This window comes from Benincasa hispida, chromosome 10 (assembly GCF_027475165.1).
Source record: "Benincasa hispida cultivar pf3 chromosome 10, pf3_genome.v1.1, whole genome shotgun sequence".
NCBI classification, from domain to species: domain Eukaryota; kingdom Viridiplantae; phylum Streptophyta; class Magnoliopsida; order Cucurbitales; family Cucurbitaceae; genus Benincasa; species Benincasa hispida.
The window spans coordinates 47,120,194-47,192,282 of record NC_143487.1 but is presented as its reverse complement, the minus strand read 5'-3'; the positions used below and the strand labels follow the sequence as shown (position 1 = coordinate 47,192,282).

Here is a 72,089-nt window from a genome sequence, read left to right as displayed (position 1 = left end):
ACCGAACCAAACTACTTTTAAATGAATATATTAAAAAATATATAATTATATATATTTATATTTATCTTCTTAGTTTAGTTCTTTCAGATTCTGTCGCCTAGCCTCTGGGGTTTTCAATTTCCAATTTTTCTCACTTCTCATTCTCAGTTCCCACCATTCTCACTGTCACCCGTCACCGCTCGACGCTCACCATCACCAGTCATCGCTCACCGGTACCAATCACCGTCTAGGGTTTTTGTGCCCTGTCTAGCCTAGTCGATCGGAGGAGACGAGGAGTCTTCAGTCTTACCGTTTTTCCTTTCCCAGTTCTCTTATCACTATTCTCTCAAGCTAGTCCGTCCTCTGTCCTTCATCCTTCGATCTCACGTCCCAGCCTCAAGTACCATCGTTTTGTTTCTTTCTTGTTTGGTCTGATGAGTTGTATTGTTATGGTATGGTACCGATCTCATGTATTTGTGGTGGGGAAGAAATAACTAGGATTTTTTTTTTTTTTTTTTTTTTTGTTAATTTGTATTGTATGTCTAATTTATAAGATATAGACTGATAAAGAGAAATGACTGGTTTGTTTGTTTTTTTGTTAATTTGTATTCTTGAAATGATCAGATGATGCCTGATGGTGAATATTTTTTTGTAATTTCGTTCTCCTTTCACCTTCATCATATAAATTCAAGGTGAAAGAGTTATAACTATAAGTGACAAACATGACATGAAACAACATTGTTTTTCTCTCTTCTTCGGGAGGGGGGAAGATTCAAGCAAAACGTTGTCATTAATAAACATGTATACCATTACCAACTTAATTATAGAAACATGGTATTTAACTTGTATTGTTTCACTTATTTGAAGGCTTTTGGAAAAAAGGGGTGTAATTGTAAATAAGACAGAGACACTACCATGTGTAACATGAATAGAGGAGTATAAGCAAAATGATGATAACTTAACACAAGAATAGTTTTAAAAGACTGAGTTGTTCATTAGTGACAGTGTGACACCCTAGAAGTTTGTTCATGAGTAGAGGGGTAGTAGATGCACATCGTGTTAATTTTGTTTTAAAAAAATTATTTTAAATATTAACACAATGTGCATCTATATATTATCTAATCGAATAAAAGTGTTGTTTAAAAAAATCATGTACAGTGTCGAGAAAAAATTGGGTATGTGATCAATGAATTTGTGAGTTTACTACAAATTTGGTAAGAACTAAGAAGATAATTTATACTTACGTTAGCAAAGGACCTAAACACTTTCCAATAAGCAAGACATATTGGTACTTAGTAAGAAGACATTTTAGTGAACCGTTTTGATTTTTCAGCTTCTATTTTATTGTTCTTAATTCTTTTATTGATTTTGCTTTGTATATTGTAGGCACTAGACAATAGGCACGATGTCAACTTACAGTGATAGTAATACTAAGACTGCTAGCAAGAGCAACTATTCTAGTGTGAACGAAAATAATGACGTTGTTGAGATTAGCATGCCTCCACTAGAACTATAACCAGCTCGAAAGAAGAGGAAAATACGTCTATGGTATGGGATCATTTTACTAAATGCTCTGAGTATGATGATGATCCACATGTTAAATGTAATTATTGTGGTATGGTGTATGCATGTCATCCAAGAAGGAATGGAAATTCAACAATGAGAATGCATCTAGAACATTTCTGTAATAAAAAAAAAAAAAAAATCTTTATCAGATAAAAGACAGTAAGTTAGATATAACTCAAACAGTGTTGGTATTTAAGAATAAAGAAAATGATGGAGGTGGTAATACAAAAATAATCAATTATAAGATGTTAACTATTGAGAATGCTCGAAGATTAATTGTTGAGATGATCATAATTGATGAGTTGCCCTTTAAAATTGTGGAGAACGAGGGATTTAGAAGGTTTGTGGAAGGGACCTCGATGTTAGTAGAACCAAATTTTGTTATTCCTTCTCGAACTACAATTGCTAGAGATATTTTAGAAATATATGCAAGCTTGAGAGAACGGTTTGAGAGACATTTTTGTGGAGGAAGGATAAAGAGTCTCACTTACGACTGATACTTGGACATCGATTCAAAATATTAATTATATGGTTTTAACTACACACTTTATTGATAGAAAATGGAAGCTACATAAGAGAATTATTAGTTTATCTCAGATTGAGAATCATAGAGGGGAGACAATAGGAAAAGAGGTGAAGAAATGTTTGAAATAGTGGGGTATTGACAGAGTTTTGACATTAACTGTTGATAATGTTTCATCAAATGATACAGTCGTTGCTTATCTAAAGAAGCATTTTAAACATGGGTTTGTGTTGAATGGAGACTTCTTGCATGTTAGGTGTTGTGCACATATCTTGAACTTGATTGTTTATGATGGTCTGAAAGCTGTGAATGATATATTGATTCGAATTCGAAATGCCATGAGGTTTGTTAAATCTTCTCCTGCTAGACTTGCTAAATTTAAGAAGTGTGAGAACATATCTACTAAGAGTATGTTGTGTCTTGAAGTTCAAACTAGATGGAATTCTAGAATTTTTACTAAATTCTTGTCTGTATTCTATGAAGTAACTATTAGGCTTTCAGTGTCTCTTTATGCTACTTCCAACACAGTCTTCCATGAGATTAGTATTATTTATAATTGCATAAAAAAATATTCAAGTGTAGTTGGTCTTAATAATTTTCTTTTGTGTGACATGGCTTTGAAAATGGAAGAGAAGTATGATAAGTATTAGGGGAAAAATGAGAAAACAAATTTCTTTTTGTATGTTACTTTTGTTTTGGACCCACGTTACAAGATGAAATCTCTTATGTATTGTCTGTATAAATTATTTAATATGGATACAACAAAAGAAGTGAGAAACAAGGTGGAATCTATTTTGAGAAAAATGTTTGTTGAATATACTTTGTCATTGCTTACCCATGGTTCATCTTCATGTTCAATTTCATCATCTCAAATACTCAAGGATTGTGCAAGTATAAGTCAACCTTCGGTCTATAGTGATAGTAGTAGTAGTAGCTCTTTGAGTACTACATCTTCATCTAGAACTACTACTTATACTGTTAGTACTGCTTCAGATATTTTTCGCTTTGATTTTGAAGATGTGGAGGAAGAGGATATACTAAGTGTGGATACAGAAGTTGATATTTACATATTAGAGCCTCGAATTAAACGTGAGGAGAAATTTGATATCTTAGATTAGTGGAAAATAATCCTTCCAGATATAAGGTTCTTAGCCAAATTGCACGAGATCTTTTAGCAATTTCGGTATCCACGGTTGCTTCTAAGTCTACATTCAGTACTAGTGGGAGAGTAATTGATCTTTTTCGTTCCACGATAGCTCCAACTACAGTTGAGGCACTTGTATGTGCACAAAATTGGTTACGTTAAAAAACAATAAGCATTGATCTTCAAAGATATTTGGAGGATATTGTAATTGTTGAAGAAAGATCATATCTTTAAAACATTCTTTCTATACGTCAAATATATTATTTATATAATTAGTATTTTAACAAGAATCGTTTTTGTAGACTGCAAAGCAGGTTTAGAGGCAAAAATCAAGGAGGGAAACAAGAAAGAGTAGAACGAGAAGGAAAAAAATGTGAAGGAGAAGGTGATTTCAACAAGTTTGTAACTTTTGTGTTTGGTAGACTTTGGAACTTTAATATTTCTAGTAATTTTATTTATGTTTGATGGACTTTGGAACTTTTATGTTTGTATTGTAGTACTTATATTTATGTTTGATGGACTTTGGAACTTTTATATTTGTAGGACTTGTATTTACTATTTATTGTGGTGGACTTTGAAAGTTTAATGTTTGTTGTAGGACACTATTACAATATCGGTAGGACTTGTATTTATATTTATTGATGTACACTTTGAAACTTTTATGTTATTGTTTACGGAACAAGAACTTTTTATGTTTGTGATACTTATATTTTTAGAATTTGGAATCATTTTTAAATTTGTTGTTGAACTTGTCGTGTTATTAGTAATCTAGATTACTAATATTAAATAATGACGGTTTTCAATTGATATTATTAAACTTTAAACCTTTTTTTATTGTTTTTAAATTTCAAAATTAACAATCAAAACTATATTTTTAAATATATTGTTTCAAATTATAGAAATTTAGAAGATATGAAAACCATAAATAAAAACCCGCGAAACCGAACCGAACATACTGTTCGGTCCAGTTTTAGAAAATAATTTCTAAAATTTGTTGTTCGATTTGATTTGAGTCAAACCGAACCGAATCGAACCGTGAGCACCCCTATACAACAAACAATTGTTATTGTGCAAAATTTTTCCTAAGCCGTAAAGAAAATCCTCTCTACTCTCCAAAACTCTTTTCTCTTCTCCCTCTACCAATAGTTGGATACCACCTATCATTCTATTAGAATCCTAGAGAATAAAGAGGTTATTCTCGTGCTTGTATTCGAGATTGTTCAAGAAATTGTTTGTGATAAAAAACGTAGGAGGAGTCATTCGTTGGAACTTCAAAAAGATCGTTCTTGGAACTTGGAAATCTACGAAGATAAGAATGGTTCTAATTTTTTTTTCCTAAAGCATGCTATTTTACATGTTTATATTATGTTTTAGTATAATGAATTTGTTTATGTAAAAATCGAATTGTGTAATGCAAGGCATTCTCACATAAACGCTTCCGATGTGGGATTCGATCCCTTCAAGATGTATAGAAGAGATTAGAACTTCTAAGTTCCCTCCTCTGGTACTCTTCCAACCTATTTATAATTTTTCTCCTCATCCCTTAATCATTTTCCTTCTCGGAAACACCTTCCTACTCCTAGACTTGCCAAAACCTTAGTGTTTCCTAGAGCTTGGCTCGAAAATAACGGAGGCCAAGCTGGTGGTATGGGCTCGACCCATGTCACCCTTCCTTCTGACCTTTCTCTTAAGTCTAGTATCATGTGTCAAAATGACCATCTTACCCTTTGATCCAATTTTACCCTTAATAGGGAATATTCTTCTACCTTTTGTTATGATGTTTTTCTATGAAGAAGTTAAGATTTATGTAAACCTGGTTGAACTACAATAAACTCTTTGGTTTACTTCTCCTATTTCCTTCTCTTTTTATTTGATCATCAACTGATTTCTATTTGTATTTGATGATTGATTTTGTTATATATGTTGGGTATCTTATGCTCATAGTTTCTCTTTGACATCATCTACTTTAGAACCAAAGGTAAAAGAGTGAATTTTTTATATAATTAGTTCCAAGTTCAAGCTCTTCCAAAAGATCAACGATTAAATGCAGTTTACATTGCATTTAATCTCATCCATTTCTTTTTCCATACATAGTAAAATAAAAAATAAATAATTCAATTTAAAAAATTTACCACATAACTGAGTTTTGTGGGCTGCACTTTATGCCGCCCATACTACACCCAAAAAATTTTCTTCCAAAATTATAAGTCATTTTAATGAATTATCTCTATCCTTCTCATCTATATTGAGTTAGATCAAATTTAAAATAATATTGTACAAATAAACAAGAGTTCACGATTCATGGAGTAATTGGAGGTCAAGTTATTATATAATTTATTCATCGAGAAACGAGATATATATATATATATATTGGAGTAATTGGACGTCAAGTGATATATATAATTTAGTCACTGAGAAACGATATATATATTATTGTATTTACAAGGGAATTTTAAGTTAAAAGATCACGTGTGGAAGTCTCTTAGCACCTTTTTGGTAGGCAATATAGAAAACAGAATTTTGAAAACAAAAGATTCAAAAATATAAAATTATATTTCATGTTTTCAGATATGTGTTTTGATATGAATCAAGATGCCCTCGTGTTACCTCCGAGACCAATCACACGCTCAAGAGCCAAAAAACTACAATTAATGTTGAATTGTTGTAAACAAATGGAGATAGACTCAATTGATGGAATTCAAGCAGCAATATCTGAAAATAAGCCCTATAATTGGTTTTAGTTGATGCTACCAAATGAAACCGATTGATATTTGTAAATTTTTTTAATTCGCGTTTTTCTATTTTATAAACATACCTTAATTTATTTTTTATTTTTTAACTATTGGATCCATATAAGTTTTATTTGGGTTTTTAGTTCTTTTTTAGTTAGGGGTAGAATAGACTTTGTATATAGGATGGGTTTAAAGGATGGAACAAAAATACAGTACGGAGTTTTTGATGTATTGAATTTTTAGGGTTTTCTTGAATGAAAATTATATGGTGGATGACATAGCCTCAACACCATTCTTTGCAATTCTTGAATTTAGAGTTGCATGCCAAGAACATTAAGGTAAGTTTGATCACCTTGCTTGTGCAGTGTTCAAACTTAGGATAAGGAACTATTTCTCCTTATCTCTTAGTCATTGATCAAAAGGTAATCCAAATCTAATCTTTCTCTTTAGATTGTTGTCAAATTGATTGGGAGTTTTAGAATTTGTTATTAGGGATTCAACAATTGGGTTCCTAATTTTCAAATACTATGATCTTTATATCATGTATTGTAGCAGATTTAGAAATAAATTTCAAATTTAAACAATTTTTCAAAATGGGTTTGAAATATATTATAGTTACTCACTAAATATTATGTTGAATATAAACTATTACTAATCGATTTATGAGTTTGTTTTATGTTAAAATTTTTGTATAATTATTAATTTGTAATATCATATAATATATAATATATTACATATTTTAGTTTAACAAAAATAATTGAGTTTATAATATGAAATGCTATATTTGTCATTATTTTTACCATCTTTAATATAATTCTATATTTTAAATTTTTTTAATTCAAAATCTAAATATATTTAAAACATAAAAAAGTTAATCTTCTAAATTTACAAGATTTGGATCACAGAATCCGAAAATAGTTTTTAAAAATAGAATCTAGACGACTAATCAAATGCATATTCGTTGAACTCAATGAATCTAAAAATATAAAACAGAATCAACATTGTCTACTGAACAGATTCTTAATTTGATTTTTTCCTTCTATTTTCCCTGAAAATATGACAGCCACCCTCCAATATCTAGGTTCTATGTCAAAACTTAATTAAAACACCCCCAACTATAAACCTAAACTTTAATGACAACTACTCTCATTTGATAATTAAAGAAAATTTTTATTCTAACCAACATATTAATAATAACTTGTAACAATAATATAAGGGTTAGGAGTTGACCTTCCTGGTTTGATTCAATGTTTTTTTTTTTCTTTTTGACGTGTCAAATTCATTGTTCTAATTAAATTTGGTCACATGCGAAAGGAAAGGTGGACTGGTCGAGTGATTCAATTAATTAACAAGTTTAAGTTGTTATATATATATATATATATCCTAAACCTAGTTAACCTAGTTAATAAATTTTAACTTTGAAAAGTGTCTCATAAGTCCTTAAAATTTTCAATTTTGTGTCTAAATTAATCTATCGAACATTCTTTTACCTATCTAAATTTACATATCTAGTAGACAGAAAATCAAAAGCTTAAGGGCCCATTCTACGTAAAATGAACTTTCTATCTAATTGATTCATTATTTTTTTTAGAACTTTTTAAAAACATTTTTATCACTCTCCCATTTAGCTAAATGGAGCGTAAATTAAATATATATCGACGATAATTGACATGTTCTCCTTGAATTAGAAGTTTACATCGATGTTTATTTTACTGAAAAAATAATTAAAATAATTAAAGAGAGTATAGCTCAATTAACATAGGTATGTTTCAGCAACCACAAAATCCGTAATTTGAATCCTCCAGCACCTATTATACTAAAAAAAAAATAATAACAGCATTGAGAAATCTTGTATTGGAGTCCTTTTGAAGGACATAAAAAATAATGTGACTTTTTAAGGAATTCTTTTTTAGTATTCTACTAGCAATATTATTCATATGTGCTGATGTTAAAAGAATGAAAAACCTACGGTGAAAAACAAGCTTGCTCACTAGTGTGGTGGATATTACATCCACAGATCACACCTATACTTGAGTTAGAAAAATGATGAAAGTCATAAGTATTATGTTATAACTCAATAATTTATTTATGTACTAAATAGTCTTCATGGTGTATTCATACGACCAGTTGTCCTAAACCCTTTATGATTAGGTTTTGGGAGTCTATTCCCGACGTCTTTCAAGTTTCACTAGACTAGATTGTCTAGGTGGGATGTTCCTCGAGGTTCTTGTTGGGCTCGACCTTGGCCCAGTAATTTTAGGCTTCGACCTATTTTCACTCATTTCTCTAGACATTTTCTCGAGTGTAAAAGTATTTTTTTTCTAAGCCTAAACTCCTCCTTTTGGACTGATTTGGGTCTTTTAACAACAATATGAATGCTATTTTTCTTTATTATCATTTCCATTAACACTAAAAGTGATGATAGATACTGGCGACAATAAATAAATAAAATAAGTTGTCTATAAAAAATTGTGGTGTGAACAAGAGGGAAAATAAGTACATAAATACTATAAAAGAGCTTATATTTATAGCAATTCATCAAACCAATTTCAAAACACGATCTCATCCTTGTCCTTTGTTTCCCATCACTAAAACCAATTTGCATAATTATTTTTTCCCCAACATCCCCTATTTGCTTTTCCAACCTTATTTTCTAACACAAAAATTATAATTTTAGATTTCACTTCCCTTCATTTACAAATCACAAAGTTCGTTCCTAGCTAGATTAGATGTACTTCCTAACCCTCTTAAATTCATTTGACTTTATAAACCATAACTAATAATATTGACACAATGAACTTCAAACTATCTTATAAATGAATTACATTCAATGAAATTTATTTGGCTAGAGAGATACGTGACCCATTAAATTTATAGTTTTTTATATATATGTATTAGTGATTTCATATAAATTAATAAAAAAAATTTGTTGTATTAGTCAAAAAGAGCACAAGAGAACTCTGCTTGAAACATGTCGCGCTTTGAAATTTGGAAGTGATGCAAAATTTTGCATTAAATTAGTTTTTTTTTTCATTTTTATGATTGGATTGAGGGTTAGATTTAATTCATTTTTTTATTTTTGAGTTATTTATATACATTATTTTCATCTTTATTTTTTAATTTTTCAAGAGAATTTATTATATCGTTTAATTTTACATATAAATATATATATGTGAAACAGATTGAAACGAAATTCAAATCTTAAAAATAAAATTGTAACATTTTGAAAGTTAATGATTACATCGAAATCAAATATAAAATTTAAAAGAATAATAATATTTTAAAATTTAAAGATGAAATGAAAATATAAGAAGTAAAAGTTTTGTTTTTCTTTTTTAACTGAAATATAGGTAGATATAGGACGAAAAAGTAGCTTATTGTAATTGTGAAGTTTTAGGGATAGATTGGAAGAGTGAAAAAGTCAAAAGTGGAATAAAATAAATAAATAAATAAGGTTTGCGATAAATATGAAATAATAATTAAAAGGAATAATAAAAGGATGAAATGATATGATATGAGTAGGGAAATGGAAATGGAAATGGAAGGTCGGTGGGAAGGGCAGTGATGGAGTGGGTCCCACCGCCGCAACCGAGCACATGATGATCCCAACAACAGAGGAGGTTCGGTTCGGTTAGGTTAGGCACCCTCTTTCTCATTCTCTCTTTTGTCCCCACCACAATTCCTATATTACCATCTCTACCCCTCTCTTTTTTTTTTTTTTTCTTTTTTATTCTTTTTGTTACTTTTCTTTTAAGTTGAATATTCATTAGAATTTTATATATAAATTCAAACATGAGATTAGAGATGTATATTTCTTCTCGTTAGCTAAATAGATTCGAGGAATTCTTATGAAAAATTTTTCCTACGAGAATTCCTATTTTCCACAAATTCTTTGCAGGGACGGAGATGTGGACATTTTTACCTGGAATAATACATGTGGTGATAACTTGGAATCGTGCAGTGGCATTCAAGTTCCAATGTTCAAGCCTCGAGTTTCATCCACAAATTTAACAAATTTCTACTATCAAAGGTAATATTGTAATATTTAAAAGATTTATTGATATTTTTAAAACAAATGACAATGCTTAAGGTAGGTATGTCACTTGGACTTGTTTTACATGTTTAAATTGGGGAAATACTTTTTTTTCCCTTAAAATTAATGCATGGATGTAGTATAAGTTAAAATAAATTAAAAGTTTAGTCCTTGAAATTTTAAGTTTGTGTCAAATATGTCAATTTTGAAAAGTTTTTAATAAATTTCTAAATTTTCTATTTTGTAGCTATTAAATTCTTGAACTATCGATTTTTTGTTTAATAGATCCTTGGTCTATTTTACATTTTAAAGAAAATTCACGGATCTATTAAACACAAAATTCACGGATCTATTAAACACAAAATTGAAAGCTTAATTTTTTATTATATACAATATTTTATTTTGTACCAACAAATTCATTAGTTTTTTATGTAAAAAAATAATAATAATAACAATGCTAAGAAATTATTAGACACAAAATTGAACCTTTAGAGATTTATTTTAAAGTTCAACAACATGTTAGACACAAAAAAGTTTGGGACTAAATGTATGATTTAACTTAAATACTAAATAGAAAGTAGAAGTTGCCATCATTGTCTAAATTTAGAGTTCAAATTTGATGAAATTTACTAAATTTCACCATTTCTTTTAGGTCGGAGATTTGATCTCTCATCTCGTCATTGTTCTCCATCTTATTATGGAACTTTACTTTCTATTTAGTAGAAAAATTTTAATGCAAATTGTTGGGTGAAAATTTACAAAAGGAAACCAACCTTGGTTGAGAATCCCACGTTGATAAATTTTGAAATGGGAGTTTTATACTCCAACCTTAGGCTATGGGTTTGGACCCCAAGGGGTACCCATTTTTTGGAAGTGATGAGATAGATCAATGAGGGTATGGTGGAAATACCACACGCACTATTTTTCCCCTTTTTGGGCAATTCAGTCTGAAGGTCGACAACAGTGCATTTCCGACTATTTTGCAGATTTCGTTTGTCTGATTGTCATTCGCTCATTCGCTGTTGTCCAGTTCACCGTCTGAGGGTTGGCTTTCCAACAATTTTAAGACGTTCCATTTTCCAATTTTGTAATGGCTCTCCCAGGCAACAACGATATTATGGCATCAGACCACAACGATATTATGGCATCAGACCTTAATCATCCATTCTGGTTCAAAGGAGTGAACTTCAAATGGTGGAAGTAAAAGATGTTGTTCTTTCTTACCGTCAAGAAAGTTTCCAACACTTGTAAGAATTTTATATTAAATGATTTGACTGATGATCTATACGACTTCTACAGCATAATGAAGACAACAAAGAAAGTCTATGACGGCCTACAAAGAAGTACGACACCGAGGAGACCAGGTCAAACAAATATGTTATCAACCATTACCTTAATTTCTAGATGATGGATGATAAGTCTGTGAAGGCCCAGTCCTATGAACTATAGAAGATAGCCCATGAGATAATTATTGAAGATATGCCTTTAAACGAACAATTCCAAGTTTCTGTTATTATTAACAAACTGCCCCCTTTGTGAAAGGATTTTAAGAACACGTTGAGGTATAAGACCAAGGAATTTTCCTTGCAGAGTCTTATTACCTGGATAAGGATTGAGGAGGAAGCCCAGATGAAAGACCAAAGGGGGGAGGTGAACACCGTACCTGGGAAATCCACCCCTGCCATGGTAAAACCTGACCAAAAATCAAAGGGGACAAAGAGGAAAGGCCAGAACCGTGGTTCCAACAACTAGAACCAACAGAAAAAGTAAAAACCCCCTTTTAGAAGAAATGGTACAGTTTCTTTGCTTTAATTGTAATAAACCTGAACATATGGCTAGGAACTGTACGAATAAGCGTTGTCCTGCTGGTCAGGCGAACCTGACAGAAGAACCGTTAATTGCCATGATCATAGAAGTAAATGTGATCCGTGGTTCTGAAGGGTGGTGGATAGACACTGGCGCTACGCGCCATGTCTATCATGACTTTAGTCTCTTTAAAACTTATACTGAAACTAAGAATAAGAATTTTTTGTTGGGAGATCACCACTCTACGAAAGTTTCTGGAACCGGCAAGGTGGAACTGAAGTTTACCTCCAAAAAGACTCTCACGTTGAAGGACGTCCTACACACTCTGGAGATTAGAAAGAACTTGGTCTCGGGCTATGTCCTCAACAAGGTCGGATTTACTCAAACCATAGGGGCAGATTTATATACCCTTGCTAAAAATAATGTATTCGTAAGGAGAGGGTATGCAACTAAGGAAATATTTGGATTAAATTTATACCTTAATAAAATGAAATCTTCTGTGTATATGTTGTGTTCTATGAATGTTTGGCATGCTAGATTGTGTCATGATAATAAGAAATTAATTAGTAATATGATTAGGCTGGAAATGATACCTAAGTTATCCATGAATGAATTTAATAAATGTGAGTATTGTAGTAAGGCTAAAATTACTAAAACTCTGCATAAATTTGTTCTTAGGATTTCTGAGCCTCTAAATTTAATTCATTATAATTTATGTGAATTTGATGGCATCTTAACTAGAAACAGTAAAAAATATTTTATTACTTTTATTGATGACTGCTCTAATTTTACTTTTGTATATTTGCTGAAAAACAAAAGTGATGTGTTTGATGCCTTTAAATTGTTTGTACCTGTAGTAGAGAATCGATTTAATAGAAAGGCTAAAAGACTTTGTAGTGATAGGGGAACTGAATACGACTCAGACAGCTTGTCATATTTTAGAACATGAGGTTGTCTAGCCTATGTAAGGATTCCAAACGAAAAGAAGAAAGCTAACTAGTAGATCTATGAGTATGTCTTTATAGGCTATGCCATAAATAGTAAAGCCTATATGTTCTATGATCTAGTAAACCAAGTGATCATTGAGTCAAATGATGTCGACTTCTTTGAGGATAGATTTCCTTTTAAATCGAGAAATAGTGGGGGCTCGGGATTCAGTAGTCTAACTCTAGTTAGAAATCTTACCTCTACCGAAGAAACTGACCCAAAACTTAGATGAAACAAAAGAACTAGAACCGCCAAGGATTTCAGGGATGACTTCCAGACCTATAATGTAGAAGAAGATCCTAAAGATCTAAAAGTTACTTTGTCCTCAGTAGATGCCAACTTATGGAAAGAAGCCATAAATGGTAAGATGGACTCTCTTAAGTCAAATAGGATTTGGCACTTAGTAGATTTTCCCCCAAGTTGCAAAGCAATAGGGTGCAAATGGAACAGTTGACAAGTTTAAAGCCAGGTTAATGGCAAATGGTTTTAGACAAAGAGAAAAACATAGACTTCTTTGACACCTTCTCCCCTATCAATAGAATTACCTCAATCCGTGTTCTGTTCTTTCTCGCTACCCTTTAAAAACTCGTAGTACATCAGATGGATGTAAAGACCGCCTTTCTAAATGGTGAACTTGAAGAAGAGATTTATATGAAACAACCTGAAAGTTTTGTAATCCATGGTCAAGAAAATAAGGTCTATAAACTAGATAAATCTCTCTATGGTCTGAAACAAGCTCCTAAACAATGACATGAAAATTTTGATAGCCTAATCCTATATAAAGGTTTCAAGGTTAATGAAAATGGTAAATTCATCTACTATAAGTTTCAAAATAATCTTTGCACTATTATATGTCTTTATGTAGATAATTTGTTAATCCTTGGGTCGAACTTGCATGTCATAAATGATGTGAAATCTATATTGAGTACAAACTTTGACATGAAAGACTTAGGAGAAGCTAGTGTAATCTTAGGCATAAAAGTGACTAGGTCTGAAAAGGGAATTTCTTTGGATCAATCTCACTATGTAGAAAAATTCTAAAGAAATATAATTACTTTGAATGTAAGCCAGCATGTACTTCTAATGACCCTAATGTTAAGTTATTCAAGAACACTGGTGACAATGTCGATCAATCTAAGTATGCAAGCATCATAGGCAGTCTTAGATATACTGCTGATTGCACTAGGCCTGACATAGCTTATGCTGTAGGATTACTTTGTAGGTCTACTTGCAGGCCTAGTAAAGAGCATTGAAATGCTATAGAAAGGGTTATGAGGTACTTAAATAAAACCCAAAACCTAGGATTTCATTATCAGAAGTTTCCACTGTCCTAGAAAGGTTTAGCGATGCTGACTTGAACTCCCTCTCGGATGATTCAAAGGTTACAAGTGGCTATATCTTTAATATAGCAGGTAGAGTTGTCTCTTGGAAGTCCAAAAAAATACTATTTTAGCCCAATCTACAATGGAGTCAGAAATGATAGCATTAGCGATAGCTAGTGAAGAAACAAGCTGGCTTAGAAGTCTGCTATCAGAAATTCCCTTATGGGAAAAGCCGATACCAGCCATATTGATCCATTTCATTAGTATTGCAGCAATCGCAAAAGTTCATAACAGTTTTTACAATGGAAAGAGACGACAAATACGTCGTAAGCACAGTACCATTATAGAGTTTCTCACTACTGGTGTAGTTAGAGTGGATCATATACGGACTGATGAAAATTTGGCAGATCCTTTGACGAAAGGACAGGCCAGAGAGAAGGTTTTCAAAACCTCAGAAAGGATGGGACTTATGCCTATAGAAAGATGAATCACTGTGAGGAAAACCTAACCTGTAGACTAGAGATGACAAGAAACAAGTTCAACAGGCAATAATTGATCACAAGTGATATATAGTGAATCATGCTAAAACAAACACATAGTTCCATTCCTATGACTTAGAGTCTGAGCATGATATCCTGAAGCGTAAGAGAGGTTGAACTCAGTTCTTAATGAGATCTATACTTGATGACAAATGGGGTACCTAGCTACAGGAGTACTCTTGATAGACTCACCTATGTGAATGTGGAAGTGGGGTCACTTCCTATGGAGTTTTTTAGACAAACTTTATAGAACGTTCACTAAACCGGGATACACGGGCTAGGCCTTAAAGCATGGGCTTTCGAACTATACCCTAATAACACTGTGTGTGAGATGTTGTTAGAGATAAAGTTCAAAACCAAGGGTTACTCTAGTATATTCTAAATCATCTACACTACTTAAAAATTCAAGTCGTAAGACACCTTTGCTTATGCACAGTGTTGTATAGACCGAAACTGCTCGATGAAAAATTTGTTTCTCTTATATTTTACATTTTCAAGTGGGGGATTGTTGGGTAAAAATTTATAAAAGGGAAACAACCTTGGTTGAGAATCCCACATTGATAAATTTTGAAAGGGGAGTCTCCTTTTTGTACTCCAACCTTGGGCTATGGGTTTGGGCCTTAAGGGATACCCATGTTTTGGAGGAAGTGATCGATGTGGGTAGTCCTGTCGGGCAAACGATGGCATGCACGCGTGTTTGTGATCTTTTTTAAAGAAAAATTATTATTATTATTATTTCTTTTTTTATTATTTTTTTATTTTCAAATTTTTTAAATGGAATTGGAAAAGGGAGTTGGTCTTCCGCCCGCGACTTCCACGCACACATTCAAAGGCTAAACATGTTTCCCTCCTGCGGCAGTTCAGCGCTACAGACCTATAAAAGGTGCAACTCTCAGCAGTTTTTTCACATATCATTTTTCCATTCTCTCAAGCACTTCCTCCATCACTCCTTTCTGTTTTTCCCGTTTCCTAGAAATTCAGTCTGAAGGTGTGCGTTATCGGTCGGTGACAACCATTTCAATCGAGGTTTTTTAGGTTATTTTATCCTAGGGACGACGTGGCAGCATTCCTGACCTGCTTGCACATTTGGGCAGAGTTGCAAAATGTCTTAAAGAGAGCGAGATTCGCGACTTAGCCTATAACGAGCTTCTATTTTGCAGGTTTCGTTCCTTGTCCGACTGCCATTCCCGACCATTCGCTCGTTCGTTATTGTCCAATTCGCCGTCTAAGGGTTGCCTTTCCAACACAAATCTTGGTAGGGAGGTAATTTTTTATTATGTTATTTGTTCTAGTTTAGGATGGTGTAAGATTTATGACAACAACTTAAACAACCTTTTTTTTTGGGAAAAAATTAGGAAACAAAACAAAATATTTAAAAGTATTAAGTAATATCAAAGTATGAAAAATCAAAAGATTCACTTTCAAAAAAAAAAAAAATCAAAGACCAATATGGGAAAGAACTCATTCAAATATATGGTTTGAAATTAACTTTCTTAGTAAATTCCTCTTTTTTCTTTCCTCTTTTCATTTTTTTGACTTATTTTTATTTTATTTTATTTTTGCATTATCAAAAGAATCTATTTTCTAGAACTATAATTTTCTTGTTTAAAGTAAAACATGGAAGATCCGTTAACGAATTTTTAACTCTTTAAAAATTGACGGGTTATAAAAAACCTTAATTAATTCAAATTAAGAAAAAAATGTTAGGTGAGTAAATTTTGTTTCAATAATTCTACGTCGGTTTAAATTCAGTTCTTCTGTAATTTTTTTTAAAACTTTTTGACTTTTAACTTAATATTCTCAATAGCGGTTTAAATTCAGTTCTTCTGTAATTTTTTTTAAAATTTTAAATATTATTTTTGACTTTTAACTCTCTTCTTCAGTTGTTGTTTCCGTTGCTACTTATTATTTCTTTCAATCTAATAGACTACTATTAGTCCAAAGATAACAACAGTCAACTCTTCAAGGTTATAGTTATTTACCTAAATTTGTGTGAACAAATGGTAAGCAACAAACGAAAAATAGTCAAAGATGAATCATTAACAAACAAAGGAGAAAGAAAGAAAATAAAATCCGAAGAGAAGAAGGAGAAGGTAAAACTAAAGGTATAATCATGATACTTAAGTCATGATAGAGGGTGATAATGTTCTATAGATAGTGATAAAACATTGTCATTGTCTATCAAAGATAGACCATGATAGTATTCTATCGCTTTCTATTACTCTCTATCAGTATTTAGATTCAAAATGCATAACATAAAAGATAAATGATAGTAACAATGAGACAGCTAATGTGTTGCATGAAAGATCAATGAGTAACATTATCACTATCCATGATAGACAGTATTGATAGAACACTTGGTAGAACACTATCACTGTCTATCACGGATAGATAGCGATAGAACTCTATCACTGTCTATCTATGATAGACGTAATCTATCTGTGTCTGACAATGATAGAAATTTACCCACTCTTTGGTCGTAGAAGTTCATCTACCCCCTTGCCAACTACCCTTGCTTGTGATAGACACTAGTAGTTCACTTCACCTATTCTTTTCTTGTAGAATGTTGATATCTGCTACATTATAGAAGTTCACCCTTTACTTGGAGAACATCATGGTCTATATACTTAGAGATAGATAATGATAATAGTCTACTTGAGATAGTGTTCTATCATTGTCTATCAATAATAGACTTCGATAGACAGTTTCGATAGACAGTGATAGACTACTATCATTGTCTATCAATAGAGAATATAATAATGATTTTGTTGATTGTTTTGTTGGTTGTTGTTGGTAGTTTTTTCTTTTTTTTTTTACAAAAATGTTAATTAAAATGACAACAATAGACAATAGAAGGGAAAGTGATAGTGATAGACCAAGTAATAGTGTTTTATCACTGTCTATCTGCGATAAACAACGATAGAATACTATATTTGTCTATCAATAGAGAATAGATAATGAATTGTTAATAGTATTGTAGCTAGTTGTTGGTAGTTTTCTATGATACATACACTAGATAATGTTATTCAAAATTTAGTTGCTAACATATTGTTTAAATATATTTTTTCAACAGGTGGAACATGAATTAATTATAGAAAATGATAACATAAACTTAAGAATTACTATGTACTTCAATTTAGAGGTGTTAAAACTAATAAGAAAGAAATTAGATGAAACAAATTTAAGTTATAAATAGTCCTTTTGGCCACTTTCTTAATATTAAAATGGACCAAATACACATCTAATTCCTCAACAACCTAGTAAAAATACAATGTTTTACAAAGAAGTTGAATGTCCTGGTTTTCAACTTTAGTGGTCATATAGTTGAATTTGGGTTGAAGGAACTTTGTTTAATAATAGGATTGAAAGGCCACAACTTCCCTCCAATAGATTGCACTATCGATCTTAGGAACTTTAGCAACTATAAAACTGTGGGATGTATGCCCTAAAGCTTCATAGTTATATGTTATTTGAAATATAAGTTGATTATTTTATGTATGCAATAATCCATTAAAGAAATATCCAAGGTTATTTTATATACCTTAAATATGTATGTGGTTGACATACAAGTGAATTGTGTTTAAGTGATAACCTAAATTATATGTAGTATATAGATAAGGCTAGGTACCTTATCCTAGTGACACTGCGCATATGACTCACTTTGTAATTGTTATAATAGTTGTAAAATCTTACAAAGGATCTTTCTGATCGTTCATGTGAAGATATGCAAGTTGAGATCCTACACAAAGAGTTTGTATAAGATCGGACAGCAAAATGGTTAGTCTCTCTTTATAACACCGTTACTTGAAGAGATTTACATTTCACTAGGATGACCATAGGTGACTTGACCTTAATCCCAAGTGAGTTGTGAACTTCTATCTATGAGGGCAATCCTTTGTTCTGTATGGGTGAGAGTTGTCAGATTCACCGACTCAATATGCCTACCATTTTGGGGATTTGTCCGAGTATGGAGCTGGGAACACAGCTACACAATATGGAATTCGCTCATTCCCGTCTTTAGGGTAAGTATAGATTTCTCCCTTAATAGCTGATTCCTGATCTTGAAAAATGAGGTATCAAGCTAGTCGAGAAAGAATAGTTTATAGCTGGACTATAAACTGTTTGTTCATTAGAAAGATTAATGGCACTGAACAAGTTAGATGTGACTATAGGGGTAAAATGGTAATTTAACTCAACTGTAATTACGAGCAACTCGTGAAGATTCGACTTACTATTGATTGTTTATATCTATGGATACAAAAATATATCTACATTGCGAAGAGTGTAGTTATAGGTCTTTAGTGGAGTGACCCATAGTTAATGAATGTTGATTGATTTAATTAAAGAGATTAATTAATTAATCTTGAATCATTAGAACTTCTGATCTGTAGGTCCATTAGGTCCCCTTGCTAGCTCACTCAGGGTAAAAATAAGAATCAATTAATTTTTTTATTAATTTGAATTGTTCAAATTAAACAAGGGAATTAATTGTATAAGATACAATTAATATAACGTATATAGATACATTTTAATATATAACTAATTATAAATATAGTTTATAATTAATACTTATATGAGAGAAATAAATATTTGAATATGATTCAAATATTATTTATATGACTGAAACCCATATAAAATTATAAGTTAAAATTAATATAAATATGATTCATATTAAAACTATAGGTTATATGAGAGAATAAGATATTTGAATAAGATTCAAGTATAAAATAGTATGAATAAGATTCATATTAAAACTATAGTATATGAGAGAAAATACATTTGAATTGACATTAATTAAATATATGATATTTAATTAATTTAATTAATTAATATTTATTTAATTTAATATTAAATTAAATATAAAAGTCAACTCCCCGCAGTTAGTAAGGGATTTAACATAAGATTGAGGGGAGTTATCTCCCCTCCCCTCTCACCTATAATTCACAAAAGAATGTGTTTTTCAGTGATATTCATAGAAAAAGAAGAAAAGTTCTTTTTGAAAATTTTCTCTCAAGCAATCCCTCTGATGGTGTTCCTATACATTGAATTCGAGGGAATTTCTTGTGGAACGAGGTGTTCGTGACAGGAAAAGGAAAGTATTGAAGATCGCCTTCAAGGGTAGCATGCTTATTTGTTTTTATGTTTATCTTGATTTTGCATGGTTTCTCTATTTTTTACCATTCTCAAAACGAATTTTGAAAGCACACACGTTCACATGCTTCAGCTGAGGAATTCGATTCCTTCAAGAACAATTTTAACATCAATGCAATGCTCAAGGGTGTATGTCATAGTCCATATACCGGTGATAGACAACTATTTGTATCTATCATAATGATAGAAGTTCACCCACGTGTTACTTGTAAATAGTTGCTGATAAAATGTTGATATTTGCTACATTGTTATCCATTAAAAACTATAATATCAATACAGTGGTTGTGAATCTAGAAAAACGTTGGCTAAATGGGGTTCATTCGCATGAGATGGCTTCCTATACATTGATAGTTGTCTATTGGTGTCTATCTACTAATTTTTTATCACTATCTATCAATAGATAGAAACAAATAGGCATTTATATGTGTCTATCATAGTGATAGAAGCTCACCTACCACTTACTTCTAGAAGTTCACTTACCACTTACTTGTCACAGACACTAATAGTTTACAATGATAGTTTTTTTTTTTTTTTTTTAAATAGAAAATTGAGTGTTTTTCTTCAAGTTTGCACTAGATCAAGAGGATTCTGTGAGGTTTTATCAATAGTCTATCTGATAGATTCTGATAGACAACTATCGATGTCTATCACTGATAGATAGTGATAGACACCTATGACTACCTATCCATGTTTATCAATGATAGAAACAGACAGATATCTATCAGCACCTATCACTAATAGTTTGTGTGCTTCCTCCAGCTTCATTGAAAAGTGAAGGTACTATTAAATTTGTTTACAACACAAGAACAGAACAAATCAAAAATAACATTCACAAACTTTAATATCAATACATTTGTCAATACATGTACAAAAAAATGCAAATATAATTATTACATCATTATTTAATTGGTTCAAGTTTGCAAGTCCTACTATTGTGACCTATGCAATTACAACAACTACATTTAAATGAACTTTTAAATTTACCTACAGATGGAATTCTTTGTTTTCTAGGTCTTCCAGCTTGATGTTTAACAATAGAAAGTAATGCTTTCATGACATCATCTTCAGCCCTCCAATCCAAATGAACTCCAATAGGTCGACACAACCTTTATATGTTTCTGACAATTTTCTTGTATAATAACACTCAAATACATAAAAATAAGTATCCAAATTAAGCATCCAAAGAACAGCAAGTGCATGTACACACAAAATTTCCTCAAAATCTCATACTCAACAACTGCAAGATCCCAAGTCTAGCTTCACTATGAATTGTTTATCTCTATCCATTACCTTGTATTCAATGTTGCTAATGGGATCAACCTAATAGATAAATATGAGAAAGGTAATCAGTATTAACAAGTGTATAAATAAACTGAGTGTCTATCAGATCTAGGTACTTATAGAAGTCTATCAGTGTCTATTTCTATCAAAGATAGACACTGATAAACTATGTTAGTCTGATAGATACAGATAGACTATCTATATCTATCAGAGATAGTTTATCTATATCTGATTTTCACACATAGAAAGTTTGCTAAGAAGAATGAGAAGATGTGATAGACAATGATAGATTTATATCACTGTCTATCATTGGTAAAACTGTCATAATTGAAGAATAAAAATCCATATTCCAATAGACTTAAATTACAATTAAAGAAGAGAAATCAACTAAAACAACAACATGTGATAAACAGTGATAGAGTTTCACCACTGTCTATCATTGATAAAACTGCTACTATTGAAAAATAAAATGAAGTCAAAACTAAGAACAATCAAAGAATTTGATTGAAGAAGAAGAAGAAGCTAAAAACAATAATGAATAATAATACTATTTATAGGTCGTTTAAAGAAGAAGAAGAAGCTAAAGGACATTCTGAAAACACATAACAATAAGAAGAAAACAGATGTACGAAAGAAGAAGAAAAAAAAACAAACGTGCCAGAGATGAAGAACAAGCGGTCGATCACATTGTTGATGAACCAAACAACAAACAAATATCAGAGATAACAATGAAGGAGACCGATCACAATGATAAAGAAGAAGAAATCAGCAATCAAAATACTCGTGCAAAGTTCAAAATGAACCAGATAATTTGGGAACCTTTTTAAAGAATAAAATGGCAAAACCATGCATGCCCATCTCTCTCTCTCTCTCTCTTTTTTTTTTTTTTTTGCTATATGTGTAAATACTTTCAGAATTTTTCCATCTATAAGAATTTTTCTTTTAAAAATTATTGTTCTTAATATTGTGTCAGTTCCTTATCTTTTTTAAAATTTTCAATTAATTGTGCAATTTTTTTAGTCTGGAATATAATTAAATATAGGATAAACACACTTTTAATCCTTAAAATTTGGGTCTAATTTAGATCCCTAAATTTTCAAACTCTACATTTTAACTTTCAAAATTTGTAAAAAACGAGTGCAATATATCGACTCAAAATTAATATTACGTTGGTTCGATCTATTAACATAATGTTAATTTTCTACCATACATAACTATCAAGATGATTAAATCAAAATATGAAGTAAAGACTTCAAGAGGTGTAAAAGTAAAAGGAACCATCAACACAAATAAATGATAATCCATACTATTCAAAATACATATAAATGTGTGATTTTAACTTTGAATAAATTGAATTAATGTTAAGAAAGTCTTTATAGACACATCTTCTGGGGGTGTGGTGTGACATATGGGAGAGTGGGGGAGAAAAAAAATATCTTATGGAAGCTTCTATTGTCTCAACCTAACCCCTTTAGAAAAAGAGAACAAAAAGGGTGAAGAGTTACTAAAGTGGCTCTCTTTTAGGCCCATCATCAATTTCTCATTCATTCATCTAATCATATATTTATTTCCTCTTTTTTTTCAAAATACTAATTATTCATTTATTTAATTGTTATTGTTGTTGTTAATATTATTATTATTATTATTATTATTATTATTATTATTATTATTATTATTATTATTATTATTATTATTATTATTATTATTGCTGCTCTTTTTTATATAAAAAAAAATAGTTTCATAGTGGCCACCACCATCTTTGGCTCTTTTCCTTGGTTACTCATGGCCATTTTCTGTCTTGTTTGCTTTTCAGGTATGGAAATTCATATCTTTTTAACTTTGTATATATATATATATATATATCCCTATCTTGGATTCTCCTTTCTTTTTCTTTTTTTTTAATGAGAAATTTTAAAAAAATGGTATTAGCCTAATATGAGATACCCATTTGATAAGGAATTTTGTTTTTAAATCTTGCTAAATAATGATTGTATTTGTTTTGAAATCCATTTTACGAGTGGGGTAATTGTAAATATAGCAATTAAAGTTCAAAGTATTAGTACATATAGCATAATGTAAAAAAAAAAAAAATGCAGATATAACAAAATTTAGATGGTCTATTAGTGATAGACCACAACACTAGTAGAAGTCTATCAATGATAAACCATATCGTTGGTAAAATCTATCAGCAACTGTATAATTAATAGACTTTGTTATATTTATAATTTTTTTAAATGTTGTTATACACTTAGTTATTATCATTGAAAATGATATTCATAGCAATTAATTTTTTAAAATCTAGATCAAACTTTGAAAACAAAAAGGAGGGGTGGAATCCAGAATTTTCTATTATATTCCTTGAACTTTTTAGATAATGACAAATGGGTTATTTTACTTTAAAGAAATTAAGAGACTAAAATTATAATATCTTCCAATTTTAAGGACTAAAATGATATAAATTTTTTTAAAAAAAAAAATTAAGTAGATCTCAATCTAATAAACATGATGTCATGTATATTTCATATTTTAACATATAATAAATTCAGTCTTAATGTAGCAAAATAAAAGGCCAAAAAAACAGAAAACCACATATAAACAATTAGGTTATAGAGACCCCATCAAAACATAAATATAGTTAGTGAAATCATGGATAAGATTTGGATGGTGGGCATGACTCATATAAAATTGGTCAAAGTGTGACAAATATCAAAATATTTAGCCTCTATCAATCAATTTTGGTAATTTTTATCAACCATATTTGGACAATCAATTTTTTTTAACAAATGATTATAGAGATGGTGGATCGAACCTTCGAACTCAAGAGATGAAATGCATGTCAATACCATTAAGTCAAGCTCATTTTGACACTCAATTCTCTTATAATACATTAAATTTATACTAATGGTCAATATGATATTAGGTTTTACCTCTTTCTTTTTTTTTTTTTGGGTAAGTTAGCAAAAAGCTAAAAGAGGGGGAAAAAATTTAAAAAGTGAACTTTTCATCTAAAATTTAAGATTTTTGGAGTTCATCTACTTTGTCAATCTATGAGATGGATCTCATAGTCAATAGTGAGAATACAATAATAGCTTCTTTTTTTTTGTTTTTTTGTCATTGGTTCTAATGTCTGAAAAAAAAATCAAAGGGTCCCTTTTACATGAAATTGTTTCTCAAATTCCCAAGTCAAACAAGAAATCCATTCAAAAGGAAAAAAAAGAAACAAATCAACATGATGAGGAGTAAGAAAAACCAATGGGTTCATTTTTCTTTCTTTTTTGGTTAAGCTTGCTTTACACAACACCCCCCCTCCAAGTGGATAAATTTTTACAACATGTATTCTTATCCATTTCATCATTATTATGTAGGTAGAAAATTTCATGAAGTTAAATTAAACAAATAACTTAAATCTACTACTACTCCAAATATCTTTAAAAAAAATAAAGAAAAAGAAAAACCAAACTAGAATTACTTAAAAAGGTAGCATCCTAAATCATTGTGACAAAAGAAAAAAGTCTTTGTAGTTGGTAAAACTCTACAAAAGTAGATCTAATCAAAGTCTTAACAATTTCCATAACTTCTTCACTTTTTGCCCATCAAATTCATTTGTGCTCAACCATTTGTTTCAACAGTATTTTCAAAATCCATGCCAAATTTTGAAATTAATCTACAAATACTTTCTTTTTTTTTTATTTCAGGAAAGAAATTCAAATGTTATGCCAAGAAAGATGAAGAGTATTGTAAAGAAATTCGGAGAAGAAAAAGAATATACTTTTCAAAACTCAAATAGTTTTCAAACGAAACTAAAGAATGAATCATTATATTTTAAGTCGAATTGCATAACAACTCTTGCAATACGATAATAGTTGCAATTATACCCTCAAACTTTTAATTGTAAAAATTGGGTCCTCAAAATTCTACAAGTATTAAATTTGGACCCTCGAACTTATAATTGATATAGAAATTGGACCCCAAATAATAAAAGAGTTGGTTGCACAAATAAAAATTAAACCGAAAATAATAAAAAATGTAGAACAAGGATAAACATATTAGGGATATGGCACGAAATTAGCGACAGATATCACTAATAGCAGCTATCAGTGATAGCTATATAGGTAAATGACTAAAAGCCCACACGCAACACACTATTTAACGTTTCTTCTTCTGATTTTCTCAAATTGAAAACTATTATTGATAATAGCAATCAATGATAGCAACTAATAGTAGCTATTAGTGATTATCACTGATAACGACTATCAGTGGTGGCTTTCAATTTGAGAAATATTAATACAACCTTTCAATTCGCTATCAAGTTTCAATGGCTACCATTGATATACTTTGATCAATTGAAATCAAACTTGAAACGTTAACACCTAAGGCTATCGGTGGATATCAATGATAGACTTTTATAAATAGTTATCAACTTTTGAAAGGAAACTATCATCTTTCAAATATTAACATTTAAAGCTATAAGTGATAGAAGTGTATCAATAAGAGATCTATAAGTGACTATCTCTGATATTTACCTAAATCATATCACCAATATCATTAATATCATTCATTTTATTAATATATACCTAAGTTATATCACTGATAGCTATGGCTATCATTGATAGCTTCAATCAGTGGCTATCATCGATAACTTTTAGCAGTGGCCATCAATGATAGGCTTTCATCAAATAGAATTGACTTTTATATCATTGATATCATCGACATATGGATATCACCTAAGTTCTATCACTGATATCATGTATAATGTAGTTATCGGTGATAGCTTCTATCATTGATAACATGCTATCAGAGATAACTTCTATCATTCCTTTTTACCATCAAATAGCATGTTATCACTATCGTTGATAGCTTCTGTCGTTGATAACATGTTATTCATGATAACTTCTAAACATTCCACTTGCACTTTAGTTCGAGATTCAACTTTATTAATTAAATTCACTAAGTTGGCTATTAATGATAAACTTCTATAAGTGGATATTAACTGTGAAAAAAATCATCAAAGATTAAGCTATCAATGATAAAAAAAAATATTAGTGGCTATCACTGATAGATTTTCATTAGTGACTATCAATTTTGAAATATTAACACTCAAAACTATCAGTGCCTATTATTGAGAAACTTTTATCATGATTATCAATAATAGATTTTTATTATAATGGACTTGTACCACTGATATCTACCTAAATTCAATATCACTAATACATGAATATGATCGATACCTATCTAAGCTCTATCACTAACATCACTAATAATTGTTATTATCAATACACACATACACAAATATTTCAATTTGTGTCCTTAATTTTGGGTCATCTATGCGATTTTTTTCAAGTTTATTTTTTATAAACATCATACTCTTAAAGTCCTATAAAAAAGAAAAAAAATGCTATTGACCTGTTTGATATCGTTCACATTTCTCATTTTTTTCTAGAAATAAACTTGTTTAATAACTATTCTCGTTTCTTATTTCAAACTTTTAAGAAATGTTTCTAAAAATAGTGCAAATTTGTGGACTAAAAAAGTAGTTTCTTTCAAATCCGTTTTCATTTGCTATTTATATTTCATGTTTCGTTATAATAATCAAATTTGATGATTGGCTTGTTGGTGTGTACGTCACTTATGAATTGGATACTTCTAAATCTTGGGTACGAAACTCAACCTCATAATTCTTATTAAAAAAAATGAATAAACAAAAATCGGATAAAGGAAATTAAATTAAAAAGAAGAAGAAGAAGAAAGAAAATAAAATAAAATAAAAAAGAGAGGGAAAAAATGATACACCAATTACAACTAAGTTATGCTCACCTCATCTTTCTATTTTGAACATCTCTTTTTTCTACGGCAACAAATAGAGATATAAAGATTTGAACTTTCAACCTCAAAAAAAGAATGATATACCAATTACTACTAAGTTAGACTCACGCCAACAATCTTTCTATTTTCTTTCTCTCTTTTTTTATAAAAGTTCAATAAATAGAAATATAAAGATTTGAACTTTCAACCTTAAAGAAAGATTGATATACCCGTTACTAAGTTATGCTTAAAAGAATGATATACCCGTTATTTAGTTATGTTTAGGAGTGTGTAGCTATTTGTCAAAGTCGGTTTTCCAACCAAACCGCCACCGAACCGACTATGGTGATTTAATAAATATTCAAACCGACCTTGATCATCGAAGAGTGCAAATCGATCAACAGTCAGTCGATTTTGGTTTAAAAAAATGTCAATTTAGATTTTTCCCAATCCAAACTGCCACCGACCAACCGCCTTCAATTAGGTCAGTTTTAGTCGATCGCCTCGATTTTTTGGTCTATCATATTCATCCCTAGTTATGCACAGTGGGAAGATCTTTCCAAAGGAAAATGAGTAGTTAGAAGGGTATAGAAATTTAACGGTGGGAAAAGTGTGGTGTATAATGGGAGTTACATGATAAGCCAGAAAAGGGAAAAAGGGAAAGATAAATGCAAACAGATATCAAAATTCTAGTGGATATATATGGTAGGTTGAGTCATGATGGAGTAGATATAAATGCTAAGAAGGTTGGTAGAGAAAAGATGGTACTGCAGCTCACAGTTGTTAGTTCCTTCACACCTTTTTTTATATATATTTATATATTTATATATTTGTATATGAAATTTCACTCATTTTAGAGAGAGAAAACAAGAGAGCTTTAACTATGGAAGAGATGGGTCACCCACCACTTTCAACTCTCTTCTTTTCTCCTCCTCTCACAGCTTATCCATTACCTTCAATGGAAAAAAAATCTTTAAAAATTGATATGTAAAAATAAAAAAAATTAAAAAAAAAAAACCCTTTTGCAGAAAATGACAAGAATAAGTAACCTATTTGGATTTGGGAGTTTCTTCATTTCATTAATTCCCTTTCCAATATAAAAATCTCAAACAATTTAAATATATATATATAGAAAACCAGTTTTCACTTCTGTTCTAACATAACCTTAAACATTTGGGGTTTTAGACAGTAAAATTTATGGCTTTATGACAGTATTTTTGTTTGATCAATCAATGTTCCTTCTAGTTTCTCAGTCTGTTCTTAGCTACTCCTGTCTTTATAACACTTTACTTTGGTATCTTTGCTGCAAAATTTAAACAGAATAAATAATATAATGTTATCTTCTTCATCTTCTTCTTCTTCAGTAATTTTCATATTTACAGAGAACTCAAACCCAATAAGAAAATAGACCCTGAAAAGGGGATCTTGATTCATTTTTTTGTTTATCTCAGTCAGCTAAAATAAGATACAAAAGAGAGAGAAAAGTTTATATTTCTTCTTCTTCTTCTTCTACAGAGAAAAGGAAAAAACCTCTGGAAAAAAGAAAAGAGAAAAGAGGGAGTTTCAAAGTATGCTTCTTTCTTTTAACTATATGGAAAAATATTTAACTAATTCTTCAGCTGTACTCATAATCATATACTGATATACTATACCAATATGCACTTGTAAATCTTACAAATCAGAGGGAAGTGAGAAAACTTAGAGAGATTTGAAAACTAATATATTTTTACCAATCTAGCTCCTCATTTCCCTGCAAATCAGATAAACAAACAAGGATAAACCCAATTTTTGAATATTATCTCACTTCATCTCCAAGCTTCTATAATCCAGAATTCCATTTTTTATACCAAGAAAATCATACCCAACTTTGCTGTTATTCCCAGTGGAAGTGCAACCAATTTTGCAGCTGCAATCTTTGCTGTTTTGTAATCCCAAACTACAAGCAAAACAGAGATTCTTAGCCCCAATTTTTTCAGAGTGAGGTTGATATGGTGGGCTGATTCTGAGCTCTAAGTTCAAATCTGGACAACGTTCTTCAATCGAAGGGAATTCTTCCCTTTCTAAATCTTTAAATTCCTCAACCACCATGGATTTTTCTTCCACTTTCACTTTCACATCAGTAGCAGTGAAAGAGATTGTTGTTGTTGAAGCCACTTCTTGAGATGGTTCGTTGATGGGTCTATGAGTAACAGGGTCGATTCCTCTGTTTAAAAGCTTCCTTCTAATATGAGTATTCCAGTAATTCTTAATCTCATTGTCTGTTCTTCCAGGTAATCTCCCAGCAATCAAAGACCACCTAAAACAATAAATTAATCAAAACCCACAAAACCCCATCAATTAAAATCTTCAAAAATTACTTTAAAAAAAAACAGTAGAAGATTGATTTGCTTCTAACTTACTTGTTACCCAGAAGACTATGAAGCTTGATTATCAACTCATCTTCTTCTTCAGTGAAATTGCCTCGTTTAAGATCAGGACGGAGATAGTTAATCCAACGCAATCGACAACTCTTACCACAACGAAGAAGCCCAGCAGCTTTAGGAAGAGATCGCCAACAGCCTTCACCGTGAGCACGAATATAAGCAATTAAACGTTCATCTTCTTCTTTAGTCCACGCACCTTTGTTTGTGTGGGCTTTTTCACAGCAAGGAGAACGACCCATTTCAGGAAATTGACAGAAGAAGAAGAAGAAAGAAGAAGAACCCAGAAAAATTCAAATGAAAAGGAAGTAGGGGAAGAAGATTTTCAGTTCATTTCGGTGGTGGTGAGGTTGCTGAATGAAAATAGCGGTTTTGGGTATTGATGTGGGTGAAGGAACAGTAAGGCCGGCCCTTGGGAGGGATTTGGGAGTACCTTTATAGCCTTTTGACTATTGAAAAAAAGAGGGGTAATTGCTTCTAGATGCGAGTTGGTGAGATAGGTTAGAGAGGAGAATGCCTGCTCTTGCCCTTCTCTCTCTCTCTTTCTCTCTTTTATCATTATATATATATTATTAAATCTTCAATCATATAATAAAGTTAAAGTCACATTTAACTATAGGGTGACAAGTTTGGTGTCAATTTAAATTATTTATATAATATATATATAATAAAGTTTGTATATTATGCCAAAATTCCTAACCTTCCACATATAAATTATGCATTTTGGAATTTTTTTTCTTTTTATAAAGTGTGAATATTTTTAAAATTTTTCTATTTATAAGAATTTTCATATAAATTATACTCTTTTTTTATTAAGTTAAACTACCATTTTAGCCTTTGATATTTTAAGATTGATTCAATTTTAGTTCATATACTTTTAATAATCTTAAATTTGACCTCTCAAAGTTAATTTTTATCAAAATTGACTAAATAATAATAAGAATTTTCATGCGAGGAAATATAATATGTTATTGAGGTTGTCTAAGGCAAAGTCCAAAGACATGAATGGACCCAAACATAAAGAGTGTTGAGAGGTTGAGGCATAGGGGGATGTGCATCCCAAAAGAAAAAAGTTAGAGCCTGGGGATTTGGACTGACCTGCCAAGCTGGTTAACATATACCAATTGAAAAATAACTAAGTTGTGCTCGGTCTGACACCCTACAACCTCGAACACTGAGAACAACTCTGAGATCGTCAGAGTTACACGTAAACCACGGGTGACTGTTACAGAAAGAGCATTATAAGTAGCCCCATTCGACAACCACAAAGAAGAGGAGTAAGCAATCTCCAAAGGAGCCTTGATCTTAATTCTTGCATGTTTAGCTAAACTATACACTCTGTATACTATCTTAAGCATCGAAGCATGGTAGCCTCGACATCAAACCAATGCAAAGATCTCTTACGCATGTCCGTTTGGAAAGTGAGATCAAACTGAAAAAAGTGAGTTGAAGGTCAATCCCACAAAGACAGCAAATGCAAACGAGATTCAAACGCCAAAAAAATATATGTGAATATGTTTTTCAAAATTTAGAGTGAAAATGTAAATAATTATAATAGTAACCAACAATAAACAAATAGTAAGGACTAAAATTAAGATTTTTTTGAAAGTACAATGACTTAAATTGAATATTTAAAAATACATAAACTAAAATTGAATAAACTTCAAAGTGTATGGATGAAAATCATATTTTAATCATTTTATTTATTTTTTTTCATTTCTCTAAACAGCTTTATTTTATATTAATATTATTGGGTGGTTTGGTTTAGGGGTTTTTTTTTTTCTTTAAAATTTAATAATTTAATTTGCCTCTCCAAATCTTGCTTCACTCACCAGACAGCATGTACTATCATGCACATTCACAGCTTATATATTCTATATATATGACATAAGGGAACTAAACCCCCCATTTATATTTTTGGCTTCAATTATTTTCTACACATGCCCCACACCACATTGTTTAGTGGCCTTTGCATCCTAGACAAGCAAAAGTGGGAAAAAGATTAAACCTTTTTTTTAAGTGGGTTTTGATAATTTATTATGTTTTTTCTTAATATTATACAGGCTTACATTCATTTGTAAAGGGAACAATCTCAGTTTGATGTCTCTTAGAAATAGGAGAGAGAATAGATTTAAATAAGATAATATCGTACTAAGGTAAAGATGTAAAAGAATCGTTGTGTTGTCTTGATCTGTGAAATTAGACCTGATAAAATATGTTGAAAGTTGAGAAAAGAGGTTGGACGTAGGCTCAAATAAGTTCAATTAATCATTGATCCAATAATCAAATTTACTCCTAATTTATATAAGATAAGGAAAGATTCATCTCATCCTAATCTTAAGAGAAAAAAGTAAACTCCAGTCATTCTCCTTATAAATATAACTTCATATGAGAGAATTTTAATTTGATATGAGATCTGGGAACTTCATTTGAAACTAAACCCTTATGACTTCTTCTCCACTCTAGAGTTCACATCTCTTACCTTGGCATCAAAGTCATTTTCCTTTGTGTTGCAAGTCTTCTCCTCTCCAAATTATAATTTTACAGTTGATGTCACATGATGGTCAGATATATTCTTCATTGTTCGAATTTTGACATAAGGTCATTCAAAACATTGATTCATTAAATGAATGAATTGGGGATGTGGAATTAGATTTGTTAATTTTAGGTAGGGATGGTGGGTACACAAGAGGAAATTGTTATGAGTGGTTTTACTATCCTTGTGCAAATAAGTATAAAGATGGTATGGTAGTTGTGGTTCTCTTTCTTTAGGTACACTATCATTCACCAAGAGAATAGGGGATGGGGGAAAGCTAGGTAGAGAGAAATTAATTATTAAATAAATAAATAAGGGTTGGGGGAAAAGGGTTTCTAGAAGAGTTTGGAGTTTGGTATGATGATGCAAGAAATAGTAAAAAAGATATAATGAAATGTGGGTTGTGGTTGTGGTTGTGTGTGGCCTTTGGTTCAACTTCCACTTTTCCTTTTTCCTTTTATCTTTCTATCCTTCCCTTCACCAAATAATTATTATTATTATCATTTTTTTAAAAAAAAAAAAAAAAAAAAAAAAAAAAAAACCCTTATGATTCAAGTTATTTGTGCTAACATAAGTAGAGTGAGTAGGGAAAGAGATTCATTTCTTTGTTTTTTCTATATTTAAAATCATCCCCATTTAATTTGCTTTCTTTTTAATAATGAAATCAAAACTTTAGATCAAATTAGAATGATAATGATAATATGTGTTTCAAGACAAAAAGATATACATTGATTGAAGTAAATTACACCATACATTACTGACTAGAGAAAGAAAAAGATGGCCACTTGTATAAAATTAGCTTTATATATGGTTTCACCTACCAAATTTTTTTTTAACCTTTTTTGCTATTGTTCTTGCTCTTCTGAGCAAAACCCACCAAAAAGATCAACTTTACATTCATATGTGAAAGAGCTATCATCTTTATTCCCACATCCCAACTTGTGCCTTCTTTTGGCTTCCAACATCATCTATCTTCTCTCCCCCCCCCCCCCCCCCCAAAAAAAAAAAGAATTACAAATGTACCATATTTTAATAATAATACTTTTCTCATAATTACACTCATAATTATACTATTTAAAGGGTAGAAAATGAAATTGTCAAATTAAAAAGCTGTTTAGTCGTGAAACCTGCCTTATAAGAAGTTAATAAAACACAAATTTGATGTATTTTAATCGTGCGGTTTAACTCCTTAAACCAAATAAAGAGTTGAATTCACAACTTCTTTCCCTCTACTCTAACTCATCGGGCCAAACAGTAAACACCCCCTCAATCACAACAATAGTTCAAGTACGTAATCCTTTTTTTTTTAGTAAAAATAAAAATATAAAGGAAAAAGTACTTTTTGATTTCTATGTTTTTGTCTAGTTTACATTTAGTCCTTAAGTTCTAAAATGTTACCATTTTAGTCTTAAGTTTTAAGTTTAGTTTCAATTTAATCCCTACATTTCAAAATATTACAATTTTACTCTTAAGATTTGAGTTTTATTTCAATGTAGTCCATAAGTTTTAATATTTTACAAATTAATCTCAATTTTTTACTAAATACTCAATTTTCGTCTTTAGTTGTTGATGTCTAGTAATTAATTTAAAATAATTATAATCAATTAAGTTTCACTATTTTTCAAAGTTATTAAAATTAAATTTAAAATTTTACATCATAATTATTTTAAATTAATTAATAAACATTGACCCCAAAGATTGAAAAGTTCGTATTTATTGAAAACCCGAAGTTTAAAATGTAAATTCTGAAACCTAAGGATCAAATTAAAACAAAAACTCAAATCTTAATAGTAAAATTGTAACATTTTGAAACCTATAAAATTAAATTGAAATCAAACTCAAAACTTAAAGACGGAAAGTGTAACATGTTAGAATTTAGAGACCAAAATATATAAAATACACCCAAAATTTAGGACAAAAAGATATTTTTTCGAAAATAAATGAAAGGGGCATATGGGGAAAGTGATTAATATTTGAGTAGAAAAGGCAAAGTAGTTCCATGAAAACTGGACTTTGTTGTTGTATTTTGTTAATAATTAAGTTAGGTCTAATTTTAGATTAATTTATAGTCACCACCACATTATGTCTTTGTCCCAACCCAACCACACACCTTCTTAACAGAATTCCCACTGCCTTACCACCACATGCCCTTTTTCTACACAACCAAACAAAAACAAACCCATCCTATTTTTGTTTCCTTTTATCCTCTTCTAACTCTCTTTCCTTTTAAGTTTATTGCATTATTTTAGTTCAATCTTCATTTTAAACTTTAAGTTTGGTATCTAATTTAAGAATTAAGATACTATACATAATCTATAAGTGCATTGAGCTGGTGATTGGTGTATATAACCAAAAGACACAACCATAGGTGAGAATTGGATGACTACACGACCAGCTAACCTAAGTTGCCTACGAAAAGAGATCTTGAATACCAAACTAAGTAGAAATTAGGCCGTAATCAATCTAGTTGAATTTTTAGATGTTTATCATAATATGTCGTTATCACTGGCTTTTTAAAGAATATTATCACTATTCATAATTAGTATTTTTTTGAATTTTTAATAATTTCAAATCTTCGTGAGATGTTTTGCTTTATCCTCCGTTTAAATCACTCATGATTTTGAACCATGTGATTTTAAATTCGAGAAATTATTTCGATTTTTTTAAATACATTTGGAATGAGGAAGATTTGAAATGCATGTATTTAAAATTTTGTGTTTAAAAGTTACCCAAGAAAAAATAATAATAAAGTTACAAATTTTACTAATATAGGATTTTAATTATGATTTGTTGGTTGAAAATTAGAATATGACAAAGTTAAATAAGTCCTTTAAATCATATGAAATCTTATGAAATCCAACCATATTAGTTCGAAAATTTATTTACACTAAAACAAGATTTGAAATCTCTTAAAATCTTGAAGTTTCAGGCAAAACAATATTGAATAGACCGAGTTTAAACATAACTAAATTTGATTTTTAGATTCAAAATAAAGATTTTTCTTAAAGTAGATTTAAGGAAAAAAAGTCGAACAAAATTAAAGTAAGAGAAAATAAAGGAATGATATGGATCAATTGGAAGTGAAATTCCAATTAATTAGATGGGTTGATTAAAATTAATAATAATATAGGAGTAAGCCAGCACATGAGCACGTGAAAGTCATGTGCAAGAGGTATTTGAAAAAGACCAATCAAAGTGATCCTCAAAGGCCTTACCTACCTCTTTGGCTGTCCTCCACATGTGGGGCACCTACCCTTCTAAAAGCAAGAATATACATGGGATTGGCCCCACCATGGTAGATAAAGCTTTAAATTTTAGCTTCCTTCTAATTAATATTTTTTTTCTCATTTCTACTTAAAAATAATAAAAAGGAAATTGTTTGGTAAATGATTGACTGAGACAACTAATTTTAGATCTCACTCACCCCCTTTTTTTTAATAAAAAAAATTATAAAAACCACCTTAACATATTTCAGTTATTGCAATTACACCTTCAAACTTTCAATTATGAAATTTATACAAGTGTTAAAAAAAAAATTATTATTTAAGAGTCCAATTTCTACAACTTTTACAAGCTTAATGATCTAAATTTAACACTTGAAAAAAAAAATTAAAGACTTAATTTTTAAGGCAAATATCAATTTATATCCTTGAACTTTAGGTGCTCTATCAATTTAAACCCTAAACTTATAATTGTTTTGATTTAAACCCTAAACTTTAGGAGTTGTATGATTTAAACCTCAAACTAATAATTGTATTAATTTACACACTGAAGTTTTATAAGTATATCAATTTAAAACCCTGAACCTCCATAATTGTACCAAAGTAAATCCTCTATTATATATATATATGTGTGTGTATATATACTTATGAAAGTTTGGGGTTTAAATTGATATATTTATAAAAGTTCAAGGTTTAAATTGACACGATTATGAAAGTTCAAGGTCTAAATTGATACAACTATTAATTTGGGGTTTAAATTAATACATCTCCCAAATTTCAAGATTTAAATTGATACAACTCCTAAAGTTTATGGTTTAAATTGATATAATTCTTAGTTTAGGATACCCCAAAGTTTAGGAGTATAAATTGATATTTGTTTTAATTTTTATAATTGAAAATTTAATGGTATAATTACAACTATCGTCATATTTTTGTTTTTGTTTTTTTTTTTTGTTTTTTTCATTCCTTTTTAGTTCTTCCCCCAAACCCCAAAAACAGAGGACCTCCAAACATGGTTAGATTTTCAATCCCCTCCACTTTTTGTCATATACTTTAAATCATTATGGTTAATATTCATTTGTCATTATTTTAATACGCGTGATTTGGAATAATAGCAAATAGTTCCCATTATTATGTATAAATATCTACTGTTAGTTAGGTAGGTAACATTGGTCACTTTTCTTATTTTTTCTTTCTTTTCCAAAATTGGGGTTAGAATTTTAATGTATCATCTTTAATTATACTTGTTCAATGACTTATGTTAGTAATATCTAGCTTTTTTTTTTCTTCTATACAATGAAGTGAAACAATCTTTTCTTACTTAAAAATTTGTTAGACATACTAAAATCGAGTTTCAAATTGTTGTAACTTCTAAAATAATTATTGGCAACTATGTTTTTACAAAAAAAACGGTTGTAATATGAAGCTATTTATTGTTTGGTAAATTTTAAATTTAGATATGAATAAGTAGGTTACTGTCTTTGGTAAATAGATACTAAATTGTTGTGTTTTAGATATAATAACTAAAATAAACCTATTATTAAAATTTACACTTTTTTCTATAATTTTTTATTTTTAAACCATGGTTTAAAATGTTATATTATTTTGGTTGTTTTGATTGATTGCTGTGCTTTATTTTTTATTTTTGAAAAAAAAAATCAATTTGGTATGATTTTTTTAAAAAAGAATTAGAAGATAAATTTTGATTATGATGTGAGAAACATATTATTTCGAAGGATATAACTGAAAATTAAAAATTAAAAAATTATTAAATTGTACAAGAATCGATTCCTAGTAGGAATTCAAAACTGTGTAAACTAGAACATATGTTTAAAAAGTGATTCTACTGGGTTGAATCGCAATTTTTTTTTTTTTTACCAAACACAAAAAAAAAAAAAAACGATTAAGATTATTTCAAAATTACTTTCAAATCCTCCCAAAATCAACTTCAATTCCCGCTAAGTCATCTCACATTTAGATTGATATATTAATTCAGCTCATAAAGTTCAACATAATTCTACGTATATTTTTCATACACAATATAATATGATGTTACATGCAGACAATTTTGATTTTGATTTTGATTTCACTCGAAAATATTGTATCCTATATTTGTTCATACTTCTAACTTATATATAAAATTATATTTGTAGCACCAACAATATATTTATACTCTCAAACATATTCTCCTACTCAAGTTAAGTTTTCATTGTTATATTGCATTATTACATTTTGCTATATCTCTGACATTTAATGTGCTATATCTCAACTTTATCACCCATTTTAATTAAGTGATAACAATGGACCATTTTCATAACTAGCTTTGAGTCTTCATAGATATTAAGTTCTCTATTAACCAAATCTAAAATGATCAACAATCTTTATTAGTCTTTCTAACTTGACTTTCATAATAACATTACAATTTTTTTTCTCTCGAGTTAAACACAACATTTGGAAGGATTTGAACCTTTATGACCAAGAACATATGTCTTGACCAGAAAAGTTGTAATGAAAGGAAATTGATAAACAAAGGATAAGAACAATAAGAAATCGATATAGAGATTTACATGGTTCACTAACAAATGTGTTAGCTACATCCAACGAACAAAAGGAGAAAGCAATTGTATTATTAGAGAGAAATATCAAATAATACAGATACAAAGACATGATTAGAAACATACATAGCTCCTCTCTAAACTCTAGGCCCAAAATCGTAGATAACATATAATGCATATCCAATTTAAGTTTCAGGGGCAACACTGTCAAACCGTCACCAAGGTATATCGTCTCTAGATCTCGATTCGCTGTGCTTGGTCATTCGAAGTGGGAGATAATAAATTCAAGACATTCCAACCAAAGCTTTACTCAAATTGACAACAAGATAAATTTCAAACATTACGTCTGAAATTGTTACTTCGACTCGATGAAACTAAAACTTTTATGATTGGAAACAATCACATAGCATGTGACCACAGCACCTACCATGGAGAGAAAAGGTGCGATGTTTGGAGATTGGCATCCTCAATTTGACCCACTTTATTTCACAAGATCCACATGCCATTGCCCTCTCCCCTCTACCAACCTAATCTAATCTCTTTGTTCCCAAAAGCATCACAAGAACCCCAATAAATATATATATATATATATATATATATATAAATTTAGTACATATAACACTTTGAGTAAAAATGGTTCTTTTTAAGTAGTTGTCAAAAATGTACCTTTCAATCTATCTTATCCAATTCCCCCCAACTCGGCATTTGCCCGCTCGACTCGCTTCCACGTCGCTGATTGTTATAAATATTTGAATTATATATATATATTTGTGTGGTTTTGTTACTATTACTATTGTTGTATATATATATATATAGGAATTGAAATGAGGAGATTGGTGGGAAACATGGGACATTACTGACAATGTCAGGTGAAAGTCAACAATATGTCTGCAGTTCAAGCACAATAGTGGTTGAGGGAAAAATTAGGAACCATGAACTTTGTCAAGAACAAGGGATATGGTAAAGATCAATTATTTTCAAACTGGGTTGCATGTGGGATTTCTGGATCTAATTCAACTACTTCAATGGAAGGGAAATGAAAAGTGATGAAATGGGTTGAATATTGACATTTCTTTTTCTTTTTCTTTTTCTTTTTGCTTATAAGCCCATTGACATTCCTATTTTTGCTATTTAGGACATATATTATTTGATCATTTTCTTGCATGTGGCTGATGGCCTTCCACGCTTATACAGTTCTACCTTTGCAATTTCAACCCCAATTGAACAATGAAATGTTTTATAATGTCCAACTTTGAAAGTACCTTATCATAATGTCTTCATCAGATAAAAGGAAAAAAAGGGGAAAATTAAGTTCGTCCTTAAGAATTGACCACCTCCAGAAAAAAGTTTTTTTTTTGGACATCAATCTTTCGGTCTCCATTCTAATAATGTTTATCTAGCATGTTTCAAAGGTTGGATTCGATTGCTATCCCATTAAAGCAGCCCCTAAAGAGAAATCTATTTTCCAATCGAGTTGTTATTTTTTGGGTGCGAAAGAGTGTTAAACCAAAATAATAACGAATTAACAAGCATTAACTGTTTCGAAAGATCCAACCACTGAAAAGAACAACTAATTTTAACCACTAATTCCAAAAGAGCGTAAACCTTAGAATGCCTTAAATTTATTATCTGACACTTCGGATGACCAAGCGGTCTAAAATTTTAGAATGGTATTATATACAAACCCTTTAATTCCATTGACGTCTCCGTATCTATATGTTCTCTCCCTTTGTGGTGGATATAGCTAAAACACTATTAATAAACCACATGAATCTTTGTATCATCCTTTACCATTTATGCTTCATTTTCAATTGTCGATTTTGTCTCTGTCATGACAAACTACATGGTTTAGTAGCCTAAATCTCTATCCAATTCAACAACCTAGAAGAAAGTACATAAAGATCAAGCTCTTTCCATGCAATCAGACCTGCTACTAGCATGCATCACAAACATTATTTCCTTCTTTCCTTCTTACATTGTTAATGTTGGTACTTAAGAGCATATTATAAAAACACAAAGTTACACGAAACATGCCCAAAATTTACAGCTCAAAAAACAAATAAATGAATGCGAACACGAGAGAAGTGTTCTATGAGGAAGTTCTCCATTGAAGTTCAACATGGATGAGTCCATTCTTTGAGTCTATGAGATGGTATTTCTCATTAATCCTTTTGTTGGCCACCACATCTGATAGGCTGATATCCACATAGCCAAGACATTCCTAAAGCACAAATCAAAACATCCTAAAAAGTTTCATTCAACAACATAAGTAAATTAGTGGCTTAGGTTTGGTTTTATTGGTAATGTTTTATTACCTTTGGATGCAGCAAACCTATTTTTGAAGAACTACTTATAACTTCTATATGTAATTTGTCTTTCGTTGGAGGTTCGTCTAGTGAAAAATGGAACTCCTCCTCCCATCTTGGATCTCGATTCTTCTTCACCCGCTGTACACCGTTTTGAAGTCAAAAAGTTAGACCCTATTTGATGACTATCTAGTTTTCTTGTTTCTGGTTCCCCTTCGATGACTACTTAGTTTTTTGTTTTAAAAAATTAAGCTTGCAATCGCTACTTCCATCTATAGGTTTCTTTGTTTTTTAATTACTTTTTAGGATTGTTTTCGAAATCCAAGTTGAAGCAAAACAGAGTAGTTTCAAAAGCTTCTTTTTTTTATAATTTGACTCGAAAGTCTAAGTGTTTCCTCTTGAGATGTGAAGACTCCAATAAGGAATTCGTGAGAAAACAAGTATGGACTTCTAAAACTTAAAACTAAAAACGAAATAATTATCAAACGATATCCAGCCTTAGTTGTAAAATTTTGTTCTAACATGATTGTAGTGACCTAATATGTTTGATAACAATCTTGTTTTATGTTAAAGTGAATAAAGAAATTGCATTGACTGACATACCTTAGTTTTTTTCTTATCCCCTCTGAAGTAAATCCTTACAAATGGATTGGTATGATGTTTTCCTTCAACATCTTCAGCTTCATGAATTATGACCACCAGCAAACCGCCACCGGCTGGTGTTCCATCGGGAGCTTTTGGTACTGCGTGCTTTTCCTCAAAACCTTTCGCTATCTCCTCCTCTTTAAATGGTTTGTATTTAAGTTCAACTACAACCTGACCGCGATGCTTCTCGTTTTCGACCCCATCTGAATCAATGTTCTTTCTAAGGTCAAGAGTCAAGATTTTCACCTCATCAGGAGGAAGATCTTTCAGAGGTACAACATTTATGCCCATCTTGTCATGCTTCCCAATCTGAGATATTTTAACTCCACATTTTCAGAGATACAAGGCTATACTTTCGGTTCCCGTCCACCGGGACACAGTCATTATTTAAGTTGTAAGAAAAAATACCTTCTCCCAATCATAAACATGGATCTCTAAGGCTTGGGATTGAGGATCTCTAACGACTAACTTGAACTCCTCATTCCATGTGGGGTTCAAATTATTGTGCTTCACGGACGTCTTCTTCGAAGGTAACTTGTCGTCGGTGAGCTTTAGTTTCAGATATGGATCTGATGCACCTAAAAGATCTTTTTTTCTAAGGTTCATTGCCTTCACAACTTTCACATGAAGAATTCCCACAGGCTTCTTATAGGCTCTATAAAGTTAATTATATAGTCAATTAATTTAATCCAAATATAGAAAGAAATCTTCAATAAATTTCACAAGGAGGATTAACACATACTTGGCCGAGTCAAGAATTTGTATTTTTAGAGTCTTTGGCCATAGATACATACTTGCTATCTGATCTTTTATGCGCTCCTAAGAAATTCAATTTAGAAAGAAAAATCATAACTATGCAACAGATAAAGCTTGATCTGTCAGAGAAAGGTGTTCGTGAAATTAAGCATAAATGCTAAACACTTGGTTGATTCAATGGCCATCCTTTACATGGGGAGAGGGAGATGGAAATGAAAATCAAGATAGATAAATCGATGAGATTCATCGTACCTGGACAAACATATAAAGACCGGGTATTGACATAAGGTCTATCCCCATGAGCTTTAGTCCAAAATCAATGTGTGGCTGCAAACCGTGCAAGATATTGTCAATAGAGATGTCGAAATAGAAACATGGAAAAACACATAATGAACAATCGTCTTCCACCGATATCACAGTTATGTTTAACCAGCAAAGTTAACAGAAAGAACAAGTAATTCAAAGGAAAATAGCACCAAAGATTAGCACCTAAAAAGGGTTCCTTAGAAATTCAGGCCTTGTAGGATGAAAAATCTATCTTGAAAATTTTGTTTGTTTCCTTACAATTCCTTTAGAAATATCAGCATTCTTAATTTCCAAAACTTAAATGTAGGTCGAATCGGGCCTAAACAAATAAGCAATTTTTTAGCTTAGCAATTTCTACACTTTTTTAACGCTACCGAGACCCTTCGGAGGAAACAATCTCAACATTGCGCTCTCAAATTAAACTAGTTGTGAAGACTATAAAAACATTGTAGGCTCCTCAAAAAAACTAAAAACAATCACAAACCTTTTCCATAAGAGAGACAGAAATGTTTGCAAAACAAGGAAAACTTGGAACCAGTGGCTTCAAGATAATCCGCGGCACGGTGAAAACTTGCAGATCCACCATCTTTCAACAAAAGCAAAAGGGGGTGAAGATAAGAACTTGTTCTCACAAACATTTCCTTGGTCCAAAAATGTATAGTTACCTGAACAGTGGCTTTTAATCCAAAGGTTCTAATTGCAACCATGATATTGGGATTTCCTGCCCATTTAATTGCAGGTTCCAATATCAACTCCTTTTCATGCATCTCATAGACTTTCATACCTGTTAAGAACAAAGTCGAGTTAAAAGATCTTTGCAGCAAACACCAACTCTCCCAGGACTAATTCGTCATCATGACGTTCAGGCAGATATTTTAGCTTAATTAATAACCTTGTGGACGACCCGTCGACAAACGTAAGAGTGTTTTTGACATGTTTGGGAGTGATTCTAGAATGGTTAAAATCATTTTTGTCATTTTCAAAATCACTAAAAGAAATACTTTTAATCATTTAAAATCAATTTTAGTAGTACGAAAAATGCGATTAAAAGTGTAAAATTGAACATTGAATTGATTATGAATGATTAAAGATGTATTCTGGAGTGATTTTAAATGTGATAAAAATGATTTCAACCATTTCAAAATCATTCTCGAACATGCACTTAGAGGAGTAAAAGGCTACAGGACCAAGCACTTTTCCCCGCCATCGATTGGCTTCGTCATTCAGCTCTCATATAGGTGTTTGTTTTGAGATTTTTCTAGCATTGGAGTGAGTATCCTTAAAGCCATACCAAGTTTCATTTCCATTTAAAAAGGAGCAGAGAGAAGGAGTTAAGCAAATTATTCGAAAACCTTGAAGAGTAGGCGAGAGCGACCCGAGCGTGAGCTCTTGGATTTCAACGGAATGGATCTTATACTTGGGAATTTCCTCAGCAATTATAGGCTTAACAACATTTCTTACTGTCTTGGCAATTGCCTGAGCCAGAGAGGAAGTATTATAAGCAGAATGAAGAACAAAAAAATGTAACAAACTAAAATGATAAAAAAGTAAAAGAAAAGAAAAGAAATAAAATAAGTACCTTATCAATATAAGGCCACATATATTCAATAAACATATTTAGCCAATCCATCTATAGGAAAAAGGATACAAAAAAATTGTTAGCCAAATCCAAGAACACAATGAAAAATTCCAAAAACTCCCTATTTACTATTTTCCATATTATTTACTTACACGATCATAATCAGGATTTTTCACCCAAAGTGGCATCTCGAGGAGCATTCGTTGTATAGTTTCAGGGTCGAGATCAGTCAACGGCTTAATCTCAGGATTCTGTGGCATCCTCAACACACAAAACCAAATTAAAATTTGAAGGAAAACAAAACAGAAAGCATACAATAATACATAAATTAGAAATATTAATCTTAGGCCCATGGACCCATTTGATAATGATGTAGGCGTCATTTGATAACGAGTTCACTTTTCAATTTTAGTTTTGTTTTTGAAAAGTTAAGCTTATAGATTTTGATGCCTACCTAAGAGTTCCTATGTTTTGTTATTTACTCTTTTGAAGTGTTTTCAAAATTCAAGCCAAAGCTTTGAAAACCAAGAAAATGGTTTTTGACAGTTTTGTTTTTTAATTTAGATATGAGTTCACATGCTTCTTTAATAAAAAAAGATGAGAACCATGGTAAAGAATTACAGGCAATTTTTTTTTTTTCAAAAAATCATATAGTTATCAAACAAGAAGCTTGTTTGATAATGTTTTTAAAAACCAAGCTTAAAAACACTAATGTTACCTATTGATTATCTTGTACTGTTATTACTTTTTAAGAGTCGTTTAAAAATCTAAACCAAGTTCTGGAGAGAGGAAAAAAACCTAGTTTTTAAAAAGATTTGTTTCAAATATAAGAAAACGAACTAAAATATTTATAAATATAATAAAATTTCACTGTCTATCTATGATAAACTACTATTTGTGTCTATATGTGTCATGATAAACACAGATAATACTTTATCGTGGTCTATCACAAATACATTGTGATATTTTACTATCATTTATAAATATTTTCAACAGTTTTATCATTTAAAATAATTTTCTTTTTAAAAACGTCATTTTTGGAATTTAAAACTATGGTAAAGAAGTTGTAAGAAAAAACACATTTTAAAAATTAAATTGTTTTCAAATGAGATTTTTGTTTTTAATTTTTAAAAAATTAATCTTATAAACATTATCTCTACCTATTAATTTTTTTCTACATTTTATAAATGCTTTTAACTTGGTCTTGAAAACTAACATGCATTTGTTTTCTTAAAATTGGTTAAGAATTCAAATAATTCACCACTTACGAAAGCATTGTATTTTTTTTTTTTTATTTATTTAGAAAATAAGCATTGAAAACCAAAAACAAAAACCAAATAAGTATTGAACATTACCTTGTTTTCTATTATTTATTTGCATAAATTGGGCTTCTTTGCTCACAGTTATTTACCATCGTTTTAATTCTTTTAGGCAAGTTGAGCTTGATAACATAAGTTTATACCCATTGGGCTATCATCTTGTTGGGAAAAAAAGTATTTTTGTTTCTAAAACTTAAATAGGTAAGCTCAACTTATTTTTAAAAAATTACAATAATAAACTAAAATATAGCTATCAAATCCGCTTTACTACCATATCATACTAATGTTTTTCAAGGCTGTGAATGGTCAAAGTGGACTTAACTCAACTAGCATAAATTATATGTTAACGACTCAGAGGTTTGTGTGAATCAAATCGTACCTTAAAAAAATCCCACCAAAGGTCGAGACATGAACAAAAATCCAACTAAAGTATATATGTATCTAAAACCATCAACAACATACCTTCACATCACTTGGTTTGAAGTATATAAAGAAGAAATATCCAGCGATCAAACCGACTGAAATTCCCACAAAGAATCCACAAGTGCTCCAAAGGGCATTCAAAAAACCCATCAAAAACCGCCCTTTTGGCCGCAAACCGCCGTGTCGGTGCCGGAAATTTCGGGAACACCCCACTTCCGACGTCCTCTCGCCGGCGAAGGTTTTTTTTTTTTTTTCTTTTTTTAAATTGTACTTACTTTGATTGTGAAGTTTTTTGAAGTTAGGAAAAAGGAAAATTCTTTTCTTATTTGCTAATCCACCGAAAAAACGTGATTCGTTGTCACATTTTCACGACAAGAGGGATTAATCAGAGAGATCCGGTTGAAGAAATGTTTACACGTGGCTCCTCAAAAACACCCTTTGTTTATTATTATTGTTATTATAACAGCATTAAACATAGATAATATTAAAATAAAAGTTAAAAATGAATTTTAAAAATATAAAAAGAAGGAAAACTATTTACATAAAATAACAAAATTTTAATCTTTTTATAAAGGTTGATAGAAGTCTATCTATAATATTTATATTGTTATTTCTATAAAAAGTTTGACATTTATTCTATCTGTAAAAAATTTTTTGCTAAAAATCACTTTTAGTCTCTAAACTTTTATTGAAGTAACAATTTAGTTCCTGAATTTTTGTTTGTAATGATTTAATCTTTGTACTTTTAATTGTAATAATTTAGTTCTTAAATTTTAGGATATAACAATTTGGCTTTTGTACTTTTGAATTTGTAAGGGTTTAATCTCTATTGTAAAAATTAGTGTTATGATTTAATGAGATTTTTTGCATAAATAAATCGATAAACTAATTAGAAACTAAATATTTTTAAAAATACAAAATCTACATCATCAAATAATAAAAATTGACATCTAATTTTGATGAATTTTTTCATATTAAGGACTAAATTGTTACATACTGAAGTTCGAAGACTAGATTGTTACAAAATTAAAAGTACAAGGACTAAATCGTTATAAACCAAAATTTAAGAACTAAATTGTTACTCTTACAAAAGTTTAGGGACCATTTTTAACCTAAAATAAAACAAATATTCCAAAATACAAAAAATCTTCCAAAAAAAATCAAGTTTAAAATCTATTTTATTTGACCATTAAAAATGGAATATGATTTTTATTTAATGGTTATCTAAATTTTTCACTTTTGTAATTAGTAAGTTATTCAGACTTTAAAATGTATTTAAAAGTTTTTTTTTCCTTCTCTCTCTCTCTTTTCCCCTTTTAGATCTATAGATATCTCAACAAGCATTTTAGCACAGTAAAAATACTATTTTTCTTAACTTAATTCAGATTCATTTCAAAATTTTATATGTTTATTATGATTCTGGTAGATATTGAAAAATTAAGGGACAGAATTGACCATTAAAACTGAAACAAGACAAGAACAAACCAAAACTGAGCTCCAAAACATCAACAATGAAGAGAGGGAAGGAAAATGACTCAAATACCCTTGGTGCCTGGTGCAGCGGCACTTTTTCCCGGATATGTCGAATGGGTGTTGTTATGGTGCTCTAGACTTTGATAGACAAGAAGAATGCACACAGACATAAGGTGTCGTTGCATCTCTTTAAATCCACCCACCCTTCTGTACTTCAACAGGCATGGCCAGCGCTACGGCGCTGTCCCTAGGCCCTGCAGCACCGATCCCTTTTTTAGAAATGCAAATTTTCTCGATTTAGGTCATTTTAACCTCGATTTTCTAGCCTCCAGCCCCAAATTCTCTATATACTTTTCGTCCCAGCATTAACTTCTTGTAGTTTTTTATTTATTTACATTTGAACTTTATCTTAGCACATTATGTGTAGTTAAGGTAAGTCTTCTCTATCTTAGTATTAGGATAAAATTCATTTGACTTGGTTGTGAGACTTATAATTCATGGTTTGCTATTTCATCTTCTATGCTTAAAAATTTGTATGGTTTGATTATCCATTATCTTTTCTTTTATTTGCTCGAGAATAATGCATCTGTATATGTTAATCTTCAATAATAGAGCATTAAACCAATTATGATAACTAATAATAACTAATTCCTTGTCTCAAACAAGTCCTAAGAGTTTCACTTCTGTCAATTTTGCTCATCACTTAATTGATAGATTGTATATTTATCTAACTCAATAATTATCGAAGGGTGATTTATTATTGACACTATCTAAATGTCTTTCGCCATTCTGCAACCTGCTTCAATCAAGCTTCCTAAATGGCCCACATGCATGACGCAACCAATAATAATAAGACACCTATAAATTTAATTTCGCGTCAAAGGTTTGTTGTCTTTTCAAAAAGAAAAATAGTAAAATGTATAAACTTAGGCATGAAATCAAAAGTTTATATAAATATCAGACAAAAGAATTCAAGGATTATGGTTATAACTTATTCTAGCAATTCAACAATTTCCCATTCATTTGCAATCTCTTTGGATTTTTTTTAGGTGAATTTTGGCCGAAGAAAAGAAAACCCAAAATCAAGATAAGATAAAGTAGAATCAAGATTAAGATAAAATCAAGATAAAAGTAGATTAGATAAGATTTAATCTAGTTAATTTGAGATTAGGAAAGCCATATCCTAAATCTTAAATCTCATATCTAGGATTAAGATAAACTCTAGATCAAATCCACTATATAGATCCATATGAGTAACTTAAACTTCTAAGTTCTTCTACATTATTTACTTTTGAAACTGACTTAAGCATAAGAGTTTTTTTTTTTTTGTCTTGTTTTGTAGGTCCTCTCTTTCCTAAATTTCACATCAACACTTTTGATTTGGATGAATTTAAGAGCCTACAAAATTTCAAATTAATTGTGTATTTTTAACCATATATGGAGTGGAAGAAAAAGACATCTCTAACTTTGAATTCGATAGTACAAATTTTTATATCTGAAATTACGTTAGTTGCTATCGAAAGAGAATGAAATCTTAGATTTGAAGTACTGTTTTTATTAGGGTTTCTATATCAATAAACTTCTTAACGAATCACATAAAAAATATATATATAAATCATTTTTCGTACTTTTCAAGTAAATTCTTGCATCTTAGCTGAACGTGCATATCACTTGTGTAATCATAATTTATCATGAGGTAAACTCTTCATACTTATTTTATAAAATATATAATTTTTTCTTCTACTTTTTTGCATCTCGTGATATACTTAGATATATCTCTTTCAAAAGTAATAAAAAAAACTTATACAAAAAACTTACCAACTTATAAAAAATAATACTAAGCTTTCAAAATTTTTAAAATTACTCTTATGGTTAGTTTTGTATGAAAACCATTAGTATTCTTTCTCAAAAATACCTAAACTTTCAAAATTTTAAAAAAAAAAATACACTTAAACTCTAAAAAAAATCTTAGAATCTGTTAGTTTTTTTTTTTTTTTTTTTTTTGATGAAAAATCTTTATTGTTAATATATAAACAAAGAAAATTAATATATTATTACAAAAATTCCTCTAAACTTTCAAAAGTTGCATTAGTATCATTATCTTAAAAAAAAAAAAAGTTAAGAAATGTATTTATCGTTTATCTACACTCCATCACCTCCCTCTTCAAATCCCTCTCTCTTCTCCTACTTCAACCTATCACCTAACACAATGCTCTATTTTATTTATTTTGTCTCTCTCTCTTCTTAATACTCTCTTACTCCCCTTCTTATTGGTTGTTTGACTTTATTTGTCTAAAGAAAAAAAAGAAGAAGAAAATTACCCTTTCAGTTAATAAGATTCAAGGTTTAGGGTGCAAGATATATCGACTAAAACAAGAAAAAAGAAAGTAATGGAACCACCAAAAAGGACCTTATAACTTAGATGTTCTAAATAAGGTTGTACATTAGTAGTTGAACATATATATTGTTTTTGTATTTTATCATCTTGATGAGTTTTTAGGGGAGATCTATTTTGAGATTTTGTTGTATTTTATGCTTAAATTTGAAGCTTGGATTTATATTTGGTAATTGAGAAAAACTAGTGTCAAAATTGGATAAATGAAAATAAAATGCAAGTATCTATATGAAAAAAATAATAAAAGTATCTATATAAATTGTTTTAAAATTGGTCTTTTTCAACTCAAGATAATTTCAAATAAATTGATCGTTAGACTAACAAATAACTAATGAACTAAGCATTTTTTTAAAGTGAGGAGTATTAGTGTAAATTTTGAAAGCTAAGGGATATTTTCGAAAGAGATGTTAATAGTCTCAAGCTATATACTCATAAGGGTATTTATAAACTTTTTCAAAAGTTTTGGATTATTGAAATTTTTGAAAGTTCAATGATATATTTGAAACAAATAACTAATATTTTTCATCCAAATTTAACGATAATGATATTTTTAATTTTTTTTTAAAAAAAAATTAAGAGTACTTTTAAAACTTTTGAAAGTTTTGGAATATTTAAGATCCAAATTATTTTTCATAATTTTAGCCAAAAATTTGAATTTTAAAAAACAACAATGATGATAATAATAATAAACAAAAAGGATTGTGATGACGTCACGTGCTCGTCCGAGAAACGTGGCGAATTTTGAGGGCTCCACATTGGCGGGTGCTAGAAGGCAAGAATCGCGGATGGGGCCTACTTCGATAACTGTCAAATAACGGTAATGCGGAAGTCTTCGACATTGACGATATTCCAAAATTGTCCCTCTGAGAATGTAATCGTGGGCTTTTCCCAAATTGAATATATTTTTTGGTTGCGTCATTCTATATTTAATTATTTTCCAATACGTATGTGGGTTAAAGACGCAAATTTGATGCGAAATTTTTCGTTGGATATGTTTTTTCTTCCTTCTTTATTTTTCTAAGACTAAAAATGACAAAAATGGGGAATTGAACTCCAAATCAATGAATGCACATATTCTTTTTGACAATTTTTTAAAAAAATATTTTGATTCTTTTACCAATTATTAAAAACTACATGTATCCCGAATTGAAATGAAGATATAAGTTGACAAATCCCAATTATGCCGCTTGTTTTCGTCGGATTCACAGTTCAAATAAAATTATTTGGTTTAATTTGGAATTGATATTGGAGTTTGAGTCCAATTGAACCAAAAAATAAACTTAACCCAAATGTCAACTAAAACCTAAAATTCAATTAAATGGATCAAATGTATGGATGAACCAAACTTAAATCCATAAAATCTATATTATAATTTCCTTTGGTTGGAATTTTGGATTAGTTATCTTGCTTCTTGTTGGCTTTATTTGATCAATGAACTTGCTGTAAGATGGCAGCCAAATTCAGGCTAATAATTTATTCAAATACTTTGGTATAATCCCAAACTTCAATATTAGAATATTCAAATGAAATAAATCTTATTTCTAGTAATAAGTGTTAGGAAAAAACCTTTCACTTCTATTGTAGGAATATGGTAAAAAATAACGAAAGATTATTACAATCACATAGAATATTCTCTCATCGACCCTAATTACAATAGTACTCTCTCAATAAGCTTAAAGTATTTCTTACTAGGATGACTTGAAACCAAGAGACATAGGCTCCTATTGTAGGCTTAGAGTTTCATCCCCATTTTTCAATTTAATCGATATGGGACAAACTGCAGTTTTAATATTTTGCCAAAACCCAATAATAATTGTGCCTTGGGTCCATTCTTGGTGGAAAAGTTTGAGAAAGAGATTTTAGAGAAACAATAGCAAAACAGAAATAATAAATAATATATAAAAAGAAACTTTTTTGGTCTATAGATTTTAGGTCTATTTCTATTTGATTTTTAGGTTTCAAGATATTATACTTTTAGTCATTGAAAATTAATTCAGATTTCAATTTAGATTCTAGATTTCAAAATGTTGCACTTTTACCTTTGGGATTTAAGTTTTACTTCAATTTGGTCTTTAGGTTTCAAGATCTATACTTTTAACCTTAATTTTCTACTAAATATTTACTTTCAGTATTTAATATTAATGCCTTTATTAATTTAATTTAAAAGAATTAGAAGTAAAATTAATTACGTTTTACTATTTTTCATCACTAATTTAAAATTTCACTTCATAATTATTTTTAATTAATTAATAGACATTAACGCCTAAGACTGAAACTGAGTATTTAGTGAAAAAATCAAGGTTAAAAGTCTAAATCTTGAAACTTAGAGACTAAATGAAATAAAACTCAAATCTCAAAAATTAAAAATGTCGTAACATTTAGAAACCTATAAACTAAATTGAAATCAAACCCAAAACTTAAGAACTGAAAATAACATTTTGATATCTAAGTACCAAATAGAAATTAAACCCAAAACCTAATAATCAAAAAAAAAATTCTTTTTTTCAAATAATAAATAAGTTTGAAGAAGGCGAAGGTTAATTAAGGATAAAGTAATAAAAAAAGGACCGTGAGTACCACGAAATAAGAATGGGAATGAGATTGATCATCTAAATAATCTGAAATAAGATGGCTATGTTTAGTGGGACCTTTAATATTAATATTGTTGTTTTCAAAACTTATTAGAGAAGTATTGTTGTTTTGAAACTTATTAGAAAAATATTGTTGTTAGGCTAGAAGTCGAGGATTGAGGATTCGACTAATGTAGAGGTCGAACGTTGAGAACTCAACAAACAAACAAAAACTTGAAAACAATACGTAAATTAGGGTTGTCGAGGATTGAAGTTTCGACAAACAAAGAAACACTTTAGGGTTGTCGAGGGTTGAAGTTTCGACATACATGGAAATCTCGCTAATTTTGTGATGAGGATCTCGCTCTAGAAGGGAATCTCGCTAATTTTGTATAGTCTTGACATACATAAGTCGAAACTTCAACCCTTAACAAGGAAGATAAGTGGGTGAAGCAGATTGTAAGAGAGAGCGAGATTGTAGGAGAGAGCGAGATTGAGAGAGCGAGATTAAAAGCGAGATTGTAGGAGAGAGCGAGATTGAAAGCAAGATTGTAGGAGAGAGTGGCCATGATAATGCTCTTTACACAATCAGGATAAGCTTAGTCTAATTAATCCTATACAATCATCCCATATCCTCAACATTTCTCATACATATGTTGTTAAAAGGTTTTAATTAATTTAACCATAAGAACTATCATTAATGGATGCTATGCTATCATTAATTAGTATACTTTGAATTAACTCAAGATGTTACATACCTGTAAGGTAAAATGTTCAAACTTCCATCTTTTATATAATTAAACTAAAAACAAAGGTTTAGTTATGCAAGTTACCACGCTCGAGCGAGGACTTTCATCTAACATGATTTACATACAAACAAAATAACCAAAATTCTGATAAAATAATGATAAATTCTCTCAGTAGGCAATGGCTGAGATAAATTCAATGATCGAATAAAATGGCGAAAGATTGATTCTCAGAGATGGGTTTGTATATTACTTCCATTGGAGCTTCCATTCTCAGAGATTGTAGGAGAGAGCGAGATTGAGAGTATCTTGCTGAACATCTCGCTTTCTCTAAACATCTCACTCTCTCAATCTCATTCTCTCCCACAATCTCGCTGAATATCTCGCTCTCTCCTATTGTATATTCAATTTTTTTATATTATAAAGTTGTACATTATTCTTTTAATTAAATTGTACATTATTATTTTAATTAAGTTGTACATTATTCTTTTAATTAACTTGTACATTATTCTTTTAATTAACTGGTACATTATTCTTTTAATTAACTTGTACATAACTTTTAATTAACTTGTCTTATATATTATTCTTCTAATTAAGTTGTACATTATTCTTCTAATTAAGTTGTATATTATTCTTCTAATTAAGTTGTACATTATTCTTTTAATTAAGTTGTACATTATTCTTCTAATTAAGTTGTACATTATTCTTCTAATTAAGTTGTACATTATTCTTCTAATTGAGAAACAAATATTTTTTTAATTGAGAAATATTTTTTTTTTTCAGATCATGGCTTTAAACCCAGGACATGTTGATCCCGATGTTTTGTACAACCAGTCCATTCATCAATCATCTATTGTATGGCAAGATCGTACTACTGGAGAAATATCTTGCAGGCGTCGAGAGGCAGTTCTTCAGCGCACTATCCCGCTCCAACATCGAATACTACCACTACTGCGCAAATGATGGGTGGAAGTCTGTTTCAGATAAATCAAGCCATTTTGTTCACTTGATGTTCCTACTACTGTTAGCTAACCTCCATGATGCGGGGCAGTATTCGTGAGGTAGAGCATGCTTGGCATGGTTGTATAGATAACTATGCAAAGCAACAAGACCTGAGGTTCGAGAGATAGCTGAGCCTCTCATACTTTTGCAATTATGGGCTTGAGAGTGATTTCCAACAATGGCTCCACAACTACATGTTAATGACGCTCAGTTAGTTGGACGAGCCTACGGTTCTCAGTATGTTGTTTTAATTCAATTTAATTTTTATATCATTGATCTAGTTAATTTAAATTCTAAATTATCAATTTAAAAATTTAGGTGGAGAGACAAATTTTGTGTGACTAAGACAGCCACACATGTAGTCAGCCAGTATAGATACATGTTTGATTTGCTTCAACCTGAACAGGTACATTACACTGAACCTAATTGATTATTTTATACACATTTTTATTGTATTTGTCTTTAATATTCTCTAATATAATATTTTGTGTTTCAGGTTATTTGAGAGCCGTACAAAATTATTATGCATACTTTGCCTAATTTTTGTACGAATGGTCAAAACATATGGCGGACGATGAGTCCTCTCATATGTTTTCACATTGGTGAGTGGCATCTTCCTGACAGGGTGATGAGACAATTCGGTTTTCAGTAGGATATCCCATCACATTGTAATACTGAACCCGTACTGCATGATATTGTGACCTAAGGACTGGAGATTGATCCGAAAAAGTTGCACATTTGGTAATGCGATGGCACTATCGTGCAAGGTTTATTACAGTGGGGGTTTCTCTTGAACAGTTTGATACAGATGTCACTCTAGAATATATTCATTAGTATAATAATATCACAAGGCACTACGTCACTCGTCGAGGAGCAGAGATCAAACAACCGTAGACTCCGTGAGGTTGTGAATGATCTGAACCAGGTTCTTGCTATATGTAGTGACAACCAAAGCTATATGGAGGAAATTCATTATATGTATGATATACCTATTGTTCCTCCACCAGCTCCTAGACGTAGAGGACCTGTTCCGGGAGAGGATGAGTTTAATGAGATTGCACATAATGTAGAAAAGTTGCCCCGCAGAGCCAAACTGATTATGTTAGTCCGATGATGATGATGCCAGCATTTAGTTCAGGACATTATGACTTAGAGCTGGTCCTTCGTCTTCATACGTGCATGGACATGGCCGGAGTCGTGGAGAGCATAATGAATATTTATATTATGAAGCGCCTGTAAAGGTACCAGAGCAACATCAAGAAAAATCCGAGCAACCTCAAGTTTGAAGTCGACGACGACAACCAGCTCGAAATCGACGACGTCCGTCTTGTGGGACACATTGATTTTTGTTATTATTTTTATATAAATGAGATATTTAATTTACATTTTTTTTATTTTTATGAGATATTATTTTTTTAATTTATTCTTTTTATACATTATGAATAGTAATTATTTTGATATAGAAGCTTTTAAATGTCACTGACATAAATAATAACATCAGATAGTCTAAATCTAAAAGGTTAGGTAAAAAAAACTTCAATATTCAAATTTACATATTTTAGATAATAATTTGGGGACATAATAAATTAAATCAACACTCAAAAACTTCACATGCAAGTCTATAAATAAGACTAATTGATATAAAGAACATAAATTTTAATCACAGTAGTGAGGTCAATAGTTTAAAAGATTTTACAATAATGATCTTGGATTTCTTTTGTACGTTTGGTACCAAGATTTTGATGGAGTTTTTTTTTTAAAAAAAATTATAAATAATAAAAAAAAATTAGAAATTGTTTTTATAAAATGGAAAATAAAAAAAATAAAAAAAAAGAAGAAGAAGAAAGAAAGAAGAAGGTGGAATGGGGAATTAAATAAAGAAAAAAGGGAAATTTGTACGGATATCTCACTCTCGCTAACATCTTGCTCTCGTTCTCAAGATCTCGCTCTCGCTCTCAAGATCTCGCTCTCGTTCTCAGGATCTCACTCTCTCAAACTCTCGCTCTCGCTCAAAATCTCGCTCTCTCTTACTTTTCCTTCTTTCGTTCTCTCCCAATACAAAATTATTTATAACACATTAAATAATTATAAATATTATGAGGAAGGTCTTTCGTTCTCTCCACATCAAATCACTTGAGATGAAAATACTACCCTTCATAAAGTTTCCAAAAAAAAATCAGACCAAAAAAGAAAAAAACTGGAAACTCCTAAGTTAAGAAGCTTCATGCCAGATATGCACCAATGAATGGGTTAGAAAGAATAACATATCAAGGTAGAAACTCCCAAGTTAAAAAGAAAAAAAACTGGAAACTCTCGCTCTCTCTCAATATCTCGCTCTCTCAGATCTCGCTCTCTCAGCTCTCTCTCAATATCTTGCTCTATCTCTTACTCTTCCCTCTTTCGTTCTCTCCCAATACAAAATTATTTTTAACACATCAAATAATTATGAGTGTTATGAGGAAGGTCTCCGGAATGAGGAAGGTATTTCGTTCTCTCCACATCAAATAATTACGAGGAAGGTCTCCGGAATGATAATTAAACGGACTCAATAATAATGTTAGGGTTAGGTCGAATTTTCAACCCTCGACTTATTTTTAAAAAAAAATAGAAAACAACAATATTTTTACAAATAGTTTGAAAACAACAATATTTTCCTAAATAGTTTCTAAAAGGACAATATCCTTCTAATTTTTCCATGTTTAGTGTAGGCTCCACATTTTTTCCATTTCCAATTTTGATAAATAAGAATTAAGTGGGTCCCACGTTTTCCTTTTATTCTCTTCCCTTAAATTCTCATTTCCTTATTAGTAAATGTGCCTTTAAGAATTAAGGTTATAGGATGATTTGTCTAAAGTTGACAATTAAATCCTAATCCACCGTTCAACTTTTGACAATGGATTCAAGCTATGCTTACATTTTGGCATGAATCATTATCTTGAAGGGCCCGTGACTTGTAGTTTACTTTGGTTTTAATTTTACAACATTTCTTTTCCTAAAGAAGACAAACAATGTGATCAACTAAATTAACCACTAGAGACTTTCGGTGATATGAAAAATTAGGATAATTAGTATATTTTAGTTTATATTTGATTTTGTTGTTAATTTAGATTTAATTAGTGTTTGATTAGAATTAATTAGTTAATTTTCTTATTTTATCGGAAGACTATAAATAACCGATTTAATGTTGTAATAGAAAACTTTTGATCGTCTTTGAAAGAGAATATTGTTCTTAGAGAGTTTTCTCTCCTCTTTGGGATGGATTTCCCTTACTTGACCATGGATTTAGTCTAATATTGCAACCTACTACAATATTAAAAAAATAACCGAGATTATATATGTGTGTGTGTCTTTCTCAAGAGGCTTAAAAAATAAGAGATCGCTATTAATTAGATTGTAAATATAGCTTGAAAAATTAAAAGCCTATTTGGTTGATAATCCTGATTATATTTTATTTTTCAAATTCACTGAGTTCAACAAATATGTTTTTTATGGATATTCTGAATTCTATTTTTTAAAATTGTTTTCGAAGTATGTGATACCAGCAAAGCAAATTCTGAAAATAACATTTTTTTAATGTTTTCATTGTATTCAAATTTTGAATTAAAAATTAAAAATGTAAATTATATAAAATAAAGATTAAATAAACAATTAGAAATACTGTATATCATGTTATTGTAGGGTTAAAAGTCCTAATGCAATGGAAAACATATAACAAAACTCGTTATTAATATAGGATTTCTGAAATACACACTATACAATTCAGAAATAATATAGAGACCAAAGAAAAACAAAATTTAGCTACTATAAAATACCTAGGTTAAGCATGCTTAAAATTAAATACGATAGGAAATCTTTACCTTTGTAAAACCAAATGAGAATCCAATTCTCCAATTAGAGTAACCTTTTTACCCTCTGACAAACCGTTTGGTTTTCTAGTCTCATTATTTATACTTTTAATTTTGATTATTTTACTAAATAATCACTTTTTACTTTTAAACTTAAATGTCTATTAATTATGGTAAAATAGTTACAAAATGAAAATTTAAAATTTATTTTAATAGTGATGAGTTTTCATTTAAATTCTAAGTTTCAAAACATATACTTGATCATCGATACTTATTTTCAGTTTTTGACATCAATATTTACTAATTAATTTAAAATAATTACGAAGGAATAATTCTCAATTAATTTTAATAGCGGCGTGTTTTCATTTAGATTCTAGTTTTAAAATTTACATTTTTAATTGTGATTTTCTATAAAATATTCCTTTTCAGTTTTTGGCATTAATATCTAATAATTAATTGAGAATGATTATGATATGAAAATTTAAAATTAATTTTGAAAGTGATTAAATGAAGATTTTCAAAAATAGAAAGATAAGAAAAACTATTTATATAAATAGCAAAATTTTAATATTATTTAATAGAGACTGATAGAGGTTAATAGAAGTTTATCGGTGTTTATCAATAATAGAAATTGATAGAAGTCTATCACTGATAAACGATGATAGAAGTTTATCAGCATCTATCAATATATATATTTACTATTTCTATAAATAGTTTGATATTTTTTCTATATGTGAAAATTTTCCTTAAAAAATAGTGAAGCTTAATTAATTTTAATTCTTTTAAACTAATTAATAGACATTAACGCTAAAAATTGAAAGTCCAATTGTCCAATTAATTAATATACCTTTTGTACTTTTTTATTTGTGGAAACCAATTGTCCAATTGAATTGAGAAAGGAGGAAGAGGAGAATTTTTTTTTAGAGAAGTAAAAAGTGTAGAACGATTCTTTTTTAATCTCTATTTCTCTTATTGATAAACAACTTTTGATCAACAAAGATGGAGAAAGAGAAACTTGGGATCACCTATGCTTTTAGATAACTCCCCTCTAATTAATTAATTAAATTAATTGTTCATCAATAAATAACTAATTAATCATTAATTAAATCTAATTTAATTAATAATTTCATTTAAATCATATTAAATGAAACATCTTCCGCATAATCTATAGTTTTAATTCACTTAATTAAATTAAATAATTATTTAATTCTTTGATTAAATTATCTCAAAATTAAATATCAAATATTTATTTTGGCTTACATTTGAATCATATTCAATTGTATTTATCTTATAACCTATAGTTTAATGTGCATCAAATACAGATTAATTTTTTTAACCTATAGTTTTGATATGAATCCAATTCATTAATATTTGAACTTCTTCAAATATTTAATTCTCCCATAAATTAGTTTTGAATCATATCCAAAATTAAATTTATATATAAAGTTTAGATAAAATATAAATTTTATATTATAATGTATTATTATACATTATATTATTTCCCTAAGTGAATTTAAACATTTCAAATTCTATTCAAAGCATAGTTACCTCAATTCTCTTTACGAGCTAGAAAAGGGACCTCATGGACCTACAGATCAAAAGCTCCAACGATATGAGATTAATTGGCTAAACTCATTAACTAAATTAAACAATATTCGTTAAATGTGGATACACTCCACTAAAGACTCATATTTGCACTATTCTCACTGCAATATATTTCTGTGTCCACAGATATAGACCAATAACAGCAAGTTAGCCCCTCACGAGTGTTCATAACACCAACTGGGTCAAATTACCATTTTACCCTTGGGTTACCTCTGTATCCTTAAGTACCAGTGGTTCTTTAATTAATAACATGTTTATGGCCCAACCATTAAACAGAAACCCCTCCCGGGCCAGTGAGTGGGCCCTTTGTTCAAGTTCCGAAGACACCACGTAAGGAAACACTCATCTACTTACCTTAAAGTCGGGAAGCAGTAAAATCCATCTTGTATTATTATGTTCCCAACTCCTCACTCAGTTTTGTCCCTAAAATGGTAGGCATATTGAGTCAGTAAATCGACCACTCTCACCCATACAAATCAAAGGACAATCCCTCGTGAACAGAAGTTCATAATATACTTAGGATTAAGACTAAGTTCCCTAGGTTATCTTATTGAAATAGAAACCTAACTAGTCAACGGAGTTACATCTAGTGGTTACTATTTCGTGGTACAGTCTTATGCAAACTAATTGCATATGATACCCCCACTCACATGTCCCCTACACGAACGCGTTGGAACATTGCATTTATATCAAATACAAAGTGGGTCGTATCCATAGTGTCACCAGGATAAGGTACCCAACCTCATCCATATACTATAGACTCTTTAGGTTGTATCTTGAACATTGATCATCTTTTGTCTCCACATACCGTTTAAGACTCCTACAATAGTTTAGGATGTTAGTTTATTGGATTAGGGTTATTTAGGCAAGATAAATACAAGATAAATAATAGTTATTTATTGTAATAAACATTAATAACACTTTATTAATGATTGGTCAAATGTTATATTTACTATCTACGAGTTTTATGGCATAAAACCCAACAGTTATAAGCTCTATTAATTTTTTTAGCTGAAATACGTAGTATATAACATATTATAAATAATATAATATTACAAAATAATAAATTGTACAACTTTTTCTACATATAACACGTCACACACCCCTCCTAAATTTATCTCTTTCATCAAGAATGAGGCGTGAAAATAGCAAATACCACTCTTTTGTGATACTTACTATCCACCTTAACCTGTTTTACCCAACAACTTCAATAAGTAAGTAAACAACTTAACTCAAATTCTTATTTTATTACAACCAAATTTATTGTCCATACAATTTAGTTTACATGTCCCAAAACTAAGTACAAACAACTCGAGCCTAAGATACTGAAACTAACTAAATAAGAATTAACCCTATGATATGGCAAACCTTGACTTTGTGTGGCACCCGAAACTCTTTTTCTACCTGGGGGTCAAAAAGAAAAACGAAAAGAATAAGCTGGGAAGTGCAGTGAGTGGTAATTTGATGTAAAGATAGAATTTTCCTTTGCCTTTTAGAAATCAATTTAAATAGTTATAAACGAACAACAAAGTATTAAATACTTAAAAAAAGCTCCAAAACATAAAAAACCAGTGGTATGGCATTATCACAAGGTTACTCGATTAAAACTAGAGGTTAACTTCCGATAAATTTCATAATAGTCCAGAAAATCACACAAAACCATGTAACCATTTAGTTAACCCGTTAAATGTGTGCATTTGTTGGAATGTATGTCCTAAGTCTCGTAGTTATATGGTATTTGAATCAATAGTTGATTAGTGCATTGACCCATTATACAAAGATCCAATATTATCTTATATGACTTAAACATATATGTGGAAACATATAGGTGAATCATGCTTAAGTGATAATCTAAATAGTCTATAGTATATGGATAAGGTTGGGTGCCTTATCCTGGTAACACTACTGATACGACCCACTTTGTAGTTGTTACGATTGTTGTAAAGTGCTACAAAAGATCTGATACTGATCACTCATGTGGAGACATGTGAGAGGGGTATCCTATACAGAGAGTTTGTATAAGATCGAACCACGAAATGCATAATCTCTTTTTAAAATGTCGTTGCTAGAAGGGGCTTACATTTCACCAAGATGACCATAGGTGACTTGACCTGGATCTTGAGTGAGTTGTGAACTCCTTCTTATGAGGGCGATAATTTGATTTGCATGGGTAAGAGTAGTAAGATTCGTCGACTTAATATGCCTACCATTTTGGGGATTCGTCTGATTAGGGAGCTGGGAACATAACTACACAAGAAGAAATTTACTTATTCCTTATTGTAAGGATAAGTAGATAAATTGGTCCCTTAAGGGCTGATTTTGGGGCTTGAACAATGAGGCATCTTACTCTCTCCTGGCCCGAGAAGGGTTCAGTCATAGTTAGACTATGACTAATTGTTCACTAGAGGGATCAATGGTACTTAAGGAATTAGATATAACTACAGGGGTAAAACGATAATTTGACCAGACTGTACTTACGAGCAATTTGTGAATAGTCAACGCACTGTCAATTGGTTATATCCAATTAATGTATTAATATATTTATAGTGCGAATAGTGCAGCTGTCAGTCTTTAATGGAGTGACCAATAGTTAATGAAGGTTGGTTAAGTTAATTGAAGAGTTTAATTAATTAATCAAATATCATTGAAGCTTCAATCTATAGGTCCATAAGATCCCTTTGTTAGCTCAATAAAGATTAGTGACAACCAAATTAATTTTAGTTTAATTTGAATTGTTCAAGTTGATTAAAGGGAATTAATTGTATAAGATACAATTAAATAAAGTACGTGAAGGAACTGTGAAGTTCCATAGCGAAAGCGGGGATCGGCCCAATTTTCAATATTTTTACAGAACAACGAAAATTACAGAATTTAAACAATTATCCATAAAGAGGAAAAATTTATAGCATGCATAAAAGAGAAAAATGAGAGAAGAAATTCATACATACCCTCGAAGATCACAAATCTTCACAAAATCCTCTTCCCTACGAATGATCAACCACGATCCAAAAAGCCAAGACACCACCACAAAGTTGTCCTTTGTATCCTCCCTAGGGTAGGGAGAGAATATGCAAAAGGTGTGGGTTTTGCAGAATTTTAGAAAAGGGAGAGAGTTTGAGAGAGAGGGAAATTTGTTTTTTCTAAGAGAAAAATTACAGAAGATTTCCTCTCACACACTATCTTCTCTGTGAAAAAGAAGATGGAAAACAAAATAAAATTTCCTTCGTATAAAACAACTCCCCACCAATATGTTAATTGAGAGAATTAAGGGGAGGGAGTTAGAGGGAGTTGTAACTCCCCCCCTTTAATTTTTAAACTTAAAAAAATATAAATGAACTAATTTATTATATGTATAGATAACTATATATTATATTAATATAACACGTAACCTATAGTTTTATATTGTATCAAATACAATATCATCTATAGTTTTTAATTCTCTCAATCAGTTATGGTATTTAATATAAATCACATTTATACTAAATTTAATTATATGAATCCAATCCATATAATTAATATTGAATCATATTCAAATATTTATTTCCTCTAAAATAAACTTTATAGTACAATGTATCAAATACATTATATTAATTATATCACATATAATTAATTCAATTATATCACATATAATTAATTCCCTCAATTAATTTGAACAATTCAAATTAATCCAAAATTAATTCTCAATAGTCCCCGTTGAGCTACAGAGAGGACCTTATGGACCTGTAGGTTGAAGCTCTAATAGTATTTAGATAATTAATTAACTCTTTAATTAAATTACCCAATATCCATTAAATGTCAGTCACTCCACTAAAGACCAACAGCTTCACTATTCGCACTACAGATATATTTATATGTTCATTGGATATAACCAATCAACAGTGTGATGACCCTTCACAAATTCCTCATAAGTACAACTAAGCCAAAATTACCGTTTTGCCCTTGTAGTTACATCTAACTCCTTAAGTACCACTAACCCCACTAATGAATTATAAGTCATAGTCCAACTATGACCAAACCCCTCTCGGGCCAAGAGAGGGTGTGACACCACATTGATCAAGCCTCGGAATCAACCCTTAAAGGAGCAATTTATCTACTTACCCAAACATTAGGGAATGAGTGAATCTCGTCTTATGTAGTTGTGTTCCCAACTCCCTAATCAGACGAATCCCCAAAATAGTAGGCTTATTGAGTCGGCAATCTAGCTAATCTCACCCATACAAATCAAAGGACCGCCTTCACAAGCAGGAGTTCAAAACTCACTCAGGATTCAGGTCATGTCATCTATGGTCATCCTGGTGAAATGTAAGTCTCTATTATGAACGGTGTAATATAATGAGACCAATCATTTTGTGGTCTGGTCTTATACCAACTCCATTGTATAGAACACCCCTGCTCAAATGACTCTACATGAATGATCAGGATCAGATCGTTTGTAGCACTTTACAACAATTGTAACATCTACAAAGCGAGTCATTTCATAGTGTTACTAGGATGAGGTACCTAACCTTATTCATCTACTACAAATCATTTGGGTTATCACTTAAACATGATCCACCTGTATGTCTTTATATACATCTTTAAGTTACAGATGATAACCTTAAATGTTAGTTTATTGGTTTTTGGGTTAATACTACTAAATATTGAATAAAACATCCCATATTTTATTAAATAAATAAAATGTCTGTATATTAAAATTACAAACTACATGATCCACGAGATTTAGAGAACCAACCCTAACAATCTTGGTAGGATCGAGTTTACTGTCGCCTGTAAACCCTTGCTACACAAATAAAATTTATAAATCACCGAACGAACTACTTATACTAACTAGTAGTACAAGCGGCAAGTCCGGGGTCGAACCTCAAGGAAGCACGGAAGATTAGTTCATCGAAACTCGTTTTCAGTTAAAGTGGTAAATGAAGGGGTTTTGATAATTGAAAGTGCATGAAAATAAAAAGTGAGAAAATAAAATATAGAAATGCAATTAAAGGAAATGATCTAGCTTAAGGGAATCCGAATTGACCAATGTAATTCTTGTTCATCGAGTTGTTTAAATACAATTTTAGTTTTTTGATTATGCCTAGCTCAATTGATTGGAATCCCAATCAATTGTCCTAATTACCTAATTAATCAACATGCATAGAAAACAAATCTGCTCCATACAAATTAACGAATCGCATTAAGTTCTAGGGATAACGGTATAAGTGTTCGACTACCAACGTCTAATCAAACATTCAATACGATTTCTCTCTAGGTTGATGGGAGCAATACTATTCTTTTTAGGCAACATATCTCAGGCCTAATGAATCGCAAGCCTAACTAACCTATTACTTTCAATGTGATTAACCTATAATTTCATGTCACATATTACAAGCCAATCTCCAAGCATTAGAATCACACAACAAAATCACTGGTTGTCAATCAATAATAAAATCATGAAATTCATAAAACATAAAATTCAGATGGAAACCCATAAACAAGAACAAAAAGATTACATTCAAACAAAAATCCTAAAAAATATATTGTTCTAAATTCTCCTAAACTAGAAAATAGCAAGAACTTGCCTTCCCATGGAGATGGAGAAGACAAATCTTGACATAGTTCCATTAGTTACATGAGATGGGGAGAAAGGGGGAGAAAAATACAAGTGGAGAGGTAAGAAAGGGAGAAAATCAGATTAGGAGCTGATTGAGGGTCGAATCTTCTACCCTAAATCGAAAAACAGCGTTATATAGCAGTTGTCGCAGCGTTGCAACGCTGCATAGATAAAAAACTGGAGCGTTGTAACGCTACTCTGCTCTCCAACAATGAATAGCTACTGCCTTGTAGAGTTGCGCAATGCTCATTTGAGCGTAGCAACACTCCATCCAAGGGCATTTTCGTCCTTTCACGACCTTTTGAAGCCCGATTGTTCAAATTAGCTCCTAATTTCTCCAAATTAACCCCGAATAGTTCATAACAACTTATTTACCTCCAAGACGCTCAATACCTACAAAATCATCAAATAAACACATGAAACATAGTAACAACCTAGAATTAAGAAGAGGAAAATAGCACATTTTTTGGTGCTATCAAACTCTCACCTATCCGAAAGCTAGTGGGGTGTATATCATAAAAGTCATACTGATAAAAATACACATAAAACATTAAACTAGGGCATAATGCGCACCCAGTACAAAATCTCCCACTTGCCCTAGACTAAATGTGGCTTGTCCCGTAGACTTATGCTCTGTAGGTGACCCTCAAACACGTTAGCCGTGAGGGCCTTTGTAAATGGATCAGCAATGTTGTGCTCTGAAGCTATTTGCATGACGATCACGTTCCCTCGATGCACAACCTCTCGGATGAGATGATACTTTTATTCTATGTGTTTCCTGCACTTGTGACTTTTAGGCTCTCAAGAATCAGCTACAACACCATTATTATCACAATAAAGGGTGATGGGCTTTGATATGTCTGGAACTACTTCGAGATCTGTCGGGAATTTCCTGAGCTATACAACTTCCTTAGCAGTTTCACAAGCATCTACGTACTCAGCCTCCATAGTGGAGTCAGCAGTGTACCCCTGCTTAGTGCTCCACCAGACTACTGCTCCTCTGTTAAGAGTGAACACCAATCCTGATGTGGATTTCCTATAATCTTTATCAGTCTGGAAATCAGAGTCCGTATATCCTGTAAGGATCAGATTCTTAGAACTATACACGAGCATGTAGTCCTTTGTTCTCCCTAGATACTTGAGGATGTTCTTAATAGCAGACTAGTGATCAAATCCTGGATTAGATTGATATCTACTGACTATCCCAACTGCATAGCATATTTCAGGTCTAGTACATAACATCGCATACATCAAGCTGCCAACAACCGATGCATAGGGGATCCATCTCATTTCCCACTAGAAGAAATTCAGGCTTTAATATCGGTTGCAACCGACATTGAAGGTCTCAACATTGAAGGTCTTGCAACTGACATTAAAGGTCTTGATTGATTAAAGGTCTTTAATGTCTGTTGCAACCGACATTAAAGCCTGTTTTTTTTAATTCTTGATCGACATTGAAGCCCGAATCTGTCCTTTTTTTAAAATTTTGTTGCTGAATCCATTTTTATGGTCAAATAAGTTAAAAACGACATTATATGTCGTGTTGGGTCAGGAAATGTCCGTCATTATTTTATATTAAAAAGTATAAAAAAAATTGCATGGCGAGCTCATCAATATTTATCTTCCACTTATGAATTTATCAACAAACAAGAATCAATATTTCCAATCCATTACATATACTCATCAATATTTTTCTTCCACCTATGAATTTATCCACCAAAATTTGCAAAACAATACCAGAACCAGACTTTAATAAAATACAGCTTACACCAAAACCATCATTTCTCTCATTCACAAATATCAATTAGTATTAATTCCATGAATAAACAAGAATCACAATACCATGAATACAGCTTCCAATAATAAACAGATCATGTCTTCCACCTATGAATTTATCCACAAACAAGAATCACAATACCAGAACCAGACTTTCATAGAATACTTACACCAAGCCATCATTTCTCTCATTCATAAATATCAATTAGTACTAATTCCATGAATAAACAAGAATCACAATACCAGAATCATAATACCATGAATACAACTTCCAATAATAATATCAATCAGTACTAATTCCATTCATAAAGATTATGGTTAGATAAATTTACATTCATTCTAAGCTAGCATTTATATTCTATTGAGACAAAAAACAAGAATTATATCCTTACACAAATCGGCCAATAAAACTTGCCCATTGGGTCCGAATTACGTCGATCTCTCCTTGTGTATATGCATCTTTTGTATTGAACTACAAAAAGGAAAAAAAAAAAAGATAAATTAAACATAAGTTTACGTCCATTTATTAAATTAAAGCTATTATTATATAAAAAATAAATAATTTACGTACGAGGCTAGTAATGGGAGTAGTAGGATTATGCACTATTTCTTATATATACTTTTGCACATAGTACCCGTATCCTACAGAATCTAATTGACGAGGGCACTTTATATAAAAAAGTTGAAAACAATTGTTAAATTGTTATAAAGAAGTCGAATGAACATAAATTGTTAAAAAAAAATGAATACAAATTTACCTTTACAGGTTTCCATTTTGGAGAAGATCGATAGTGTTGGAGATCGTGCTTGGCTTGCCATGTTTTCAATCCACTAAATAGTTTAAAAACATTAGTTAAACATAAATACTTCAATTAAGAGCTAAGAAAGTTCAATTACACTTACATATTTATAACTCCATGAAAATCCTCTTGAACCTTGCTTCGAAGAGAATCAAAAACATAAACACAATTTTCTTGTAGATTGATTACAATCAATATCCAATGATAACTATAATAAGCAACAATTTTGAAATATTAGTACGTGTATAATGCAAATTAAAAATAACTTAAGAACTTGTATCTACTTACCCTGTGTTATATGGAATGAGGACTAATTGGTCTCAATTAGCCAATTCTAGTTGATTGGCTAAATTTCTGGATCGGATATCTTGAGACTTCACGTGGCGATATTCTTGCTTGATCAATTATAAAAAACTTCTTCATAATATCACGACCACATTCATCCCAAAGATACCTAAACAAAGTAAAAGTTATTATCTATCAACATGAAACAAAGTACACATGAGTGAATCTAGATGAGTAATACTTACGCAATGTATGTCAAAATACACATGTAGCCTATTTCAACCATATTGCAATATTGGAGCAGATCATCGCGGCCTAAATAAATAAATTTGTCTCTTCCAAATGTATGCTCGTCCAAAGAGATACGGATCATGTCTACATCGTTCATATTATGCATGGCATGTCCGTTCAATAATTGGATAGTACCATTAGCATTAGTATATTTGGAGGACTGACTGAAGCTCTTAATTGGTGAATGATCCTACCATAACCAAAGTTACAAAAATTCAAAGTAGGAAAAATAATAAATAACCAAACTCATAAACTGAAAAGGAAACATACTTTTTTCTCGTCAACCATAACTACAAGTTCACGAGGCCATTTTACGAAGTTGCCCATTGCTTGCTTTAAGAATTCTATTTTACCCTTCACAGGAATTGATATAGGCAAATCTTCTCCAATGACAATGTCAATCAGAACTTTAATAGTTAAGCATGACACATCATCATCAAATGTTGTGGCTACTGCAACAATATTATCTACAGTTCCTATAGCCAGTGGCATGGTGTCCCCTTAACAAATTTAAAAGAACTTATGTCATGCATGGTTAAGCACGTACAATATGATTAAAATTTAAAAGTCACAATAAATAAATTACCTCCAAATCTTCTTTAGACATCTTCTTCTTTAGACATCTTCTCAATATCTTCTTCAGATGCACTTAGTGCAATACTTCCAACAGATGATTTGGACTGATGAGATTGTCTGCTGTGAGTTCTTTCTCTTAACACTTTACCATGTCGAACATTTTTTTTACTAGAGCCTTCTTCAATTTCTTGGCTCATAGAGAAATTTGGTTTTACTAATCTGAAATATTGAGAATGGGAAACAAAATCACCCATTCCTCTAACACGTCCCCAATGTTCTTCTGTACCCAATGCTTCGGTGAGAACATCTTCACCTTCATGAACTTCAGCCAATTTATCCTGTAAAACATATTACAATTTTCACACAATATCTATATCATCTTAAACTTATATATATGTCATCTTATATTTTGCATAATATATACTTACAATCCGATTGGCACATTCTCGAGTAACTTCATTAAAGTATTCATTATTCTTTCCTTTTCTTTCTTCTTTTCATAAAGTCGCCCGATAAGAAGGGTCATTCGATAGGTTCTACATGAACATACATATTTAATTAGCATAAACATATTAGAATAAAATATTTAATTTAAGTCGAATAACTCACTAATTCTTGGGCAAGATTCGCATAGCCCTTCCGAGAAATGTGGTGATTATATACACATTTCACACGTCTTTCTTTTTTAACACGACTGATTTTCTGTACAACAAATCTAGTTGAAGTTACCTATCAAAACAATGATAATGTTGACATGTAATTTATTGTGAATGACTTACCTCCCATTCTTCACTCAATCGTTCATTGACGAACGATGTCCAATGATCTTGCTCTATATGAGAATATTGTTGCGGTGGAAATTGCAAGACCGAGGTTCATCCTTAAATGGAAGTATGAACTTTTGAGTCAACGTTGTCTTGAAAGTCTAAAACTTCCTAGATGCAGACATTAGTATACACTGTTTGAACTTAGAGTCCACATTGAACGACATCTACACAATGAAAAAAATAGTTAAACAATAAACTAATAAACTACTATGCACATGAATTAAAAGTTTAGAAAACATACCTCTACACAATCAAAAAGTTTGTCTTTTAAATGGTTTGGAACTTTTTTCCAAGAATCATACGTTGAATTTATTGTCGAACACAAACTCCTATATAACTCTGCATCTTCTTTGCTTCAGATCCAACCGATTGTCCATGTTCATTATAATCGATGGTCAACCGTTGCCCAGATGTCCTTATTTGTGCCAACTCAGACATTGTAGTTGGGCCACGTGGTATACTTATTCTACTATGTTTTTGTGGGATCATATTTCTATCATCCTCGCTACTACTTGTTGAAGTTTCCATGTCAATCTGCACACAAAAAAAAAAAAAAAAAACATTACTCACACAAAAAACATATAATCTTAATATTTAAATACATATAACCATAGTAAATGACATATCATGTTTAATATATTATTTATCAACCCATCGACCCTCACAATTATGTCTAATGTATGAAGATGTTGTATCATCAATCTTAGAAAATGTATCAACATTCGGCATTCTTTGCATACCTCCATAACCACACTCTTGTAGCATATCTCCTATTTCATCTTCATAAAAATCATCCTCAATTGTTCATTATGGAGATGTTAAAACAATTGACCAACCCGAATTTGCGGGGTCTTTTACACAGAACACTTATTTTACTTGAGAGGCTAAAATAAATAGGTCTAATTTATGTCCAATACGATTGAGGTCCACAATAGTAAACCCAAACTCGTCTGTTTTGACTCTAGTTCTATTCTCAACCCAATTATATTTGAATAAAATAAATGATAATTCATGATAGTCAAGTTCTCATATTTCTAGTATTACACCATAAAAGGTCATATCTGACATAATGGGTCTTTTATCCTTAGCATTAGAGACTTGCATTGTGGTAGCCGTTATACTAACTCCACTATTTTGAACCCTCCTAACATCATGGCGATTCTATGTATGATAGTAGTAACCATTGACCACATAACCAGAATATTTTGCCACAGTTGGACAAGGTCCATTAGCTATCCATCTCAAAGAACGCGATATGGAATTTTTGGGAACTTCGAGAGCTAGTGCAACCTACGATATATTTCATAATATTTTAGTAGTTAACATTTAATTATACATCAAATAGTAGGTCTCTAGAGATTACCCGTGTGGACAACCACCAACTGAATGTACGATTATGCTCTTCTTGAAGCCACTTTCTACTTTTATTTTTACCAGAATTGAGCTTAGACAAAATATCCATATGTTACCTATTTTAAATGACAAAGTTAGTAGATTATTGAATAATCAAGTAACCTAAAGCAAGAATAAGATGAAGATCTACATACTCAATGTAAGGAAGCACATCATTTACATTTTGAATGACATAAAGATGAGTTTGATCCAACTCATCCTTACTCGATCTGATAAAAGAAGTAACTGACAATGCTCTATCAATGTTTGAATTTGCTTTATTTGTTTATGAGTTTAGCCCAATAGAATTAACACCAGATACGAATTCAGAACAAAACTCTATAGTCTCTTCAACAATATAATTTTCTCCAATACATCCTTCTGTTCGATTTCTATTTCGTACATAAGTTTTCAACACTTTCATGTATCGTTCAAAAGGATACATCCACCTCAAATAAACAGGTCCACAAAATTCAACTTCTCTTACGAGATGCACTACAAGGTGTACCATTATTGTGAAGAATGATGGAGGAAAATACTTCTCTAAGAGGCATAGAGTGACAATGATATCCTCTTGCATACCCTTTAACTGAGATGAATCGATCGCCTTGAAACATATAGCATTAAAGAAGAAGCATAGGCGAGTAATTGCAAGTTTTACATGTTTGGGTAAAATATCACAAATGGCTACCAGTAATAATTGTTGCCTAAGAACGTGATGGTCATGCGACTTAAGTCCGTAAAGTTTCAAATCTGTGAGCGACACTAAACTTTGAATGTTCGATGAATAGCCTTCAGGTACTTTAATTTCTGATAGTACCTTACAAAAGCTCAATTTCTCAGCTCGTGTTAATGTATAACATGTGGAAGGTGAAAAGACTTTTTTCTCTCTTACTTAAGGGGCTAACTCTGATCTAATGTTCAGTTCCACCAAATCTAATCGAGTCTTTATTCCATCTTTTGTTTTACTAGGAATATCAAGCAATGTGCCAATAAGATTTGCACATACATTCTTTTCAATGTGCATAACATCTAAACAATGTCGCACGTCAAGATACTTCCAGTATTCTAACTCGAAAAGAATAGATTTTTTCTTCCAATAAGTTGAAGTGCTATCTCCACTGTTCTTTTCTTTGATACTTTTCTTACCAAATGAATATTGATACTTACTTGTTTCTGCAAGAATTTCTTCCCCATTCAATGGTTTTGGACCAAATTCTAATTATTGTGCACCATTAAAAGCTTTCTTTTGTTTCCTATATGGATGATGGCGGGGTAGAAACTTGTGATGCCCGAGATATGCCATCCTCTTCCCTTTTGGTAAATAAGTGGATGAAGTATTCTCTCCACAAATTGGACATGCATGATATCCTTTAACTGTACAACCACACAAGTTATCATACGCAGGAAAATCATTAATGGTCTATAATAAAATGGCTTTAAGCATGAAATGTTGTTCTTCATATGCATCGTAACATTCTACCCCATCTTTCCAAAGTTTTTTTGGGTCATCTACTAACGGAGCTAAATAAACATCTATGTCATTTTCTGGTTATTTAGGACCAGATATTAGTGCAGTCAACATAAAAAAATTTCGCTTCATGCACAACCATGGAGGTAGATTGTACGTCACTAACATCACTGGCGAACAACTATATCTACTACTAAGATCTCCATGTGGATTTACCTCATCTATCAAAAGAGCAAGACGAAGATTTCTAGGTTTTGACCCAAACTCTGGCCATAAATTGTCTATTTTTTTTCCACGATAGGGTATCTTTGGGATGTTTTAATAAACCATCTGTTTCTCTTTTTTTTAGCATGCCACGTCAATAAACTTGTTGTTTCTTTACTTCGAAACATTCTTTCAAATTTGGAATTGGGGGAAAATACCACATGACTTTTGTTGGGATATTCTTAACCCTTTCGTTTAAATTTTTTGAAGCTTCCATCTTGACGTACCACAAATGGGGCATACA

General features: G+C 30.8%; 2 protein-coding genes and 1 pseudogene across 2 annotated transcripts; all 3 read right to left on the bottom strand.

The window, feature by feature from the left end:
- Positions 1-28,426: 28,426 nt before the first annotated feature.
- LOC120087734 (MYB-like transcription factor 4) lies at positions 28,427-29,863 on the bottom strand. The gene is made up of 2 exons (XM_039044618.2): positions 29,265-29,863; positions 28,427-29,161 (listed from the first exon to the last, which is right to left on the bottom strand). Exons 1-2 carry the CDS (start codon positions 29,525-29,527, stop codon positions 28,666-28,668), a joined length of 759 nt encoding a protein of 252 aa, XP_038900546.1. The 5' UTR covers positions 29,528-29,863; the 3' UTR covers positions 28,427-28,665.
- A 9,644-nt stretch (positions 29,864-39,507) lies between these two features.
- Positions 39,508-45,282, bottom strand: LOC120088557 (synaptotagmin-1-like). Its single transcript, XM_039045951.2, has 12 exons — positions 44,971-45,282; positions 43,342-43,440; positions 43,190-43,240; positions 42,963-43,086; positions 42,276-42,394; positions 42,095-42,196; positions 41,557-41,631; positions 41,291-41,367; positions 40,957-41,203; positions 40,507-40,857; positions 39,913-40,044; positions 39,508-39,818 (listed from the first exon to the last, which is right to left on the bottom strand). The coding sequence occupies exons 1-12, from the start codon at positions 45,079-45,081 to the stop codon at positions 39,687-39,689; spliced, it is 1,620 nt and encodes a 539-aa protein (XP_038901879.1). The 5' UTR covers positions 45,082-45,282; the 3' UTR covers positions 39,508-39,686.
- Positions 45,283-67,914: 22,632 nt separating this feature from the next.
- On the bottom strand, positions 67,915-69,207 carry LOC150033407 (uncharacterized; annotated as a pseudogene).
- Positions 69,208-72,089: the final 2,882 nt, after the last annotated feature.

Coding starts and splice junctions, on each gene's coding strand:
- LOC120087734 (XM_039044618.2), bottom strand. CDS start 29,527: ATGGGTCGTTCTCCTTGCTGTGAAAAAGCCCACACAAACAAAGGTGCG. Junction 29,162..29,264: donor CATAGTCTTCTGGGTAACAA/GTAAGTTAGAAG, acceptor TTATTGTTTTAG/GTGGTCTTTGATTGCTGGGA.
- LOC120088557 (XM_039045951.2), bottom strand. CDS start 45,081: ATGGGTTTTTTGAATGCCCTTTGGAGCACTTGTGGATTCTTTGTGGGA. Junction 43,087..43,189: donor TGTGGCCTTATATTGATAAG/GTACTTATTTTA, acceptor TCTCTGGCTCAG/GCAATTGCCAAGACAGTAAG. Junction 41,204..41,290: donor CAAATTCTTGACTCGGCCAA/GTATGTGTTAAT, acceptor TTAACTTTATAG/AGCCTATAAGAAGCCTGTGG.